This window comes from Cuculus canorus, chromosome 2, assembly GCF_017976375.1.
Source record: "Cuculus canorus isolate bCucCan1 chromosome 2, bCucCan1.pri, whole genome shotgun sequence".
Taxonomy (NCBI): domain Eukaryota; kingdom Metazoa; phylum Chordata; class Aves; order Cuculiformes; family Cuculidae; genus Cuculus; species Cuculus canorus.
In genome coordinates this window covers 46,473,496-46,545,584 of record NC_071402.1, presented here as the reverse complement: position 1 = coordinate 46,545,584, position 72,089 = coordinate 46,473,496, and the positions used below count along the sequence as shown (strand labels likewise).

At 38.1% G+C, this 72,089-nt stretch overlaps 1 protein-coding gene across 4 annotated transcripts; it reads right to left on the bottom strand.

The window, feature by feature from the left end:
- Positions 1–14,837: 14,837 nt before the first annotated feature.
- On the bottom strand, positions 14,838–70,046 carry TRAPPC8 (trafficking protein particle complex subunit 8). Of its 4 annotated transcripts, XM_054058750.1 has the most exons (31): positions 69,699–70,046; positions 62,858–63,052; positions 60,125–60,208; positions 57,189–57,278; positions 55,750–55,924; positions 55,196–55,349; positions 54,002–54,089; positions 52,314–52,561; positions 51,664–51,779; positions 50,243–50,393; positions 48,796–48,896; positions 47,794–47,899; positions 46,155–46,286; positions 43,853–44,077; positions 43,088–43,196; positions 42,154–42,348; positions 41,875–42,005; positions 40,737–40,811; positions 40,055–40,181; positions 38,851–39,008; positions 37,616–38,058; positions 34,469–34,613; positions 33,079–33,175; positions 32,131–32,199; positions 31,975–32,015; positions 30,094–30,279; positions 29,415–29,516; positions 21,842–21,889; positions 20,287–20,432; positions 18,851–18,940; positions 14,838–17,677 (listed from the first exon to the last, which is right to left on the bottom strand). In XM_054058750.1, exons 1-31 carry the CDS (start codon positions 69,853–69,855, stop codon positions 17,443–17,445), a joined length of 4,419 nt encoding a protein of 1,472 aa, XP_053914725.1. In that variant the 5' UTR covers positions 69,856–70,046; the 3' UTR covers positions 14,838–17,442. The 4 variants fall into 4 exon arrangements, with proteins under 4 accessions (XP_053914725.1, XP_053914727.1, XP_053914728.1 ...); XM_054058752.1 differs by lacking the exon at positions 60,125–60,208; XM_054058751.1 differs by lacking the exon at positions 21,842–21,889 and having other exon boundaries at positions 14,839–17,677.
- Between the last annotated feature and the right edge of the window lie 2,043 nt (positions 70,047–72,089).

The window sequence follows — 72,089 nt, the reverse complement described above, 5'->3', positions numbered from 1 at the left end:
ATGACCCAGGAGGGATGACGAGAGCAGTTATCGGTGAAGACTGAGGCAAAAAAAGTTTTTAAGTACCTCAGCCTTCTCCTCATCTGTTGATACGTGATTCCCATTTCCAACCATCAGTGGGGGTACATTCTCTTTGTTCTTCCTCTTTTGATTAACATACCTGTAAAAGCCCTTCTTGTTGGTCTTTACTTCCTTTGCCAAGTCCACCTCCAGCTGCGCCTTGGCCTTCCTGACTTCATCCCTACACAACCGGGCAGCATCTCTATACACATCTCAGGTTCCCTGTCCCTGCTTGCACTGCCTGTGCAGTTCCTTCTTTCTCAGTTTAACCAGCAGGTCTTGACTCAGCCATGCCGGTCTTTTCCCTTTCCTGCCTGATTGTCTACATACAGGGACTGAGCACTCTTGCGCTTTGCAGAAAGCTTCCTTACATATTTTCCAGCTCTGTTCTGCTCCCTTGTCTTGGAGGACCATGTTCCAGGGGGTCCTACTAATTCCTCGAAGAGCTGGAAGTCTGCTTTCCTGAAATTTAGTGTCCTGACTACACTACTCACCTGTCCCATATCCCTGAGGACCTTGAACTCCACCAGTGCATGATCACTGCAACCCAGGCTGCCACCGATCCTAACGTCACTGAGGAGTTCACTTGTATTGGTGACCATAAGGTCCGGTATTACATCTCCTCTGATGGGGGTCTCTATGAGTTGGACTAAGAAATTATCCTCAATGCACTCCAAGAGTCTCCTGGATTGCCTACAGCTTGCTGTGCTACTTTTCCATATACACATTACCCAGGCCTGAGAATCACAGTTTTCTTTCATAAACTTATTTGGTTTGAAAGTTCTAATGCCATCCAACTTAAGGTACCACCTTCTCTCAGGATACAATTTGGGGTTATAGAAGGAAATGCAATCATATTATTACACTAGAAAAGCACATCTTGAGTATTTAAACATTGAGTGCTCTTTATTTATTAAGCTCTTAATGTCATTCTTCAACTAAAGATTTTATTGGATCTGCACATATGTGAAAGGAGACCTATGGGTTCCTGGAACATCGAAGGTTATATATGTCCATATGCATACACACATTCTCCATAAGAACCCAGACAGAAGGTTGGTATCATCATCACAAGTAGTCATTCAAAATGCGTTAATTCAAAGCTCAATATTTATTCATAAAGATGTTATTGTTTAAAGAATGCAATACAACATGGTTCAATGTTCAGTGAAAGGACCTATAAATACTTACTCATCCACTATGAGTAACAATTATTGTTCCAAGTGGAACAACAAGCCCTTCTTATCACAGAAGAGGGTAGTGTATTACTACAGCTTCTACAGTGAATTGTTTGGCATTAATCATTTGACATGAATCTTTCAACAATGCTTAGGATTTTCTCCTTAACTGGAATAGTGTGAAAAGCCATTGAAATATACAGTTGAAAAACTGAAGATCTTTGGGTATTACAAATAAATTCAAAAAGCTAGATTTTTGAAGCATTGTTTCGGCATCTAACGATGAAGGGATGGGGCTGACGGATTCAAAAACCAAAATGAAAAAAAAAAAACCAGGTGAAAAGATAAAGCACAACATACACATTGGAAGAAATGGAATATGTGTGCCTACAAAAGGGATTTTTAAAAACAGTTCTTGTCTATCAGTGTGTACATTTAAATGAACTTTGCAGCACTGCTAAAACAAACTGAGTCTGACTGCCTTTGTTGCTGACTCTCTTCCCATTGCTGTTTTGATCACAGAAGAAAACACTGTTGCACAGTTTCCTCTTAAGTGCTGAACCATATGATACAGTGCAACAGAGTTCACTACTGTTGTTTGAATCAGGAATTACCTCTTTTTTCCATTTTCCAATTCCTGGCGGCTTTTCTCAGTAAGACCTCTAAGTTTGCATTACACATCTCATGATTTTTTCTTCCTTCAAAAACCTTTCTACTGTCCTGTGATTACTTGCCTTACTCCCCAACAAGCAGCTGGTATTCTTTTTCTGCTCCTAGCAACAGCTCTTGTTCCTTTAAATACATATAGTTAATATCCCAGGCTTGCCCCTGGTCTCAGAAACTTCTCAGTTTACTTTGCTGGCATTTCAAATCAAATATTATTGTTTATCATTGTATTGTTGCTTGTAGACTGGACATTTTTTCTTCTAGCTTTCATATTGCTTCCAAGTGTGCATATATATACATACCACTCCATAGTGACTTCTTGGTCATACTGACTGTGGTCTGACTTTTTGGGTTGCCTCTGCTTGAATCCACAAATATCTTCTGTATTAATGAACGCTGCTGCTTTGAGACAGTAACTGAACATCAGAAGCCCTTCATTTGGAAGTGCTTCTCCGATGCCAGATCTGTTGCTGTCAGTTGCAGGTTTAGTATCCTAAGCTCCACAAACGAAACTGCCTTTAGCGGGGAATGTCATGCCCGTATTTACATACGGGTATCAAATCTTAGATAAATCGTGTTTCTTTTGTGTTTTTTGTTTTTGTTGTTTTGAGGGGTTTTTTGTCATTTGAGTCTCATTCTGCAGCCATTGTAGAAATCAAAGCCCAGCATTCAGCCTTTTACACTAGCATTTAGGGTATTCATTCTGGCAATAATATTTTGTTTCTCAAATAAATTTTTTCTTCTAATAAATCTTGACTTTCCTTTTTTTACCTTTTTCTCCCATGGACAACTCTGTTCACACAAGGTAAGTTTTTACTTGCATCGTTTTGCAATTTCCTAGAGATTTGGAATGCATTCTTTGTACATATCTGTTCTTTATACGTCTATCTTTGCCCATCATCATACTCATCCTTTAAGGCAGGAACTTTGTGACATGGTTTAGTAGACATGGTGGTGTCGGGCTGACTGGATGATCTTGGAGGTCTTTTCCAACCTTAATTATTCTATGATTCCATAATTCTATGAATCCCTTCAGCACAAGTGGTGTATAATGCTCCATTTACCCCACGTTCTGACTACTAAGTGAAAGATACTGCAAAATAACATCAGCTTATTATTAAAAGAATGATTTAGTTTCACCTGTTTGGGATACAGATTAGCATACAAAGTCTTCTTTTATGTCCTTCTAGGATCCTGGCAAGTGGCTGAAATCACCACAGAAAGATTCAACAAAATAACAATTCCAGACAAACTAACAGTGTGTACCTGAAACATCCCTTCCCTCTCAAAAGTAACACCTTCAGAGAGAACTGCCTTTCTTTGCAAATGAGGAAACCTTCTTGTCAACTTTTGACCTGAACAATTAGCGCTCAGGGAGTTTGGATTGATTTGCACAGATGATTAAAGTGAAGTAACACTTTGACAGAATGGCAGTGGTTTACTAGGAAACAAATTCTGTGAAACAAAATAAAACAAAGAAAGAAAAATGAGGTAGATCTTACTATTCTGCATGCAGAGGCAAAAGAAAAGAGGCAATACCAGGGCCCCAGAAAGTCACTACCTCCCCTGCTTCTCAATCTATCTCTCCACCTTTTGAAGTTCTGCTCAGAACCTACCTGCATCAGATTTCTGCCTGGGCCGCCACACAAATAATTCTACTTCAGTAATTTTTAGGTTTGCTTTGCCAGTTTCATTTTGCTTTTATAGAAGACATTCATCACGAGCAGCATTTTTATTTCCAAGAGTTCTGTCATTATCCATCAGCCATGGCTTGAAGCCTTCTAATCTCCAGTCTCATATTTAATGCAGCATAAAGTATAACATAGATTTAGTCTCCAAAACAACTAAAATCCTAAGGCTCTTTGTAATAGGACCCAAGTCAAATGTATACAAGGGAATTATCTTCTGAAAAGCTCTACCAGCATTCCCCTTGTTTTTTGCCAGGTAAGTCCATCAGAGCCTATCAGCCACCACTGTTCTTTCCTGATATTCCTACAGGAATTTGAGTGAGAGGGAGCCCAAATATTTCATGCTCATCTCCTTTTCCCATCCAAATTGAGGAATGATGGTATTATCTTTGCTTCTTCCATTCTGATAACAAAGTGGGAAAAGGTGATTTCAAATAGGAATTCTATATCCCTTTTCAGGCACCGTTCTCCACCTTCTTCTCTTCCTAAGACCCCATATGTGACCTCTGCTCAGAGTTCTCATTTACCCTATCACTTCCCCTTTCAGATCCAATGGACAGTAATGTTTCTCAAAAAAAAAATAAATAGCAGAATAAATTTCATTTGGATTAAGTATTTATTTGTGTGTGTCCCATTCCATCCTCCTTCCCCCTCCTCCCCAACAGCTTTTACAGTTGCCTACTGACAGCTTGCCTTATCTCAAGAACAAACAGACCAAAATGAGTTTGTACTCCTCGTGCACAGAAACAGCGTTTTAAAATTAAGATATTGACTTTTTTCTCCTTAACCAGGAGCCATGCCCACTGTGGCGATGTCCATGTTGGATCTATTTCCCGTTTCAGTGTCTTTGAAAATTCTGCATTGGTCAATGCATCCATCGTACAGCTACTATGTAAGTAAAGTCGTGCATAAATTGTGTTATCATTCTTAAGTAGCCATACCTGACTAAACAGCCCTGACAAGAATAATTGCCTATTTAACAAATAGAAATGTCTGCAGCATCATGTAAGATTTTTTGCTAAGAGAGTTGATGCAGGGCATTTGTAACAAGCAGGACCATACACACTCACAGGAGACAATTCTATTTGACAAACTGTTCTAATTAAGACTCTGGAGAGCACAGTCTCCTTTTCATTCACCATGAGACAGCACAGCTCTTGAACAAGCAGGAGTTTCTATACTGCTATTCCATCTGTCCCTGATGATGCTAAAGCTGGTCTGTTGGTGCCACAGCTGGCTTTGGGATTGTTTTGTGTGATCAAAGAAAGAGCAGTTACTTGAGCTGTTATTCCCATATTTTTTTTCTAGAACTGCTTGGCATTGCAGGGCTTCTGCAGGGCCGGTGTCACCTTGTCACTTGATGTTGTCACACTGAAATACAGAGCATCGACAGCTCAGGCAGAGCATCAACTCACATAAAGGCTGTAAGTTTCAAATCTATACGCTTTCCATTTACAGGTTTTCATTGTAAAGATTTTGTTCAAGAATGAAGATGCTCGCTGACAACTGCACCTCATTCCTACCAAGATCTAGCAGCCAAAGGGAGGGAGACGGCAGCAAAGTGAAGAAGGTTCCCGTTACATACCTGCCTTTACACTGCCATCCTGTGCGTACTTTCTCATGTCTTGTATAACAGAAATATAGTACTGTGTGAAGCCCTTCACTTGAAGGGGTTTAAGCACCCCATTTTTAATGGGAAGTTCTCAACGCTAGAAGAATGAATGTATTTTCGTGACAAACATCATCAATGTCAGGTTTGTCATCCTCAGAAAGGATATTGTAAAATGCTAAAAATACCTACCAAGTCTTCAGAAAAATTCTAGCCAGCAGCCAGCTCATAAAATATTGAAAAAAACTATTGCATTGCCTTGGAGAGAAGAAAACTTTTCTGAGGATTATATTCAGCACTCACTCATGGTCTCTGAACTCTTGCTTGCAAAAAAAGTCACCAACTATTACCTGTAGAAAAGAATGTTCTGACAAGCACGATAAAATATTCCTTATCTCCTTGTAATCTTTTATGGCTCTGTCATTGAAAAAGTTCCATGTACTCTAAAAATACATATATTTCTAAATGACATTTCAATCAGTTAAAGAAACATTCTGCTCTAATTTGCATCTATAAAAGAATAATTAAATTTAATAGTGTTTTTAGTGTAGCTGAGGATACAATTCATCCAGAATGCTTAGGGCTCATTTGACCTACAGATGAAGAGAGTGGATTTGAAAAGCTGCCAGAAACAGAACACGAACCTCTAAGGCAGTGACATCTCCCCTCTGTGGTCTCGAGAATAGAAACCGGGATCCTTAAGGACAGATGTTAAGATGAAAAATGGTGTCATCTGTGATTCCTGAGCCTTGTCCCCATGATTTGACTGATGTGTTCAATCAGTTTCATCACAGCAGGAGAACTTTTCTGGGGTAGTCTTCCCTCATAGGCCTCCCACTGTTTACCCAGAGGAGAGATAGAAGTGCTCTGAGCTGCCATTGCCCTTTCCTTTCTCCAGCAGCTCCCTTTAGTTGCCCAAGGCATTGCAATAGGGAGGAGGGATTTTTTTTCACTTTGACTTTTTTAAAACTTGTCTTATGGCTGCAGACCTTTTGGTACACTCAGATCATATTTTCAAGCGTTTCCCTGACATCACAAGAGCTAACAATGCATATTACAAAAAGATGAGGTCTCAAAGTATCATCTGGGTCCAAGAGATCAGGCTTTATTTGCAGCAACAAATGTCATTAATATCACTGTGAGCATCAACAACTGCAAGAAGTGGAGTCCATGTCCCACAGACATTCTTGTCTCTCCCTCTGGCATATCCCTGACAGTACCGTCTGTGGGGAGACGGGGTAAAGCTGGACATATTGCCTAAGGGTTTCTTTATAAGGATAGGAAGAATGATATTTTGCCTGTGAATTGCAAGAAGTATTTATTCTCTTGGTCAGAAGTGGTTGTTACTTTCTCTGCAATCTCCTCAACATACGGAAATCTCCTTCATCCTAGGGCTTCAAAATACCTAGGGATCATGAGGCATCTCTTTCAAGACTATTACTAAGTTATTTCCATCAGTAAGTATAATCATGCAGTTAGTCTTTTTTCTTGAGCAGAATTTCCATCATCCCGGAGTGGTTCTGGGTAAGGAGCTATGTCACAATTATAAGGAGGAGAACTCCACATCTATTCTAACTTAAAATAGGAAAACCCAAGGGAATAAGATTTGTAAGCATCAGCTGAATTGATTTATACGCTGCTGTAGTCTATAAGCAACATTTTTTAAACTATGTTAATTTTTCATTTTCTCAGCTACCGCTAAAGCAATTAGCAGAACTCGTTACCAAAGTGACATTTTACAAATTATTGATTTACTCCTGTAAACTGATAGAAATGCTTAGTAAATAAATCTTGATTTAAATGGGCCCAGAAACTGACTCAGTCCTGGAATATGTTTAATCAGCATTCATGGTTTTAAAAATGGAAGTGTTGAGAAAATTATTATCTTCTGTTTTAGTCTAGTTTTTACTCTACAGAAGTGATTTTGCCTATGAAATTATTCAACAGTAATTTTGAAAAGAGAGCAGACATTAAGGTTTCAAATGACTGAAATAATGGCCATATGCATACAAAGAAATCTCAAATTCTCTCCTTGGATTTCCATTATTGCAGACATCTTTATGTTTTACTTAGAAATAATCCCTAAACTCACTGAGTAAGAGTAGAACAAGTGAAAAACATCCAGCACACTACTGCATCCTTTGCAATTCAGCAACCTAACTTATAATACTGGAGCTAGATGACACTTCAATGTAGAGAGCTCTGTATCACAGCAGAAACTGAATCAGAAGGTGAGCTTTCAAATTAAATCTTTTGAGGAAAGTTGGAAGCCTGGCTTTATATTTCATGACTGTCCTTGGGAAAAAAGTTGAAGAGAAATTCTATTCCCATTAATCTGAGTGTAGCTGTGATTATGCCATATATGATTCCATTCTCCTCCAAGCGCTCTCACTGCAGAGTGACTCTTAGTAAGTCAGCTGAACTTCCATTTTACAACTGAAGAATAACAGAAATGTTGATTTTATGGTCTCATGAGTGGAGGGAAAACCTACTTTAGATCAGTGAGAAAGCTTTGGTATATCGCTGATCTTCCTCACATTACGTAGCTGTTAAGACCTCAGGTTTAAATCACAAAAGCCATAATTGGTTTTTTTTCATTTTCATCATACTATTCATACTCTACCCTCCTCCTCAAGGTATTTTCCATTAACCCTAGCACTTTGACAGAGTGTTTCTTACAACCTAAACCAATTGATTTTACTTACCTTTTAATCTTAGCAAACAGGCTGTACATATACAACTTCAGCGTTACATACTGGAAGAGGATCTGTTTGGGAATAACTCAAAACAGAGCCTATGCAGTGGGACCCACACAGTCCACAGATAACAAACATAATTTCTACTGAATGGGAACTCCTTCAACAAATCTCAATAAAAGTAAAAAAGCTTCTATTTTTCTATTGGCACCTTGTTTGTTTCTTCTGGAACAACTTACAGGGTAAGTAGCTGGTAAAGAACAGTCACTTTCAAACTCTGTATTCTGTTGCTGAATCTGGCAAATCTCTATTTCAAAACTGAAAGTATTACGTAGCTGTTATGACCTCAGGTTTAAATCACAAAAGCCATAAATTCAAAACTGAAAGTTTTGAAATACAGTTGAATATATGTTTCAAGAAACAGTATCACTTCCTAACATAAAAACTTTTACCAAACATGAATTTTCATTAATACACGTAGTTTAGGGAATCTTCTGATGGATTTTTTTCCTGAGGGAAGACCAATAATTCTAAGTTGACTACTAAGCGCCTTCATAAACAAAGCTATGACTAAAGTTTTTAAAACCATATTAAACAAGAAACACATACTCATTACGGAAAAGCTGATGTTTGGAGGCACGGGTCACTAGAGAATTTGTATCTGAGCAAAACCTAGTCATAGTCAAAACTGAATGTGCATCAGTGCTCATTTTCTTTGTTAGCTTCAAGTCTTGAGTCCTTAGAGTCGGTAATATTTATCTGTGACGTGAAGGATAATTGTACTCTTCGGCTTTCTATGTCAGGACTCAATGGGAAAGAAATGCATCTTCAAGACTTCTACTGATAAGCTTCTAATTATAGAACCAAACTCTCTCTGCATTCCCCACCCAGCACTCCACTTGCTGATGCCGACCCTCTTACTCCCAGTTACCCACACACACATGCAGAGGGACTCTATGAATATCCCAGCAAGAACCTTTAAATGCTTGTCTTACCCAGTATTTGGCCATAGGATCCTTGATCTCCCCCAGCCGCAGGCATCTAGGCAGGTGAACACCTCGTGTCCACAGCTCTACTCCAGTCGCTGGTACAGAACAGCCTTCTTGCACTCCCCAGCACACATACGGACACACAGACACGGTGGATTCCTCCAGTAAATGGCCTTTAACTATCAGTCTCCTGTAGCTGACCTTTAGATCCCCTCCTCTCCAGTTGCTTTGCATACAGAGACAGACGGACGAGTCTCTTGGTCAGCATCCAGACCCCACAATCTCCGCAGTAATAGGACTGGACATCCAGCTGCCTCTAGCAGGCGACTCCTCCAGCTCTCTTGTACACAGATGTTGACTGAGAGACTCTCAGCTCCCACAGTCTCTCCTGTAGCCTCTTCGGACCTCCCAGTACCTCCAGTCTCCGGTTCTGGGAATTAAAAAAAAAAAGTGATGTCCACTTACAGAGGCAGAACAGATATTTAGAAACAAAGCACTAGATGGCAGCAGCGCTCAACCCATTTAATTTGGCTGCAAAAGCAGAGCCACGTCTATGTTCAACAACACGATTTCTATCTATTTCCCGTGGTACCCGAGACAGGAATTCAACACTAGAGACAACAGAGATAATTTTCACAAAACTGTTGATAAAATGCTCAGTGAGTACAGCAGGCAACAGCAGAATCAAGCAATCTTCCAGCTTCCCATTGCCATAAGAGAAGACATGAGGAGCAGTGACCTGACAGAATCACTAAATGTATTTCTCAGTATCGGAGACAAAAAAATATTATATAACTGAAGAGATATACAGTGCTCCTGTCACATGGCCCACTTCCATGGGGTTGGGCAATGCCATTCCTTTCCCCTCACCTGTCGTATCACAGCTCTGGCGCTGTTGGAGGGAAAAACACTCTGTCCAAGACTGGCAATGCCTTCCATTCAGTTAATGGCAATAGCTTGTGGTTAATTCAGACAAGGCTCGAGATTTAGATGGCTAAAGGAGAGCTGGTAACATCCTAAGACCCAGTAAAACAATCTGGTTGTGGGCCATTCCCCTCCCACCTCAATAATCAGGATAAAATCATTACCTAGACATGCAGGTCTCAAACCTGTATCAGTTCTCTCACACTGCCTGAACATTAGGTGTGATCAAAAGGCATGTTCTGGTGACAGACTGCACGAGGGTCACACGCTGGGTCACCTCATGAGACAGGACGCCAGCACCCACAGTCAGCAGCTGTCCTGCAAGGGGGCAGCCTCGGCTGCTGCTCAAACCTAAGCTTGGATCACGTATTTACACAGATTTAGTTTCACGTTAAAAAAATTCTCAACCACCACCCACAAATAAAACTTTATCGTACAACTGCTTAATAAAAATACCTTCTCTGCATCTGGGTGAAGGCAGAGAAGGCCCATGAGAAAACATGCCTGCTGAAGAAGACCCATTTGAAGGCAGTTCCTCTTCATTTTGGAATTCCTCCTCTGAACACATCCCACCCCAGGTCAGCCAGGCGCTGCGGCTGCATCCTCAGCAGCACCCAGGGCAGTCACCATCGCTGGCTCTGTCTTTGCCCTCTTTCCAGCAGAGAAGCCTCTCGTACAGAGGGGAATGGGCTAACCCCCATGCAGCCTCAGCAGGGGAAGACACAGCCGTGCCTCAAGTGCCACTGCTGGCCCTCAGCTCCTGTGGACACGGTGCTCCTGCCCTGATAGGCACTGGTGGCTGAGCCAAGCCTGTCGTCCTGTTTGCGGGGCTGTGAGGGCAGTTTGGGTCACAGCCACTCACAGCTGGCGTACTCAACACACTTCAGTCACAACATGAAGCCAACAGGAGGCACCCATATGGACTAGGACAATGCCAGCCCAAAGGTCTTGCAGCACCCCTGCAAGGTGCGCAGCCCCAGCAGGGAGGAGCCAAAGCTGGCCAGGAACCTGAGAAAGGACTTTTTCACCTGTCTGTGTGCTTTTGAGAAAATTATATGGTTTTTTCTTCATCTTTCATTTTAATTTTTTTCACTGACCGTATGCAGCTAGTCCTACACTGTAGAGAGAGTTTAAAAGTCTTCCCAGTGCAAGTGCATGATTTCAGAAACATGGCAGGTTTTAAATTTAGTTTTGGGAAACAGCTTTTAAATTAAGTGGACTTCAGCAGATTTCTTGCTAATTAGTATCAAGCCAGGCTGTTTGACAAAGACCATTTTTCTCCAAACTTCCAAACCTGAAGTTGTAACCAATCGTAACCAGAAACTGCTCTCCTACAGAGAGCGGTGCTTTCCACTGGTGCCGAGTATCAGGAGAGCATTAGCTGTCTTAATAAACGTACTGTGAAAGACCAGGATTCTGTAGAATTTCTAATTCTATTGTATGGATAGAATTTTAACATAATTAAATTAATCTGGTAGACATTTTTCCAAAGAGACTAACAGTCAATTAAAATGTAACCAACCACAATAGTAAGAAAATTGCCATTTTGCCTAGGGCTTAGGCAACAATGAATACTGATTTTGCTAAAACTGTTTCAGCCACCTATTTCATAATCCTGTGAATCTGCAGTGTTTACGACTTCAGTATTTATTGCTAGTTAAGTCCTTATTCCATTACACAGAATGTTTAAACAAGATTAAAATAACATCATTTAAGAGAGAGACATGAAAGATGAGTTTCCATCATAAATAATTTAAACAAATTTAAAGCTGACATTATTTTCATATTTTAATACACGTAAGGGTTTAGTTTAAAAGTTAAGATGAGGCAACAAGTTTGAAAAACTCAACAGCTATATCAGAATAACCAGTGCTCCTAAAATAGAAACTAACATAAAGTACACAGTTTAAAGGGAATACTGCTTTAGTATGTTTTTTATCAAAAGAAGGTGGGGATTGATGCTTGTGATGAAAAAAGGTGCAAGACCTTGCTGTAACATCATTTTCATCTCCTATAACAATAAGGGAAAATCAAAGAAACCTCCCTTCAGACAAATATTATAACTGAAGCACAGAATGGAGTATCTTTGGGAAGCTCAGATAGGAAATTGTAGGCATTCTGTCTGCTATAATAGCGTCCAGTCTAATTGGATATGAGTCACTAAAAAGTCTTTGTCCACAAAAAAAAAGTTAAAGGTTTCATCTGCTTTAGTAACTACTAACTATAATTGCTCCAGAATTTGCGGTTAACAGGCTGAACAACAAATTAAATGAAGCCTCAAGATGCACGCAGACATTTGAACAGATTTTGCAAGGAGGCTTGCCCTTGTATTTCTCCGCTCAGTTTCTTCATTTTTGCCTGGTTCCAAACTGTGAGATCCTATCCCTCTCCCTCCCACAGCTGCTCTAAAGCTGCTCCTTCCTTTTCAATCCTCCTACCATGCTTCCACGCTTTCTGCAGGTTTGCCCAAATGATAGCGATCAACTTTTTAAAAGCCAAATTTTGGTCCTCTTTGTTCAAAAAAACACAGCAGTTGAGTTCACTCCCTCGGTAATCACTCTGCCTACAGGCACCACCTCACCTTCAATCTTATTTTTTATCACAGTGAAAGCCCTCAAAATTTCCACTTGGAAAACTCTGTCCAACTCTGCTCCTCTCTTCCTTTCCCTTCCCAGCGGTAGAGACTCATATCGCTCTTTCATGAGACCTACTCAGCCTGTTCCCTCTGAGCACTTTCTACATCCACCTCTAACTCCTCAAGAAAGGCATCTTTCTCAGCATCATTACCATAGTGAAAGCAACTTAAGCTGAATTTTTATACCATTCAGCCACCTACTCATTTCTATTACCTCTAGGTGGCATATTTCACTAGTATTCTTAAGCAGTTTATATTACAAGCACTTAGGAAATGTTAACAGTTCATACAAGCAAAACACCACTAGGTACTGCCCAAGTCACACATAGTAGTGAATGTATCCAAGTTCCATAAGCAAACTACAAATATAGGGAGCAGCAGTCATCCTATTTCAATGTGCACATGAAAACTATGCAAGGAGGACTTTTCTGTTCTATAGGAGAGAGTTAGAACAGCCTGGCTGAATTACTAGAGAAAACAGAACAGCATATACATAAATTATTTAGCTGCCATACTATGAATGTCATTTATTCATATACACGATGGATTCAAATATTAGAATTCCCTCTCAAACTTAAAGAAGTGATGGAAAGTGTAGAAGTCACCAGCTGCATGAACTGGTACCATCTCCATTTGCAAACTATGACTTCATTAATATTGCACGCTTTCCAGATCACATTCACAGCCTTTTGAACACACTGTAAAAATTTATTACTCCAGATTTGCATTGCACAAAACAGTAATCTGCCAACGCATCATTTCACCCATTTTTGGCAAAGAAGTGTAGAACCAGTTGAACTCCTATCGCACAGGACAGAGAAATGTATGCGCTTCAACATGAAATTGATGGCAGAATTCCCCTAATTTCAGGAACAAGTTTTTGATGACAATCAGGGACCGCTCGAACCTGCACAGATGAAGAGAGAGAGTCATTTGATATCTACACATCAACCCGGAGACCGACAAATCTCTTGGGGTAAAACCAAACGCAGTGTTTATTTTGGACACAGCCAAAACAACAAACCAGATGCTCGGTTGCACTCCAAGTAGCCACTTCCCAAAGTTGCAAAAACAGATCTCAATCTGGTCACACTACAACCTGATATCCTGAACACGGCCAAGGTCACAAAACACAACTCAGACTTAATCTGACACAGACTCCACAATGCCAGGAAAGAGAAAAGGAAACACAGTGGGATAAGTGAGAAAGAGAATGAGGGAGAACACAGTGGGTAGTAGGTGGGGAAAACGAAAAAAAGAAAAGGGTTCTCACTCCAATGAAGCACAGCAGTTCTTCAGGAACACATGGTCTCATAGTTCTTCACATGCTCTTTTGCGATTTCTATTTATGAAGGCAAGTCCATGCCCCATTGGCATGTGAGGGGTGGTCTTACTGTGTGCAGAAGCTCCTTTGGGAAGGTCTGGAGACTCCTGGGCAGTTGGACAGGTGGAGGGGACACGCACAACACAAAGCAGCATCTGCTGCTGCATCTCCCCCCTCTTCTGTAGAAACTTGCCCCAGAGAGCGAGTCCATCCAGAGGTGAAGGAGAGGAGCTGTGCTTATTCCTACACCTCCCCCTTGCACTGAACCAGGAGAGAGGCCCTCAGGCGCACACACCCTACACTCAGACAGTGCTTAAGACAAACCAGAGACAAGTAAATGACTTTGCCTTTACAGTGACACAGCTCAAAAAGTGTTTGGTTTTGTTTTTTTTTTAATGTCTAATGCATGGAATTATTTCTGGTTTATGCAATACAAGACTAAATTATTCCCAAATTTCCCACCATGCATAGAATAACACTGGACATCTTGCTTTTCACCAGACACCACAGCTTAGCAAGTTTCATGGGTTTATGCTACATAAGAAAATGAAAATTCATTAGATTCCTAAAACCAAGAAAGATCCACTAGATCTAGTAATTTTTGAGGATTTATTCAAACTCTGTCAGAGTAAGACGCACTGTCTTACCTGCTCTGAGGTGTAATATTGCTGCGACAGATGCATTAAGATGCTCTTCAGCCTTACAGCAGATTCACAGGATTCTTCTGAATGAGTATTGCTCCACAAGCAGCAAAGTTTCATGCTTTGCAGAGGTACTTCTTTGCTCAGTGGCAAGATCAGGTAACTCTCATTTCAATACAACTGATTTTCATCTTCTCCGTGGGTCCACACATTGGCACAGTTTCCCACATGACAATTCATTAAGGTGCCAGGTTTAGCTATCTCCATGGCAGCTCCTCACCTAAGCAATCACATAACAAACTCCTATTCCAATGGGCCATTGACTACATTTTGAACTCTATTTTGAACAGCTCTATACTTTTTATGCATAATGTGTCTCATCAGCAACATGCCATGAAGGAAACAGCATCTAACAGTTTAGAAATAAAGCATTTTAATGGTTACAAAATAGAGTCATTCCTTGGACACGGCCTGACAGTAGTCTACTGTAACAATATGACAAGCTCTCCAGAAATCAGAATCACAAATACTGCTTTTTAGTAAACTGCCTCAGAATATGACGAGTTAAAAACTTCAGTATATTTAATCATCACATAAGGAAAGAGAATAAAGGGGATATTTTATTTAAGCATGAAGAGAAAGCAGAAGTTTGGCTTGTTTAGAGTAGAATTTTTTTAGCTACATGAGATTGTCTTCAGCAAAACCAAAGTCTGGCTTATTTACAAGTTTGAAAGCCTATCCTGCTGAGCTTTGCATTTATAAGAACTCTTCGGGAATACTTGGTATATGTACAAAAAATTTTGTGTCAAGATACAAAAACATAGAAAAGCATATCAAAACTGTATTGAAAAGGCTGCTAATTTTACCCATGCTGAACAAAACACTACTCCACCTCTTTTTGCTTCTTTCCATATCATTAGCTTGCCATAATTCTATAAATATTCTCAGAAACATGAAGGGTCAGCCCTTCATAACCATAGTTATTTCCTTCAAGCCAAGCTACATAATATCTCTTACCACAGTTTTTTTATGTAGATTAACACTAACAGAAGTGACAAGTGCTGGTTCACTTAAATCCAAAAGCTAGGATCATCGACAAGCAATACACCAGTCATCGGGATAGCCCATCCTGGAAAGTCTCTGTACTGTTATTCCAGCCTACTCTTTAAAGTGTACAAATTCCAAATCACAGGAGAAAACATTAAATGCCTTCACGGTTTCTTCGGATAGGCTGAAAAAAGCAGCTAAACTTCTGACCCGTATCTCACAAAACTCCTGTGGAAACATCCTCTATCAGAATGTGACTCGTATACTTGAGTATTTGAAGAAGTCTTAAAAACGCACCAACCGTGACTTAGAACATCGTTGTCTACAGCTGGATAGTTGAATGGCATCAATAATGACTTCTCTTTCCCTAAGACTGCCAAAATGGAAATAAGACTGATGATATAAAGTTACAATGCCCAGAACCATTTAGAAAGAGTAGTATTCTCATCTGCCTAAGAGCAGGAAAAAATCCCCACGCCTCCAGAAACAATATATTTAGTTAGATAAGTACTCTGTTGATAAACCAACATGATCCACAGTGAAATTAAGTATGACTACTAAAGGTCATAAGGTGGGAAAGGGTTCTAAGACTTCTCGGGAAGTTTTAAGTCCTGGAGGCAGTCATACAGTTGTAGTGCATACAAGTACAATTGGAAACCTTATCTACAAAGAAAAATATGCACCTGAAGGCAGATGTACTGCCTCATAAGTCAGTGTTGTCCTATGAAGACATTACCTTCTGTCACAATATACAGCAGACTGACTTAAGTCTTAGGCTTCTTTAGGTGCTCAGTTGTCTTGTTCTCAGCTAACTCATTAAACCATAACTCCTACCTCTTAGCTTATTTTGTTGCACTTGATAGCTTTGCACAACCTTCCCTGTGTTCAGCAGCTTTTACTTAAATTTAAAATCCCTAGTGTCTAGCAAGTAATTGAGATGTCCCAGACAGCTGCACTCTGGGGGCTGTACCTGAGAACACCAGATATAAACTCAAAAGGCAAATACAGCAGCCACTACCAGTCTCAGTGTATACCAACACTACATGTGGCAACAGGACCAGGACTTCATCTGAGCAATGAGAGCCAGAATAAAGACAGTGCAGAATACACACAGAGTATTGGCACCTGTAGGTTGCAATAGCTGTATGAAAAGGAAGAAAAATGGGCCACAAGTCCATACAGTGAATATGGTGTATGTTTTATTCTATTTACAGTACATTTGTTATAAATATAATACACTTCTTGAAAATCTTAAGTAGATTTTTTTTAAACAGATCAATCATTATAGTTACATAATAAAGCAAGTGACAATTTAAATGACAATCTCATAGTTGTGAAATAGTGCATTCTGTGTTGAGATGAATGAGAAAATACTCAAACTGGTTGACGGAATTATTTTTTAAACACCCTAGGTGGGACTTTATGTAAACCTTGAAAGGTGATCAGTTTCCATAAGCATGAAAACTCGTAACAAAATTTTAAATTAAAGAACTGAGAAACAGAAGTGGATTTGAGACATCTTATTGAACTTCTCAGTAAGGCTGGGATATATCATGACTAATGGCTTCAGACAGGGAAAAGCCAATGACAGTTTCTTCCTGAACCATATGCTAAAATGGCCACAAACATTAAACACACCATGCTGGAAGTTGTAACAGCAGTCAAGCTGCATTTTTGACAGGGCATAGGATGTACAACTATGTTCAGATTTGGAGTTAAGGAGTATTTCATGTTATGAATATTGTAATTACCAGAGAAGAAAGACATTATAAAAGGATAAACGCATTTTCAGTCCAAGGTGTTGCATTGAGAAACAAATTGACAAGTAGCCTGAATATTTTGCTATTTTCTTTCCTACACAATCTTTAGTAACAAGTTAGATGTTTGAGGTGCTATATCCAAAAACTGCAGCAAAATCTCAACCAGCAATATAAGAAAAGAATCCCATTTATTTTGTCTTTTAGTGTGGTTTATTCAGGAAGTGGTCAGATATTATTGATAATAATTAGTGCAGGCATGGAGTTCTGCTGACTCGTTTCAAACAAAGTAACTTGGTCCGCAAGCTTGGCAAATACTCTGGGTGTTCCAAGATTATAGACGCCTGTATGAACGAAGCAAGCTTTCAGCTGCAAGCTATAGACCTCCTGGCTTTTAAGTTGAAGCTTGTACTGTGTTTGCCCCAGCCATGTAAAAGATCCATGGATTTCTAATGCTTCTGAGCTGAAAAAGAAGTTAAACAAAGTTATTTCTCTGTATTGAAGCACACCTACCAGTTGTAGATCATGTAGATTCACTCAACCTCAAGCCTTCCCAAGACTTCAGAATGCACTCTGTCTCCACTATTGGCCCCTTAATGAGATGCTTGTTTACGCTTTCCAAAAAACTTGCTTTCAAAAGGCAGTAACTGGAAATATTCAGTTACTATTCTGGCAGTCATTTGGACGTGATTGTGCCCAGCTCATCAGGCATCTTTGATGACTTGGAAATTGCCGAGTCTTTTTTACTTTCTGCCTGCCATAAATAATTTCACTTAAGTCACTGCCTTCCCCAAATGCATCTTGCTTGCTTTGTTTCCCCACAGTGCCCACTGCATCACCTCCCTATCCCCTTACCACCAACTCACTCCCACTGCCTAATCTTTAATGGATTAAGGTTTCTCTAGCAAGACAAAGCTAGACTTGGAAAGGATAACAGTTGCAATCCTATGAATTGTACTTAATACTTTAACAAGATGGTAAACGGACCTTCAGAAAACCCATCATGTCTACATGTCCTCTTTCCTACTACATCCATATCCACACACACAGCCCATCCCCACAAACATGCACACAATGAAACAGAGTACTTAAGGTAACCTTGGGGATGTTTATGGATCCCTATATCCACTCATCAGATCAATTTATCTCCAGGTGCTTTCAGCTGATAAACATAGAGAAAGTCTTAAAAATAGCTAATGTTCTATAAGGTTTTAAGACTAAGCCAAACTGCAAGATGAAATACTCATTTGTAGAAAACAACTTTTGATGTTTAAATTACTTAATATTTTAAAAATGAAAACCCAGCAACACGTTTAATAAAGTAACATTGCTGAAGCTCATATTTCACTGGTTGAAAAGCATTTCTACTTTCTTAGGAAAGATCTGCAGAGTTTAACTATTCAAGAGCCCAAATTCAAGGTCCTGCCTTAACAATGGTCAGAAGTAAAATGAAACTGAGCACTGATTGAAGACTCCCATTTGACTGTATGAAGCCTTTATTACCCCCCATTCTTTCAAGGAAGTCACTGTTGTAAAAATCCTATTCTAGATATTCAATACAGATAAAACATGACAGATTCCCCCAGATCGAGCAAGCATTCTCGGAAAATACTGTTTAATAATATTCACACATTACCTTGTTGGTTTATGTCGCAAGTCAATCATCACATCAACAACAGCCTGGGAGCAATTGGAAAGTAGGAGAGTGACAGGTACCAGACAGAGGCTGCAAACAGAAATAGTTCCATAGCAAAGGCAAAGTATTACTCTGAATAGTCTCAATTATACTCTTAAATAGTTAAAATACATTTCAAATAACAGAAAAGTAACAGGTAGTTGTCCACTACATAACAGTCTGTGACAGTGTACACAGCAACATAATCACACTGACTGAAGTTACTTATAATTAAAGCTATTAATTGAGGTAAACAGAACAGGCTCGACAGACAAACAAAGTTACAACCTTCCTTTGCCCAGCTGAGAAAGACTAGCAAAAAAATCTTATTTTACAGGAAATCTTCTGTTGTGACAAGACATTTCAGAATGAGATAGCATGGTCTAGTATGCTACTCTCTGAACTGCCATTCAGCACATTTTTTCCAGATATTTTTTCTGTCTACTGTAGAGGATTTTCTGACATTGGGCCTGAAGTTTAGCCACAACAGTGTCCAAAAATGACATACAGCACATATATATTTCATTGCTAATTTAAGCCTTTAGTCTGAATATAGCTAATACAATCAATGTTCTGCTTGTTCACAATCAGTATGATTGCTTTATAAAAAACACTGCAGCAAGAGAGACCAAGAAATTCAGAAGCAGGGACACAAACTATGGCAGCTCTAACACCTTTATGTATGCAGCAAGCGATTTGTGTCACTGGAATTCCATGCCACTACTTAACAGCTTAAATATTCTAAACTTGACTAAGAAGAAAAGAACAACCAGCAACTACAATGAATAAGATATGAGCTTGTTACAAGAAAAATGGATGCTTTGTAACTGTCATTAAAATATGCCACCTTATAAAAAGCTTAAATATTAGATTTTATACGGAAAGAAACACCTTTGACTACTTGTATTTGCTGAAATCTTAGAGAAAAGGTATAACACAGTAGACCTCTCAGATAAAACAACTGAAACCTAAATGTTTATCTTTACATTTCAAGCATAATGCATTTCATAGCTGCATATGAATCCTGAGTCAGATGCCGCAAACGTAACAGTTCTTTTGACTTAAACAGTACCTCTTACATTCTACCCAGCTTCTCAACATATGTCACACTGTTTACTCTGACTCCAAAAATAAACACAAAGGCAGCAGTGTTTATTTTTCTTTTAGTAAGTTTGATATTAGTAAAAATTAACACTACCGTGTTTTACAGCCTGCTTCTCTACAGGAAGGTTTCATTTTAACTATACAATTCTGAGGCAGCAAGTTTAAGAATTGAGCAAGACTTCACTCTTGCATACCATACTTTTACCTTTCATATCATAAACCACATAGAATCTCAACAGGATTTATGTCAAAGTAAAAGTATTTCAAAACTTTAAAGAAAATATTGCACTAACCTTTTTTCATGAAAAGAATGATTGAAAGACTCTGGATAATGAAGACTTGTTTTGATAAGATTAGAAAGCTGCTCTGGCATTGGTCTTGCAGGTACTGGTGCATTTTCTGATCGAAAAAACTTCAAAAGAACCATTTCTGGTAATTCCTGAAACAAATTCAGAATGATGTTTAAAATACTGACATAAGGTACTGCGCAATGCAACACAAGAACTACAGTCACAGAAGCTACAATTTTCCATTATGAACTATAACTCCAGGGAAGTTAAGTCTACAGCATCATAAAGCTTACAATCTTTTGCTATGTGCTTTGTATTTAAGCATGCTAGATGAAGAACCGGAATGATCTATCTGTTACCTTCTCTCGAGTCAGAGAATTTCAAGCTGTTTGTGAAAACACTAATCATGCAAGTTTCACAAAAGGATGCTATTGTTGTAATAGTTTGTTAAGTGTTTGGTTTTGGTTTGTTTCTAAGAAAAAGGAACAGCATTTACACAGTTTTCTATCCAGCAGTTGTACAAAAGAAAAAAAATCCATCACTTGCCCTGGGAAGTTAACACCAGGAAAGACAATAGGCAAGTTTCCCAAAACAGATCCCAAGTAAAGTAAGCATAAATTTATAGGAACATACCAGCAATGACAAATTATTTAATAGTAGAGAGTATCTTAAAAACTACATAGCAAGTTCTTGAAGATATGAAAGGTTCCTTTGCCCCCATCTAAAAGCCCAAGCAAAGCATTGACACACTACTTGGGATTCAATCTAACCCTGTGGACAGAATCAATCTCTGAAGCAGAAGAAATTAGATGATACAGAAAGATGCAACACCAAATGATGCAATCAGGCCGCATTTGGCCCAGCATCACAGCACTACTGTAACTCTAAGATAATTTAATCTGTTTTGTGAGCAGGATTTAGTCAGGAAGGGGCTGCCCTTCAGTATTCCCTTATTAATCTATTCTACAAAAAGTCACCCTTTGGAAAAAAAAGAATTTGCAGTAATAAGTGTGATTGATTACTAAAAGCATATGAAATATTCTTAAAAGCCACCAACAAGTCAGTACAGTGTAATAAAGAAATTTTTTTTCATTTAAGGGCGATGGGTTGTACTTTAGGTTGAAAAGAATTACTACAGGCAACAAACAACAACTCAAAATAACAGATGCACTGGGCATTCTGTGACACGTATGAACAACTCTGTCACCATTTGCCTGTGCTGGCAACGCCAGGAAGACATCAAATGTTTCACGAGGTTTGCAATTCTTTCCTTTCAAAAGGAAAAGTAGCTTTCTTAAAAAGTAATTTGAGAAGAAAAAAAAACATATTTCCAAGTAAAAATTAAATATATTAAGCTTTCAATGAATTTGATATTTCCACCCTACCCTATGGGTATCTAACTCTATGAAAATAGACAGTAAGAAAAACACTTGCTGCCAGAAACAAGATAATAGGTTTTCATTAAAATTTATCTTTCCCCTCAGTACAGTCCAACCAGTTTCCTTTTCAACCATGTATCAACATCCTACACACTGTAGTTTGCCCTGGAGTCAATTACCTGTTCCAAGTCCTCCCAATCAGAATTCCCGAGTATTTTTTTAAAACCCTACAAAAGACAAATACGAAGGTTTATCTCTACAAATAGAAAAGAACATCATGAAATGCAGCAGGAACATTTACTGGTGAAAGTGCAGAGTGCCATTAACATTTCAAAACTTTCATCCTAACATTACATCTCTGTTAATGGACTGGAAAGCAGTAGGATTAACCATTTACCATCACAGATCTAAACCTTAATTCCAGCCAGCCTCTGGGTGTCAGCTTGGGAAGAGATGTCTGTCTCTCCCAGTTCGGCTGCTCAAATGTAGTTTTTTTGTAATTGTATACCTAGAACAAAGGCTAAGACATGATATTTAATACACGATTCTCCTTCTCAAAGCATATGATGAGAATTAAGCTCTTCTGAATGGGAACCAAGAAAATACACACACAGATCAGGGAGCCACCTAGAGACAGCTAATAAGAAACATGAAGTTCAAGGATGCATTAAACTCCTACCTGACTATGAAGCTCAGAAAATTGGATCAAGTCTACAAAAAAAAAGTCAGCCATGGCTACTTGGGCACCTATGCCATCTCTTCAAGAATATGCACTAAGCAAATAATAGCCTCAAGCCCTTGGGTTATTTACACTTAGAAACAAAGTAAAACGAAGTCAAGAATTAAGCAGGTGGTATTTTATTGATGAACTCCTACAATACCTGCCCAAATGGAGTATTGCCTTTTTAAAGGCAAAACCAAAAGTTTTAACACCAAAAGTCTGCTTGTTGACCCATTATGAGTACTTGCAAAGCCTTTAGAAGTGCCATGGGCTCCAGCAGACATCAAGCACCACATGTTGCATACAAGAATGCCACAATAATGGTTAAGACACCCACTTCAAAAAATGGTTAAGGTGTTTGTTTGAAGTTCTCATCCATACATACTGGTAGAAGCTTACATAAGCTTGACTGGAAGAGACTTCATCATCACAAACTTTGGAAGAATTTAAGGGGTGAGGGTGTTTATTATTGCTTTAAATTTTACAGCTGCATTTTTAGCATTCTGGGTCATCACTAGAAACGTGCAACAGGCAGAAGCACCAGAATCACACTAATGCCACAGCTATCTTCCAAGACCTACAAACTGTGCATACCCTGCTAGGAAAGTTGTTTCTATTTTACAGTTTCTGCTGCCCAAAGCCATCTACAAAGGCCACCTTCAAACAAATATCTAGATACAAACTTACTGTTACAAGCAGAATAATCTTCACGTCTTCACTTATCCAGTAGTTAAAAAAAAAGCCTGGACCTTTAGAGTCTGAATTTTGCTACTTTGAAACAAAGTTATAAATTACCCTCTTTACACTTCTGATATTGTGTCTTAGTCATTCATACTCATTTCAGATACCTCCTGCCACTGCATTAAGCTAAAAGTCGGAAAAGTTAAAATTTACAATGTTCAAAATCTCTTTTGAACTATATGATAGATATAACAGACAGGTCTGCTCTCAATACATCTTTTTTAATCTCTTAGAATGCACTTTCAATTTGAAAAGTTTCTTCCCTTCCATAAGATGGATAGAAGTGATGGTATCTTCACATGCAGTCATTTTAAAGGACTTTGCTAAATTATATTAGATAACTTAAAGTTATTAATTTAAAGAAAAAAAAACCCTCTCGATTATTGGGTCAATGTCCTCTGAAACAAACACCACAATTTGATTTCCAAGTTGTTTGGAAATTTGGCACATTTGCCCTCTAAGGGCCGATATGGACAGCACGGGAGAAAACAGGAAACTCTTGAACAATGCCTAGCATAAGTAAAAGCAGAATATATTAAAGCAACAGAATAACCGTGAAACAAAGAGATCCTAAGTAATGTCTCCCTTTCCCATTTTACATCAGAGAACTCCCATTTTAAAACCTCAGTTTTAAGTTGGTTTCCTTCACAATGCAAACCCATCCATATTCATTCTAGCTCCTAACTACAGAAATGGACACCAGTAATAACATTTGTGCTTTGAAATGCATTATCATCGGCTCTGCAGGTCCATCCATGGTTAGAGCAGTAGATAATTTTTTCCCAATTTTGGAATATTTCATTCATGACAACAAGACAAGCCAGTCCTCCCAAACTGGTACAGTAACTGGTACACTAAATCATACAACTGTGAAAAATGTATACATCAGCACTTCATGTTTACCCTTAAGAATTTTGCTTTCCTCACCAGAAAGACTGTTTAATGAATATCTTAAATCCATTCAAATGATTCGTGTTTGATACTAGTATCCCACCCCATGTATTCAGTAAAAAACTTCAAACTAGCACAAGATGCCACTTCCAATAATTCACTTTAGAAAAACAGTTATTTAAACCTCACCCTCTCCCAACTTTCAAAAATTCCATACTTCCAACCAAACTATTGCTCCCTCACTGAGTTGCATCTACATTAAGAAGAGGTGTTTCTGAATGTCATCACGTCTGAAGCGTAACACTGCTAAAAGGCTAAAAATCTATACTATACATATTTTAAATATTTTACTTCAGGCTAGTGCTGGTCTAATCCACTGGACTGAATAAGCAGCACGTAAGCACATTACGTGTAGTCCTGGAGGACATCTGGATTAATTCAGCCTGAAAGGTATCCACTTTCTGCGTTACAAGACCACCGCACAACGAATACAGAAAGCTCTACATGGGGACAGTATCTTAAAAACAAAAAGTATGCCTTAAATAAAACATAGTCAGACACTTTCTCTTACCTAGACTCAAATGCAAACTGAGTTTAGACTCACGTGCTAATGTGTTTCAGAAGTATGGACACACTACTCCCAACATGCCATTGGGCCCAAGTGAAAAGTCTCAGCTAGACTACTCATCTTCCATTACTGTGAAGTCTTCACCAATCAGAAGTGAGGCAAATGCGCCAGCCCCACACTACTTCCATCCCACCATACTATACTTTGGAATCTTTTGGACTGAATTCACCAGATTACAAAAACATGGAAGACAGAATTAAGATCAACAGCCCTAACTGTGAATGGTTGCTTTAGGTATTAGAAGTTTTTGTTCTTTTGCTAAATTAATGTACAGATGTCACGAATAAGAGAGCTGTATTTCAGATGCAATCTTAAGTTGAACTTCACTTAAAACAATCCCATTCCTCAAAGCAAGTTCAAAAAGAGAAGAAGAGCAACGGAACCAAAGCATTATCATTGTCAAAAAAAAAAATAAAATCAGCTATTATTTACAATTATGTAGCTAATTTTTATTAGCACAGCTTTTACTATTTGGACTCAAACTACTACTGCTAACAGATCTATTCAGACCTAATCACTTTACTAACACCTTACGGGATTTATTCTTCACATATTGTAGCTAGTGACTATAACATATCACTTTATGGCACCTTTTGTACTTCTTTTTCAACAAAATAAACTACCTTTACCATTTTTCCCTAACTCCAACTAAAGGTCATTTTTTTTTCAAAAACACAAGTGAGTGAAAGGATAGGAATATAATTGTTTTCCATATTATTCAGAGAACTTTCTAAATAAAACAAAGAAATGCTTTAACAGAGTCAATACTCTTTAAGTGTTCCTTCAGCACACTGCATGTTATGATTTCAAACTTCTAGAATATAAAGATACAAGCAGTTTATCACATCACTTGGTAAGTCTACTGTGTCCAGTAATGTATGCTTAAAAGCAGTGCTATGGAGTTAAATATATAAAAACCTTGTAGCGTAAACAAAAAACTGTTTTCAATGACAGAAAAACAAAGATTTAAAAAGTCAGTTATCCTTGTCTTGGTTAGAAGGAAAATGTTTAGCATTCTTAATTCTATTTTGAACAGACATGAGAAGAAACAGTATGTATAGAATTTCACTGTTATTTTCTTTCTTTTTGTGTGGGTACATATAGACATTTTAGCTGTAAAGAAGATTTTAAGCCTCCCCTAAATCCCACTACCTCGTGTTTTATAGAAACCAGAGGTTTTAATCTTGATTTTATCAAATATTATGGCGAGTTATGCTACTACAGTAGAGGAATAACAGCACACTGATGTCTGTTGCATGTTCCTGCTGTATCCATTACTTGTTCCACAATGAACTGAGCGCAAAGTAACCACGTGCCCTTGCATCTCAGTCAGTCTAACATCTTAGCTTGGACATTTGATAAAGATAACTTTACATCAGTGCATCCAGGTACTAATCTATTAGCAACTGCTATAAGAACTTGAGAATTATAACAAGTACCAATGATTACAGATCTACTGCTCTTCTACTACAGTGCTTTCCTGCAGCTTTGTTTCCCTGAACAGTTCTAGAAGCACCTATAAATCCAAACAAAATCCTTAAAAGCTGGCAAAAAAATAGTCCAAGATATACCATAATTTACAGAGCACCGGAAGCCAACCAATACACAGAATTTAACCAAATAAAGCAAGCTATCTTGTTTACTCAGCATAGTTAATTTGACAAATCTAGCTAAGATCCAAGCCATTTTTCAGAAAGCTAAAAATAAAAAAATAAAAAAAAAATAAAAGAGGTTGCAGAGAGAAATCTTGTTCTTATTATTGCTCCTGGTTGGAGGTGGCTTTATTGCCACACAGACAAAAAACATTTCCTGCTTGCAAAAGCTTAAAGTTAGAAGCAGCTCAAGTCAAGAAGAAATTCACTGAAGAGCAACAAATAGAACACAGCAAGAAATGCAAGGAGCAGATTCCTGCATCCCAGATGACACCCTGCTCAGAATCTCCAAATAATTTTTTTCAGATGCGAGCAGTCCTTTATCATTTAGAACAGGTAGCCATCACACATTGGTGAAAAGTATGCGCCTCCATCTCCCTCTGCTGTCTAGACCACAAAAGACAACTTCTACACTGTTAGCACAAGACATTCAGGAACAGTCTAGACTTTCCAACCCAGTTTTTGACTTGGAGAATAAATACGATTTACAAGACAACCTCCAAACCACATATTGAGTGTTAAGTTAGAAGTAACGTTTGGGTTTGGGATTTTCTAACACTGCCCATGAAGATGATCAGAGGGCTGGAACACCTCTGCTATGAGGACAGGCTGAAAGAGTTGGGGTTGTTCAGCCTAGAGAAGAGAGGGCTGCAGGGAGACCTTACAGAGGCCTTCCAGTATGCGGAGGCTGCCTACAGAGAAAGCTGGGCAGGGACTTTTCACAAGGGTATGTACTGATAGGACCAGAAGGAATGGCTTTAAATTGGGAAGGGGAAGATTTAGATTCAGTCTTAGGAAGAAATTCTTCACAATGAGGGTGATGAGGCATTATAATAGGTTGCCTAGGGAAGTTATGGATGCCCTCTCCCCAGAAGTTTTCAGGGTCACACTGAATAGGGCCTTGAGCAGCCTGGTCTAGTGGGATGTGTCCCTACCCATAGCAGGGCGGTCGGAACTAGATGATCTACAAGGTCCCTCCCAACCCAAACCCTTTTATGATTCTGTAATAATAATAACAACAACAACAATAACAACAACAACACATGAGAAACATTATAGACAAGAGTACGTAAATATAGTAGCATGTATTCTTTAAATTGAGAATACATCTGGATCCTCCTTGTTGCCGGCGGCAGCATTCATTTGTCAGTTTGACTTTGACGCAGACAATTTAAATTTTAGTGCAATTGACAAGAAACGTAAATTTATCTCGGGCATGGTCAGTTGTTTATTTTAGGAAGCAGATATGATTCATCACTACTACTACCCTTCCCACCCATTTGCTAGAAGCAGACCTCAAAAAGGCAGTTTCACTCAAACTACATGCCCCTTTCAATCTATTCCCACCTATTCCATAGCATAAAGAGCTAAATGGAAAACTCACCTTAATGATATAAAAATACTTAAAGGCTTACTAAACAAAACCAAGTGCACAGCCTCAGTGTAATTCACTAATGTCACCACATATATACAGAAACACACATTTGTCCTATACTGTTTTATTGACAACATTTATATATAGTACTACTTGCTGCAACTTCCAGTAAGAACTCACTAAAAGCCACATCTGATATTTGCTATATTGATAAATACAATGCATCAAAGCAAGAAGAAACAGTGATATACTGCTCAGCAGAAGACTAAACAAGTACAAGACACAGCATAGAAGTTTTTACGTTATCTCAAATTACTATCTTACACTATTTTAAGCTTATCTATAGCTTCCCTAGTAGTTACTGATTCATGTACCAGGAGACATCCACCAACCATTTACAGATTTTTTTACACAAATAGGCTATGGAGCTGTGAAGTAAAAAGTGAAGTAGAAGTAATGTGCTATGAATTGATCAATTCCCATGGACCTATTGGAGTCTTGGATGAGGGCAACTGCATGGGGTTCAACAAGGCTAAGTGCTGGGTCCTGTGCTTCTGTCACAACCATGCCATGCAACACTGCATGCTTCAGAATGAATGGCTGGAGAGCTGCCTGGTGGAGAAGGACCTGGTGGTGCCAGTTGATAGCCAGCTGAATGTGAGCCAGCAGTGTGCCCAGGTGGCCAAGAAGGCCAACGGCACCCCAGCTTGTATCAAAAATGGTGTGGCCAGCAGGAGTAGGGAAGCAATCATTCCCCCTACTCAGCACTTCAGGTGAGGCTGCACCTGAAATACTTGTTCAGTTTTGAGGCCCTCACTAGAACACAGACATTGAGGTGCTGGAGTGTATCCAGAAAAGGGCAACCAAGATGATGAAGCATAAGGAGCACAAGTCTTATGAGAAGCAGCTGAGGGAACTGGGATTTAATCTGGAGAAGGAGGCAGCTGAGGGTAGACCTTCATCCCGCTCTACAACTACCTGACACGAGGTTGTAGTGACATGGGTGTCAGTCTCCTCTCCCAAGTAACAAGCAATAGAATGAGAGGAAGAGATCTCAAGTTACACCAGGGGAATTTTAGACTGGATATCAGGAAATATTACTTCACCAAAACATTTATCAAGCATTGGAACATGCTGCCCAGGGAAGTAGTAGAGTCAACACCTCCGGAGGTATTTAAAAGATGTGTAGATGTGGCACTTAGGGACATGGTTTAGTGGTGAACTTGGCAGTGTTAGCTTTACAGTTGGACTTGATGATCTTAAAGGTCTTTTCCAACCTAAATGATACTGTGATTCTGTCTTTTTAACTGCTCCAGTGTTTCTGCTATTCTAACATTTTATACTAAAAGTCTTCAATTAAAAGTTGTGCATAGCAGTATAATTAATAAAACTGATTCTGTAACACTAAAAGAAAAATTCCACCACTTTACTATTAACTTTGCTTTGAAATAAACATTAGACTTATTAATGGTATTAAACTCTTAGTTCTACCCTGAAATGTTATTACAACAGATTACTCTAATTGCATAGCAGTATACTTACCTGTACTTCGCTTTTCTCATCTTTAAACTGAGCCTAGCTATTTCAATACAGATGACTAATCAAAATTGAATTAAGCCTGTATGTTTTTAGCAATAACACATTAGATATCAGATTCTACAAAAACACCTAAAGAGGTTCCACTTATTTACAATTCTATATTGAGAAAGAAGTGATTGTAAAGGAAAACTTCACACTAGATTACCTGCTTCTGAGGAAATGAAAAAGCCTCCTTCCCAACTGTATTAAGGGCAACATGATGCTGGCCCTCCAAAATAAGCTGCTTATTGTCTTCCACAACATATGCCTACAGAATACAATACAAAGACATTAGCAGATCAGAAACTATCACAAGCTTCGTAATATATAACTACTGACCTTCCCTCTGGCTTCAGTGAAACATGATGTACTGTTCAAACCCTAAAGGCTAACGTGACATACTTACTTTATGTGTGCTTTTAATTTTGTAAGCACAGACAATTGCTAAAGTTTAGACTGTCAATTTTCACTATTTAATGTCTGCATTCTGGTAAATGAGCTCTTTTTCAAAGCAGACTGGGTCACTCTTACAGTTCTATGACAAAAACAAGGATTAACATATCTCTTGGTTTAAGATCTCAGAATTTCTTCTTTTAAGAGTAGAGCTTAAGAACTGGTTGCATCCAAAATAACGTAAAATCACTTTAAGCATACTTATTACACTAATAGCTACTAAGACTGTCTTTGCTTCTTGATATCATCGTAGTTCCTTTGTCCGTTTTCATAAAAACATTTCACCCATAAATTTCATATGAATGTATTTGAAAGTTCAGGGTGCCACAATAAATTATTTTCCATCAGTTATATGTCACGGCCCAGTTACCAAAGGCCACAACCATACATACCTTCCACAGCACAACAATGTTCAAGTCTACTTCACTGCATCTTTGTATCAACCTGACTGTCTCATCAAATGATTGTTTCACAGCCCTTTGAGATGCACGAGTATGAGATTGCATATGCGTTCTTTTAAACTCAGAGGATAAGCTTTGAAAGAAAAAGTCTGCACAAGGACTGGCTGAACTTATTATCTGTAAGGAAAAAAAAAGGCAAGAAAGAGTGCTCTCAGAACAGGACGCAATCTGACACAAGTTAATCTAACAGAGCTCATCACTGTAGTATTTCAGTCCCATTATCTTGCTTTGCATCCCCTTGAAAACCTATAGGATGCCACAGGTCATCGTTTCCACGCTTGGCATATTTGAGATTAGCCCTACCTAATGAGCTGTCTAAGGTAATACAGGGAAATAGAGCCACAGATTGTTGTGCTAAAACTGAAAATACCAAACTGGGAAACAAGGGCTTTGATTGTTATCACCAGACAGCCTCCTGTGATATATCTTGTGGACAGAGCTTAAGTGTCCAACTGACTCTGAAACTAACTCACATGCAAATCATTATTGCTTATTAACATTTTCCTCAGGTTAGCTCAAATTATCTAAGTTAGGGACATATATTTTGCTAGCAATAGCAAAGACAATAGATTGCACAGCATATTCCCTGTTTATAACTGTTACAGTCAGAAACAATGTGCTGTTTGTCAAATTTGTCATCATTTGTACTAAGCTCTTCCAATACCAAAAGCTTGATAAGCAGGCAGTGATTTTAGGACAGCAGGATAAGTAAGAAACTTTAGCTTCCTAAATCCTCCCTTTTAAAAAGGTTAGCAGCGCTGTAACAGCATACCCTAGAAAGGTGAAGTATTGTATTAGCATAATACTCATACACAGCAAGACAACCTGCTTTTGGCATAATTGTCTAGAAGGGAGGTTCCCCTCCCCGTCCTCCCCATTAGAGAACATGTTTGTACAAGAAAGCTTAAATTCCTGCAGCTCATCTAACCTTAAAAATGCAGAGAGGACTAAAAATCTGAGGTAGACCCCTAAATTCCATTTATATACCAATAAAATGAAGTGGCAGTGAGCAGGTCCTCCTTGCCTCTAAAAGCTGGATACATATATGGAAAATATACAATAAGCATACAATAAGCAAGCTGACATCCAGCTAACTAAATCCACTCTGCTAATGCAGATTTCCAACTCCATGCAAGTGGCCTATTCTCCGTAGGTTTTGGAAAAGCATTCGCTGTGCCAAGATCATTTGCTAAAAGGATTCTTCTTCAGACAATATCTGTATGTTTAAAATAATAAAAGGGCATGGTAGCCTGCAAGTATTAAACTTGAAGAAAAATCAAAGAAACAGACTCCTTGAACTGACTGCAAACTACATTAGCAGTTTTGAAATTCAGGTACCTATGTTCGTTAGAGATTTTCAGATTATTTTTAGGACAAGCCTTTAATTAGATTTTTTTAACTTACTCTAGTAAAAATACAATTAAGAAAAAAACAATTGAACAAGAATCTGACATCCACAGACCTCTACTAGAAAACTAGAGGACTGGGAGATATTCAAAAGAACTGCTCTGAAGAGATGGGAAAGAAGGAAAAATGTCAGCAAGAAGTTCACATTGCAATGCACTCCCAAAGTAGTTCAGCTGTCACTTTGGTAACTTAAAAGTTCCAGACTATCCACTACCTACGCTCCATTACCATCTCTTTGTAAAAAAAGAGAGCTGACCTAGAAGAGCAATAGTCAACATGCAAAACTTCACCTATGACAGAACTGTTCTCATTTTTTAATTTTAAATAAGGCTTTCACTGGGATACTTGCACGTGACAGGGATACCTTGCACAAGACAAAATATGCAGTTGCACCAGTTCACCTACCTGCTCATTTCCAAAAACAATGTCTGCAAATGTGTAATTTTCTAAGGGATAAAAAGAGAAGGCATTGTTTCAGCATCATGAGAAGTCACAACTTCAGTATACAGTATCCAAATAGCATCTTCTTCAAAAAGTTACCCCATTCCAGAGAGAACCTACCTTCTGAGTTTTTGCATCTTACTGCTTTAAAGCATAACTTGGCTCTCTCTCTGCTAGCAAGTTTAGTATCTGAAAGAAAAAGGTTGAAAATTTTTTTCCCCTCAGCATGACCAGAGACTCTCATTAGCACAAGTCAGTCATTAAACTTCACAAATAAGAAAACCACTGATAGTAGTCGAGAAGCATAACTAATCAAGCAGAAAAACTGCACGATAGTAAACATGATGAATTTTCTTTGACTGCACGGTAGTAAAGATGCATCTTCTGCTGATCCCCTTCCATCTACTTCCAGAGCAGGAAGTGAGCCATAACAGAATGGAGACAGAAAGAAAGAAAGAAGGAAGGAACAGAAGACAAAAGATTCACTATTGAGGGTAAACTAGTCAAACTAATATAAGAGGAACATATGTCTAGACTAGCTTTTAAGTATACAAAATGTCAGCATATAAGCAAAGATAACATTTTCTAGATACAATAAGAGTATCCTTTTTTGCCTGGGATAGTCAGCCTTCTCAAATATTAGAAGCTTGTATTTGCAGCTAAGACAGAATACCAGAATTGCTAATCATGTGTATTTTTAATAACTGAATAGAACACTTGTCAAATACTCTGTTGATCAGTTAAATTTATCACTAATATAAGTAACTAAGGGAAAGCAGAAACATCTTTCTTTTGAGGCAAGTTGTCATCCAGCCCAGACAGATTTCTCTACATCACAAATAATTTGCCTGTAAGTTAAGCCCATTTATAAAATTAATGAAGTCTGAAAGTTCTGTCAATATACTTTTCTTGAAACACTGGCAAAAGGAGGGCTGTAGTATGTCTGGAAGGGATATCAACTTTTCAGAAATTAATTATCCTGATAGTCATATTCAACTTCTTGTGAAATCCTTCTAAATGTTCTTGTCAGGCAGATGCTAGACTTGCCATTCTTTTGATGATACACACCTTTGTCTCCAGAGATGTTGACAGACTTTTGAAGCTTCCAGTGCTTGCTATTACTTGAAACTTGTACTATATGAAATTCTTTAACACCAGTCTCACTCTAAGGAAGAAACAAAAATTACCTCAAATAAGACCTATCACAATTGTGATGTTATACATTGCATAGTAAGTGTTCATTGCAAGAAAATCCTGTTAGAATTTTAGTTTAACTCATTATTCACACCACCCATAATACAGCACTAAGGAGAGACAAGACAAGAATTAAGACCCACTGTAACATCAAACAGCCCCAGTTCACAGCAACTTCTAATTCCAGTAAGCAAGGTCACACAAAGAGGAAACAAAGATGCCCCAGAAAAATACCCACAAGCTAGTATTTTAGATTAAGACAACTATAACAAAACCTGGGCTTTTAACTCCAGTGCAGAACACTGTCTGCGAGGACACTTAGTTTCCAAGATTACTTAAGGAATATTGCTAGGTCAAAAATCTCAGAAATTCAAGAACTCTGTTTTTTTGGGTTTAATATATACACGCAATGAAAATTAGCTTTGGGGTTTTCCTGGAAAGAGTGAGGCAGTAGCAGAAAATTAAGTCTCACACAATGTTACTTGGTAACTTTGTAAGTACTTTTAAAACATTCCTTTCTCCTCAAAGGAGTGGATAGTATTCACTTTAGCAGCTGAAGAAAAAACAGTGTATAGATCTTCAAAACAAAATGATAAATCAGCTCAGTGATTCCACTACCAGTTAATTGTGTAGGAATTCTATAAGCAGAGGATTCAATTACCTTGCTTTGTGGTTGAAAAAATGGAAGCAGCTTTACCAAAAAAAATGAATAAACTTAAAATTAGTGTGGTATGAAAAACTGAAATATTTTCTTCTGATTTGCTGAGTTAACAGATCACAACAGACATATCTGTATTTGGATTATACTTGCAAAAATATCTGATTTTGGTAATAAATGTAAACACAGATGCTTCCTTCAAGTTGGAGCTTAAATATTTACTTCAATTTACCACAAATTCTACCAGTGTTTTCACTGAAAGTTTGCAGGGTGAACAGGTTGTCTCATTCAGAGCCATCTTCAAAGTTGCAATCATCAAGAATGTTCATGAATTTGGAATAAATGTTTCCGAAATAAAAAAAAAAAAGGCTCCTAATTACAGTACTGGAAGTTGCTTAGGATAGAGATAGTCATACCAGACTTCCAGAGAGTTGATATATAACTTAATGTTAGTACTCCTTCCAATAGTAACTGGAAAGATTCAATATGCAAGGTTTATTCACTGTTTGCAAAGATGGGAAAACCTTTTATGTAAGTCTCAGTTCTACTGGCGACACAAACCTGCGGAGCTTTAGAACAGTATCATTATTAAAAATAAGAACTTACGGTATTGATATTTTCTAGATCCACAAACACCAACATCGTGTCCCCTCTGCCTTCTTCATCAAGTGCATTACTTCTGCAGACAGTAGCTCGAATATGCAGAGACCGGCTAGTACAAATAACTGCAGTGTGCCTTAATACTCTATGACTAGGAAGGAGGGGAAGAAAACAAAAAAAAAAGAAGAGAAAGACATTCTGAACAATCACACTGCTGTCCAGAACCTGTCATCAAGAAGTACTGAATGCCATCAATACTAAGGTCATTAGACAAGTCATCTGTTTCAACCACCAGATACACATTTTTTAGCTTCCATCAAAACTATATTATTTTTAAGTGTCATGCTGTGTGGGTAGGTGTTGTTTAAACAGAGTCTCTTAGCCAGTTTGAAATACTGGAGTAAGGTTCATGTTACCACAACGAAAAATACATCAGAAATTTCTGATGTAAGACAATTGACGCAGTGAAAGCAAACAGGTATGTATTGGCATAGGGTTGACACTAATGCCACCACATGCTTTGGAAAAACAGAAGTTTTGAGTAAATACACCATGAAAGGCTACTAGTTAGTCACATCTCCTACATCAACATTTACTAAGAAGCATCCAGACAGAGTATCACTGCATTCAACAAATTTCCCTAAACTGAGCTCCTGAATGTTCACTTCTAGAACCATCTGTACTCTGCTGTCTTCCTATTTCTCTAATGGTGAGCAAACTTCAATTCCTGGACACCATGATAACACAAGCTCTTCCCACACAGAACCTTTGTGCTACCATAAATTCCACTTAGAAATACTAGAGACATGTTAAAATTTGACACACATTACCTACTAAATATGCTGAAACATCACAGAACACTTGTTCTGGGAAGGGAAGTCAGTGATTTCCTGAACTCTATATCACAACATCACAACCTACAGAATAACTTTCAACAGTTCTGCAGTTAATCTTCAGACAAATATACAGATGTCTGTACAGATCTCCAGTGTCACAAACTAATTAAATTTAAAAGCTATGCTCTGTCTACAAACAGTACTGTTAAACAAGATGATATCACTTAAGGTCCCCTGGAAACATTAATACAGTAGGGATAAAAGCCTTCCTCAAACAATCATCTTGCATTTGTGGAACACGTCACTTTCTGAATAGTTTTAACTCAGCAGAGAAAAGTTCTGTACTTAAAAACAAGAAATATAAAACCTAAATTGTAGGGGTATAAATTCACTATTCTTGCAGTCTAGCTTAAAATCAACTGTAGAGGTAAACCTAGCATATCAGAAACTCCAGAAAGACCTAAACAAAGGGCACTTGTCCACTAAAGTTTGATTTCAAGAATACGCTGCTGATCCACTCTATTGACCATCTTCACCTTACTCAACTTTGGTTTACAACACAGAGCAGTCTCACAGCACGTCAACATGATTTCTTTCTCAGAACTAGCCTAGAAAACAAGCTCCAGCCACAAACAGACATTCAGCCCACATGACTGGAGCTCATCTGAAGTAGCCCTCCCCACCATGATCCTGAATATGTATAGCGTAAGGACCACTTGTGCTGGTTTTGGCTGGGATAGAGTTAATTTTCTCCAGAGCAGATATTATGAGGCTATGTTTTGGATTTGCACTGCAAAAAGCAGTTGCTAATACAGAGATGTTTCAGTTACTGCCAAGCAGCACAGTGCTTACACAGAGACAAGGCCTTTCCTCCTTCTCATCCCACCAGCAAGTGGGCTGCAGGTGCACAAGCAGCTGGCTGGGGACAGAGCTGGGACAGGTGACCCCAAGTGACCAAAGGGATACCATATGGAATCTCAGCATATAAAGCTGAGGAGGGTGTTTGGAGTGATGGTGTTTGCCTTCCCAAGTAACATGGTGGAGCACTGCTTTCCTGGAGACACCTGACCACCTGCCTGCAGATAGGAAGCAGTGAATGAATTGCTTGTTTTGCTTTGCTTGTGCACAGTTTTTGCTTTACCTATTAAACTCTCTTAACCCACGAGTTCTCATTCACAAGTGAAAGTCAGTGAGCACCTGTGTGAGGCTTAGTTGCATGCTGGTGTTAAACCACAACATCAGCTCCCCAATCTCATCCGCTCCTAGTCTGCACTGCTTCTTAAGGTGGATGGAGACATTCTCCAGACAAACAAATCTAGTTGCTTAATAAATTTCTCTTCCAGAAAGTTAAACAGTAACATTTAAGTCTGCGGTCAGTATTCTTAGTGGGCTAAAACTAAGCCTGTTGCAACTTTTTCTCAGCCTTGACAGCTATTAGGTAACAACAAGGCAAGAATATTGAAGAGCGAAAGAGAAGGGTAAAAGAGACAGTCTTTATTTCTGAATTGGGCTGTTTGCTAGATTGCTACACTAAGGCTTCCCAAAGGCTGATCTCTTTATTCTCCAAACAAAGGCTCATTCATCCCAAAAATCTAACACCAGGTTTCTCAAAAAAGATATTTCCTGAGCTTTCTTAGCCTGGGACATGGGTGGGACTTTGGAATAACTGACAGTCAAGTCGCTACCTTGCAAGTTCAAAGAAAGCACTCTTAATTAGCTTTTGGGGTCAGCCTCGAATGCCTACTGTCTCAAGGTAGTCCAAAAAAGAACTATACAACAGTATGCAAGTCAAACTTGGTATTTAACCCCTCCAAGAAGAATGACTTTCATAATACAATTATTGTCACATTTTAACTAAGAACAAAATCTTTTGTTCAAAGTAGACAAGAGTTTGTTTTAAGATGCAGAAATAAACTAAGTTATGATTTTCTTTCCCCCCCCGTGCCTCAGAAAGATGTACTTCCAGAGAAACTAAATATGAACAGGGTTTTTAACAGCACTCCATTAAATTATTTTAAAATTATTTTAATAATTTTTAAATAAATTATTTTTAAATAAATTATTTTAAATTTATTTTAATAATTTAATAAGGAGAATTAATAATTGCCACTTTGATGGAAGCAGTGTAGGCTATTCAATTTCATAAGATGGAAATCAGATCATATAGTGGGGGAAAAAATATCTTTTCTTACAATAGCAGATAACAGGCCACTTTGCCATCACAGCAACTGAGAGAAATTCAGTAAGATATATATTTACGCTTATAATATTTATAACATGTCTCATAAGTATGAAAAAAAAGTAGATAAAAACTTACCACATTTTTGAGTGCCTTTTAATACTTTCATAGTAAAACAAAAAGTTAATTTCATGAACACCTTCTTCATCCGGTCCCCGTAACCACATTGGCAGCTGCACTGAAGCCCCAGGAAGAAGAACAGCATCAGGAAGTGGGACGTGTATTACTTCTGGCTGACCCCCTGCGCCAACCCCAAAGTCTGCAGAAGAAGCTGAAGATAGTAGTGCTGTACGCACAGAGGTAGGATCTGTCACAACAGTCTTGTATGCACTACAGTTTTCAGAAGCTGAAGGACTTAGCGGCGTTAGAACAGCAGTATTTCCACCAAAAGTAAAAAATTCTGGATTTTTGGACACAACCTTCAGTGCAGTAAGAGGACACTTGCTTACGTTCACAAATTCTACATATGCTTTTCTGATTTCTCCACAAAGAAGCCCTGTAGGAAAATTTATGAAGAACACCTGTATAGGAGGGAACAAGACAAAAGAATACGTTGAACATTGAGCCAAGTTATGAATGGGCATGAAAAAACCCACATATTTTAACTATATTGCTCTCTGCAGCTTCTCAAGAAGGGGCAGTTGGGAGAGAGGTACGCGATAGGAACACGTAGGAATGATTCAACACTGTGTCAGGGCAGATGCAGACTGGACGTTAGGCAGCATTTCTTTACCGAGAGGGTGGTCATACAGTGGAAGAGGCTTCCTAGAGAGATGGTCAATGCCCTAAGGCCATCAGTGCTTAAGCAGCATTTGGACAATGCCCTTAACATGCTTTAACATTGTCAGCCCTGAACTGGTCAGGCAGTTGGACTGGATGATTGTCTTAAGTCCCTACCAACTGAAATAACCTGTTCCATTCTATAGAGTATTTTCATTAACCAGTTAGTCAAATCATTTTAATAACCCTAGTAAGGAAAACCACTATGTTTTAATTAAGCAACTTGAACTATTCCAAATGAATGGCAAGCAAACAGAAAAGAATTTTGCCTGTTTCCCCTCACCTTGAAGTTTGTCTACAAAAGCTGTTGCCAACTAAAACCATAAAGGGAATATAAGAACTTCAGAAGGGTATTTGGAGACTAAAAGATTCATTTAAAAAAAAGAAAGCCACAGAAGTTTGCAACCAACATCATAAATTAACTGGAAAGCTTTAGGCATTAACAAAGTCTAAGACTCCATTGTTAGAATTACATTTATAAACTCTGGATTCAGCTATTTGCTCAAAGCTACCAACAGAAAGTAGCTACATACCTCCAACAAAGGCATTTCCTCTGTAATAATGGGATCTAAACGTCGATCGGGTCCATATTTAATAGATGTTTTTTCCTCTTTTGTGTTATTGAGTCGAGGCCCTTGGATTTCTAAATCTTGTCGTCCCCGTACAGATAACCCATTGGAGACAAATTTTCCTAAAAGATTTTTTTTTTAAGAAAAAAACAAATCAAACTTTTAAAAAAGTAATTCCTAGCTTTTTTTCTGAGAAGACATGCAAAGGTCACCATCCAATCTCAAAAATCATTGCTTTCTCTGTTATTGAGCACATGCAGTGTTCACTGTTTACGCAGCAGCACTGTGAAAGAACTATTTAAAGCTGTCAGATGGAACACATTGCTACTGCAAGTTCAGATATCTAGTTTTCCTACATTGTTGTGGAATTCCTCCCCTTCAATACTTTGACTACTGAAGGGGAGAGCACGAAGGCGATGTATTTATTGCCTTCCCCAATTTCTGCCAAGCTGAAAGAAAAAGTCACCCAAAATATTTTTACTTCCTTCAAAAGACAGGCCACCGCTCTCCAAGTTTTTTTTACTACTAAGGTTTCCAGTTTGTAGATAGCTAACCAAGCTTCATTATTTCTTTTAGACATCTTCAAACACGTACTTTAATCCCCATTTCCTTCAACAACTACATTTTCCGAGAGGTAGTTTCAGATGAATGACTTAACAGAACAGATCAAGTAATACACAATTAATAAGCCATTTGTTGTTAATACAAAGAAAGGAGACCCAAAATAAAGATGAAAAAAAAATTCTACCAGCCAAATTTAAATTTGGGAATCTATACAAAGAACTTCAGCACACCACTTAAGACAACAGCTGAAAGCTAACAAAGCAAAAAATCCAGAAGAAAAAATGAAAGTCAGAAGACTCAATGGAAATTGTTATGAATTCAGCGTGGCAGATGGAATATTTAATGTTTTTTTTTAATTTGTTTCATAATTTCTACATATGTAAAAAGAATGTAAGTATGGGTTTGACAAACATTACTTCCTTTCCCACTGGATTCCTACAGGTGCCGTATCATTCTTTTATTGGTCCAGTTTCCTTTGTTTCTACATCCTCACCTGAAAGCCTTGCATCATGATAGTCACACACTGAACACTAGAATTTAGTTCTGCTCTGCAGAAGCCATGTCTACCCCTTCCAGACATCCAGACATAAAGGAATACACTTACCTGTCTGTAATCCAATAGAAGGATCTATCCCATCTAATGTCACAGCACCCTGAACAGTGCCAAGATTATAAACGACTCCCAGAATATGTAGCTCCCCTGTTTGATGGGGAAAGAGCTTTAGTCTTGCCTGTGGAGATATGTTAAATTTTTGTTGTTGTTGCTACTAGAACAATGTACTATTACATCTAAATGCCCAATTGCTAAAGACGCTCACAGTTACACTTACTTTACATTCAGATCAGATGTAATCGCATACAATAAGTACAGGTCATTTACTGGATTAAAATTTTCATATACACAGAATTTACTAAGCCATTTCACAATGGAGAGTTTCCCCATTACATTAGGAAAGAATCCTAAATTTTAACAAAAATGAAATTGAACAGATGCATAATCACAGAAAAGTTTAAGCTGGAGAGGACCTCTGAAGGTCATCTTGTCCAACTCACGTTATCAAGTACAGCCACCTACAGCCAGCTGCCCAGGATCGTGTCCTAACGGCTTTCAATATCTCCAAGGATGGAGACTCTACAATCTCTCCAGGCAGCCTCTGCCCAGTGCTCAGTCACCAATCCAGTTAAAGAACGTGTTTCCTGATGTTCATGAGGTTTAGCATTAAATTCAGATCACAGCAAGCCCGAACTCCAACCTAATCCAGCAATTTTTTAAATATAGTACTTACCACTTTTGTCTCCTCGCTATTGATTAAAAATTCTGCTATTGCTTCAGTTCCTATCATACGTTCATCATCTGTTCCCTGAAAACAAGAAACAGCTTTTCAGACACTATTACACCTAGGTTTTAAAAGTGCCATAAATATTGCTTCCCATACTCCTAAAGTGTTCAAGGAAAAAAACAAATTTCAAATTGCAGAGTTTGGACTAGCAGGCGCTGTATGCCCAGCTTCTCATGCCTTCTGAATTGAAGTTAAGAGAGCTCAGTGAACATTTACTTAGGAGAGAAATCTAAGGTTTATCACTATAAAGTGGAACCATTCCAAATCAATTTTTTTGATACTCACAGAAGTATTTGTCATACCATTAAAGCAGCAGTTCAGACCAGAACAAAAGGAAAAGCATATGATAATCCTTGAGATTTATTTATATACGCAACCATGATTATAACTCTCATAAAATTTTACTTTTAGAGATCACTATGTTCCAAATATTTTTGGCCAGGAAACCAAATTTTTAGGGAATTTACTGTAATATTCAGTATTGGAACATATTAATACCTTAAAAATGAAATGTAAGAACAGTCTTTCATTGAGGAGTTTTGGCAGTATTAGTTGAAGCGTTAAATTAAACAGTAGTCAGTAGTTCATATAAAGAATTCAAAACATTAATTTTTAAGCCAATAAATTCTCCGTTTTCTTCTAATTGAAATGGCAAGATCTTCCCATGTCCTAACAGCACTTTTTCAGAATGTGCATTTCACTACATACAGTAGCTCAAGTAAGAAAAAAGTACTTGATAACATACCTTTTGACATGAAAAGTCATTTCTGCTGGTCAAGGCTACTGTGACTCAAAATAGATGTACTACACATACAATGAAATGTTGGAAGTACTTTGCTTTGCATTAAGCTTTACAATACTCATTACAGCGTCTGTTAACTTTGCTACTTTGTACCCTATGGATTTAGGAATATCTAAACAACGCACACAGAATTTCAGTAGCTATCTTTTTTTTTTTTTCTACACACTTTTTCCACTATAGTCTTCAAAATTCTGTAGAACGAAAGCAGCTGGTTTAAGTTCATATACACTCCATAACTGTAGCTGGTTTGTTTCAGCTGAAAAAGGATGAAGCTTTTCTTACCAGTTCTTTAGTTTCTCCATCATGCTTTGCACTGAAGTCTTTAGGTTGAAACTTCCACAGCAATGAAAGGTCAGTCAAAAGAAGGGGAACTTTCAGCGGGTTTCGGAATGATACTTCCACAGTTATTGGTTCTATTAAAGTGTAAGAAAGCAATGACAACAGGCTATCCCCACTGCAACCCAAAAGTTCACCTAACAAAGTTTAAATCTACAGTAACACAGGAAATATCAGACAAATGTATTTAACTTCATTTCTAAAATGTATAAATCTTAATTTTACCTTCTATCACAGCAAGTGGAAATCTGGAGTTATCTGAGTAGCGATTTAAACAGAACTGTGTTGGTTGAAAATTTGAAGGTATTATTCCTTTATTTACTGCAGAAACAACCTGCTCCTCAAGTTCTTTCCACTGTTGTGATGATTCAGAGTCATACTCCTGATCCAGACTTACATGTGTGGCTGCTTGCTTTTCACCTAGTAAAAGTAAGGCAATTTTAGAAGATGAAAACCACAGCATGCAGGCAACAGTTACAAAGAGGGCTGCAGTAGCATTTGGTAAGTACTGTTAAAATATGTTAAATTTTCAGTCACTGTCATTTTCATGTAATGCATGCGTATTTCAGTCAGTGAATTGCAAGACATTTTGAAATACGCACATGGAAAACAATACTGAGGACAATTTGAGTATAATTCTATTTGAAAACTGTAGAATTCCAAGATTGTAGCATGCTACATGATATACTTGGCTTACAGATTATTTTTACTTTATGACAGACTACAGTACCATCCTGGTTTACATAAGAATTTCCACTCAGCTTACTTGACATTTGGTAATCACAGTGTTTCATAATCCAAGAGAAAGTTACTGTAAAGCTCATGTCTAGAACTGGCACTAGCATCTCGCATTTGCTAAAGCTTTAATAAACTCTTTCATGGAGTTCATTACAGAAGAATTGTATTGAAGCTTTCTAACTATGAAAAATAGTTGAAGTTAGCACATCTGCATACGTGATTTCATGTTTACACAGAAAGTCTGAAAACTTCTAGCGAATAAGTATTAAGCTTTTCTTTGGAAATCAAATTTAAAGAAGTTATCTTGTCACATTAGTTTTGCATAATGATAGAATGTTTTTTTAAAAGAACACCAGCTCTTGCATATGTTTTAGTTCCATAAGTAAAGGACTCCAATCTGTTTACATAAATTTTTTCTAACCTTCTGCTGGTCTTCGATCATGCCCAAAGAAAACACGAGTTGCTGAGCTGTTAATGTATGGTAAAGGAAGCTGTGGTAAGGGACCATCAGGTGATAGCTGGGTTACATTCTGGAGCAGAAGAGGAAAAGAGTGTCATGCCACTATACAAACACATGATGTCCATGCTGTACATCACCAATGACTGAATGATAAAGAGTTATAAGCACTCAACGTTTAGGCAGGCAGAAATTTTTAAGCTGGAATGAATTATTTCAATTAACTGTTTTGATAGTTTCTTCTGCTTTGACAGTCTGAAGTAGTATTTTTTCTTCAGTAAAAGTTCAAAGTTCGTGAAATCTTTATGGAAAAAGGAGAATAATTATTTTAATCCAGCATGCTCTCCAATCACCATTGTGGCTGCATGGCTGTTACAAACTTTACCTGATGCAAAGCTTGACATTCTAACTCAGAATTTTATAAACTACATTCACTACACCACCACCATTACACCAGATTCTTACCACAGCTGAACTGTGCACTAGACTCCAACACAAATACCAAGTAAATTCTACCTAACTTGGCAAACACCACAGAAATTCTGTTTACACGCTTTAAAAGACAATAAGTAACTATATGGCTGCAAGTTGAGTGGCAATATCAGCACTAAACACCCCTTAATGCACATGGCACGCCACAATCCAGATTTACTCATGAATTTAGAGCCAACCCAATAAGTTACTTGATCTATAAAAACTCATATTAAAGGAACAAAGAGAGTCATTTACCTTATAAACATAAAGATATTCTCTTAAAAAAGCTCCTTGCTGAGCTGGAGGTTGTTTACTATCATTGATCAAAATATGCCTAAAGGCAGACACAGCATTGTCAAGCTGACGAAGTGTAAAGGACTGGCGACCAATAGTGAAGTTGATATGGTCTTCTGCAAGAGACCAGCCTTTCCCTTTGTAAACCTGCATGGCTTGACAGTAGCAACGTAAGGCATGCTTTTTCTGCAAGGAAAAAAAAACAGGTTACTTCTCAAATAATCCCATTAACCACTCATTTTAATATTAGGAAAATTGAACAGTAAGTCAGAAAGTTACTGAAGTTTTTACTACCAACCGCACTATGGTAGGTGTAATGTTTGCAGACCTACACCTCATAGATCTGGTCAACATTGATCTAAGCACAGAAGTGTTCATTCCTACAGTACAAAGCCTCATATGCCGATTAAGCTAATGTTTTCAAAGACCAGTGTAACAGGCAGTAAGTTAAGAAAAAACAAGAGAAAACTACTTTTAAAGTAGTGTTCTGTGTTGCTTTAGGGCTGACTGCTAAAGTTGCCAGGGCTCGACTGCCAAGCCTCAGGTCGTAAGCTACATTTAAAATATTTCATTTCACTTCCATAACTGAACTTTATGCGACACTTCCAGTCAACTGCTGTTCAGTAGACACACTCAGGACAAAATCTGTGCCAAGCAAACCAACAAAACACAGCCCTGCACTACATACAAGGCAAAATTACCAATTGCATCAGCCAGTGGGAGATAGATGGCTCTACTCCCAGTCAGCTCCACAATTCCTTTCCTCTGCGTACATTGGGACCTGGGCATACAATCTCACATCTAGGTATCAGAACATAAGCACGGGTATTCACTGTACAGGCAAGTCTCAGCTTCTAGAAAAAGGGAACAGTATTCCCTTATTTACAGCAGTAACAGGGAAAATCTAATATATATTCAAGTTGTTTTGGTGATGACAGCAGAGCAAAGCAGTAAATCCTTAAAAAAACAGATATTACTGAAATTTTTAAGTATGATATTACAGAATTCAGCTGAGCAGCCTGGTTGAGTTGTCTTCAGTGACATTTCATATTTTGATGCCTCTAAGGACAGGGGGGGAACAACTTGCATTTACTATAACACTGAAAAAGCATTCCTTAGAAACCGGAATCCCTACAAGAACTGAACACAAACAAGAGAGGTATCACATGAAGACAGTCAAAGCTTTACAAAACGCATCCACTTTTCCAGGCAACAGAGTGAGACACAAAATAATAAATAAAAAAACCACTCCAATCAATAGCTCCATCAATACTGTATTGTTGTAACAGTAGACAGGGAAACTACTTCATGAAGAAAACCAACACTGAGGGGAATGCTTCTACTACACTTCACATCTGTGATTTTAAATACAGAAGCCAAGAATACAACAATATTTTCTTTAGTCTTTACTAGAATGATAAAAACAACATCGGATTAGGTGGGAGAACAACCTCTGCCAATGCCAAAAGGCTTTATTCCAAGCCTACAGCATTCTGACACCTGGGTTCTCCTGTATTATTCATTTGCAATACAAGTTTATTTATATCAGAAGTTTACAGCTGATCAGTAAATTGAAATTGACTGTATTCAGGGACAGCCCCAGAACCGAACTCAGGTGGCTAACCTCAACAGGAATCAGGCACAAGCTATCTTTAGAGAGTCTATCCCACAACTGAGACAAAAAGAAAGCACAGAAGTTATATCCAACAAACTCTGAGTTTATTTACCACAGTTAGAGCTGCCCGCACAGGATAGTGAATGGAAGTAAAAACCAAACTGATTTGCATGAGTTTAATTGCTACTTAAGTCTGAGCATGCTTTAGTCTGTCTTGTAGCAACTGTTCCTATAGCTGCAGCCCCCCTAAAAAGTATGTGGTTAGGGCACCAGGAAAAACAGGTAAATTTTGCTATTACTCTAAAAAATTAAGTTTCACAAATTTCTAGCTCTTCCAACTCACTCTCAAAAGTAAAAACAGTCCTTTAACCAAATAAAAATCCACATATTTCCCTGTGTATAAAGCAAAGGCCCAGAAACGAACACTTATAACTTAAGTTCCAAGTCACTGATCTTCAGCACTATTTCAAATACAGAAGGAAAAAGAGTATGCAGACTGATGTAGAAGTCATTTTCAGAAGATCAGAACTGAATATTTCAGACTGATACAAAAGTGTCAGAAGCTGAGCATCTTTTTTCCAGACTAATGGCATATGTAACATGTTTTTCATACCAGGCACATTTTCCATGTGGAAAGACAACACTTACCTGGCCTGCTTTACTAAATCTATGGCCAGCCAGTATCATATGAAATGCAAATTTTCTAACCATGGGACTTTTCATGTTTATAAAGCAATGGGCTGCCTGCTCCAACAGAAGTGCACTGCGAAGATCTGAATCCTATTTAAAAACAAAAATGAGAATTAGTCCCAAAGTTGAATACAAACATAAAGACAACAGTGGCCTGTTGTTTTAAGGCTGACAGCGCAGTAAGCTGCAACCATACTGTGACACTGGAGGCATATACAAACATTTTAAGTGTACATGTGCATATAAAAGAAAATAAGACAAAGTATTTTTTACCTTGTTATACGTCTACTGCTCAATACCAAATACATGTGTTTTTTTCCCAGCAGAGAGATTTATATACTCATCTTGTTTCAGTATCAGCGATAACTATTTTGCACTTTTTAAGTAACTCAGACTATGGTTTCTAACACCTATCATTAACTCCAGAGCACTTTGCTACCTTTCCCCTCCCTCTCTCTAAAAGAATTAAGGCTAGAAACAAAACCCAAGAGCTTTAACAGGATGAAGGAAAAAATGGAGGCAGCACTGGAATTTCAGTGAATTTGTATCACAAGAACCAGGATAATCTCTTAATAATATGCAATTTGTTATTATTACCCCCCTCCCTTCCCATGCTAAGACACTGCAATATTACTTTAACTAATCAGAACAGAACCTATTTTATCTCAAATGAAGTCCATTCTATCAGTAATGTCCAAGTATGTACCTGGACGACAAATATACTCTGAAATAACTACATAGTATCCTATGAATTTCTCTGAAACTGCCAAAAGGCACTGAAGTAAACTACCCATAATTTTAAGTTACAAAATGATTGCATAGAGCCAACAGTACTTAAATTCCTTGCTCCAATAACTTATACCGCTTACATGAATTTTGGTAGCAAGCTTAAGCTGAAAGTGCAAGAATGAAGCTACAAAGATACTAGACACAAACTTAGAGAACTATGCAAATTTGCACATTCGGTGCAGCTGGCCACAAAGCCAAAACTAACTACCAGTTAGACCTTTTGCTCAAGCTACACAGAAGACAGTATACTATTACTGGTATTACATTTGTTTCACTCCTTCTCAAGCAAGACCCTTTCTGGGCTAATAGAAGCTAATTCCATGCTTAATTTCCACTCATTAACATTACAGAAATGTGCAGACTAGCTTTCACTTACACATTAAGATTCTAATGATTCATAATAGCTGAGCTAGTCACTTAAACTATAGAGAATTTGTCATTATATATGGGATAGTATCCATCATGGCTCTGGCAAGCCACAATTATACTTTTAACCCATAAGTTCTTAAACTCAAAGAATGCTATACAAGAATTTACTAGATGTCAAAGAAAATTAGTTACAAATCCAAAGATAAACACACATTTACCATGTTTAAAGAAGTCAAGTAAGTCACTTGACTAGACAGAAAAACTATCAATTTCTTCACTTGTAAACAGAGTTTTCTTCTTTATGCTTTATGCTGGCTCATTTGCTACCTTTGGCTACAAAATATCATATGACAAGAATTACAATATAACCTAGATGTCCTTGGGTAAGTAAACATATTAGGGGAAGGAAAGAGTGAAAAAAACCTACTAAGTGTTTTACCTCACTGGTTAAACGAATCAGAAGAGCAGCCGCCTCTGAATATTTGCTTTGACTTTTTAAGATTTCAGCACTAAGCAGCACACAGCGTTCAGCCAGAACCATGTTCCTAAAGCAAAACCATAAATGCATTAATAACTACTTATCAAAAACCATGGAAAACATTTCAACTCCTATCTGGCAAATTTTCTCCATATCACATCAGACTGATGTTGTTTATCCTTCTTAAAGTAAAATATATGAAACTTCATCCTCTGCAAAACCACCACATCCAGACTGACACATTAAATTTCTTATCCTACTATAGCAGCAGCTTTTCAAAAGTCAAAGCTAGAGAGCATTTTTGCAGATAGTAATGTATTTATAAAAATACCAACTAAAGTTATCCTACCAACCAAGTGATCTAATAAATAAGAAGTCCAACAGCCAGAAAGAAGTTGTGCTGTGTTGACCTTGGTGGGTACCAGGTGCCCACCAAGCTGCTCTATCACACCTCCATCAATACAGCAGGAGAAAATTACATTAAAAAAACACCATCTCCTCCTTCTTTATTGACTTAGGTGTCCGCAGGGCTGTTCATCATTTTCTTACTCCTCTCCCATAGCTGCCACACAGCCATTTTTATCCTTTAAGTATGTTATCACAGGGGCACCAACAGCATTGCTGACAGGCTCAGCTTTGGGCTGCAGCAGGTCCATTTTGGAGCCGATTAGCTCTGCTCAGGGGCTAAGATCCTGCTATCTTCTCACAAAAGCCATCCCTGCAGCCACTCAACTACCAAAATCTTACCAGGTAAATACAATACAAAAGTTTAATAATCACTCTGTTAAAAGCAGCATAGATCCCCTTCCATATTCTAGATAAATTAACATATCTTACTATCCAAAAAGTTACCATCATTTGTGATCTTGAAGTCATCTGGCACTATCAATGTGCAGGGGGAAAAAAGTTAACCCGCTAGGTCTTTCAACTTCCACTGAATCAGTATAAAAGCAAACAACATACTTGCAGATATCGCGGTAAGTCTGAATTGCTGTTTCCATATAATGAGCAGGATATGGTCTAGGAGCTCCAGGCTGAAGAAAAGCCGATACTGCTGCCATTTCCTACAAGAGAAATTCAGTGTTGTCACTGTAGTTTTTTCAACAAACTGTAAACCTCAAAATGCTGAGGGTCACGTTTCAACAACTACTAGTCCAAGATCTTTATCTAATCAGTCAATGGCATATACAACTGTACCCAACACACTTTAACTGATAAACGGTTTAATATAGTAGCCTATTTATTACTCGGCTTGTGATTAACCAGACAGTAGCAAGAGTATACACACAACTAAGTGTTTTCAGCTGATGGGGCCCCCAATACTATGCAGAAGCAGAGATTCACCATCGCTTTACAAGTCCAACAGACAATTTCCTATTATCAGAAAGACGGTTCCTGCAAAGTAGCACTACCACCCATTTTAGGATAAGGACTTCTATTTTCCACAAATTTTTCTTAAATTAAGTTACATTCTCAGCTTCCAAGGAAACTGTAGGAAACATGCACTCTGAAATTCAACTTCTTTCCTTATGGGGTGAAAGTAAGACCCCATAAGGGGTGAAAGTTTTTTTTCACCCCATAAGGGGTGAAAGTTTTTCTGCAGTAAAGACCAAGACTAATAAGTTGCAAAATTAATAATTTAGACCTCTACAAACATTAAGAAATTAAGATAATTTTTCAGATTATACAAATGCAGAACAGCTACCTGTACTGCAAAACCACACATATATTTAGAGGTTAAACATCAAGATGAGAGGATGTACAAGAATGCTTACATAGCTCTACAAAGTAAAGTTTCAAATTTAATCTAGTTAACTAGACTAAACCCTACAAGACAGTTTCTAAAAATTGCTAAACCAAGCTCCTTATTTTTCCCTGGGATTCCCCTTTATCTTATTGGATATTATTTTAGTCAAATATAATCTTCATTCTGGAGAGAAATTAATGAACGAGTATGTCTTTAGATTGAAGTTCAGCAGTGACATATTCAAACTCTCTCTCAAGAGTTTCAACAAAAAATTGGTACAATATCATATTTCTAGTAACGTAGCTTCAATTTCTGGCAAATAAGTATTTTGCCAAAATCAAAGAGATACTATAAAATTATTTTATACGTGTTTGAGTTTTAAGACAAGCTTAAAAGATCCCCTTTGCCAAAGGTTGCATTCTAGGTCTTCTCCTTTCCACATTTCACATTTTAAGAATTAACTCTTCAATTTTTATTCACACCTTTATTCCCTACATAAAACAGCAGCCAACAGATTTGAGAACGCTTCAGGACTTGCTAAATATATGCAGCAGATTTGACAATGCCCTTATAAATTTGGAGATAGAAGGAAGAGATTGCAGACAAATATTAGACATAAACATTCTGTTAAGTTTTCCTGGTTACGTTACATGAAATACCAACCAGTGCTCCAGCTGCATAAAGCATTGCCTGATCATTTAAGAAGTCTTTCTTTGCAGTATGGTAACAGCTATATGCAAGTTCATAGTGTTGCACCAAAAAGCACAAGTCTGCCATTTTCCGGATCTGAAGCTCTGGTGCTTCTGGTGGATACCTATAAAGACAAATATTTAAATACAAAGTCACTATTTGAATAAATAGAACAAGATACGCCCTACAAAGTCTTCCCCTCTTATCTTAATTTCTTCACAAAGCAAGAAGAAAAACTGCATTGCTTAAACCTTACTCAAAAAAACAGCTAAGAAAAGTGAAGCTGCTTCCTTTCTGCCATATGTAGCTTGATTTCACAGCCACTTTTCCAGTTAACGACATTCACTGTTCCACTAAGCCAAAGCAGGCATTCCTCTTAGTCATGAAACACTGAAAAATATATGCAGCTATCACTGAAATTGCTCAGTAAAGTTAACTGTTAGAGCTGTGCGAAAAGGGGAAAAAAAAATAAGACTGACAGTTCACCTAGCTGGAGTTATTTTCTCCCCATTTCTCTTGAAATAAAAAAAATCCACTAAAAATCTATCCCTTATGGCAAAACATTGGACAAGTTCCTATCATCTGCAAGTATCAGTAACTTTTGATTAGTCAAATATATATGAAACACTTCAGTTAAGATCAAATACATTATCAGACGCTCAAAGTGAAAGCAAACTATATTACTAGTTTGACACAAAGCTGAAATTAAGATTTTGATAACGAATCCAAAGACACACAACATGCAAATTTAAAGCTGTATGTAATATACATGGACACTAACTTTGGCTAGGTAATGTTCAAGAACTATTCAGACTTCTATGATTAAGGTAAAACATTTGAATAGAGTGCTTTTCAAGATTACACATCCTCATTCATAGACAAAAACTACAAGGCGTGCAGAATTAATATTGTGGTAAAATTTAAAAACTAGTTTTAGTGTAAAATACAAGTGCAAAAAAGTATGAAATTCCCAGTTTAGCTCTCAAATGCTTGCAAAAGCAATATAATTAATACTCAACTACACAGTTACATAAACAAAAGCACCTATACACGGAGTTTGGCTTAAATAACAAAAGAATAAGCTTGTACTACTTAAAAATATCACTTACGGACCACTGCTTCTTTGTATTATTTTTACTCTTAAAAACATATATTCTTTATAACTTAGAAAGCTACACCGTAAACATAGCAGGAGGATTGCTCTGTAACCATTTTCTCCTATCCCTTTTTTCTTTAAGTTCTGCTACCCCTTTATTGCACAACTTTAGGCATACTGCAATTCACGATTTGTCCAATTAAAGTCTGATTTAGCTCACTTTGTAGAACACAAGCCTTCCCTCGAAACCAAAAAGCTACATTTCCAGTTTAGATCTAAAGGTAAGGGCTGTACTTACAGCAAACCAGAAGTATTCTTCAGTTCATTTATACTTTTCTCTGGAACCTTACTGCCACTAAACCATTTTTTTGTAGCAGAAAACAGTGATCGACTCAAGCCTTTCCTGGATATTAACTGCAAAAAGACACTAAATTAGAACACTACACTTACTAACATAAGAAACTTACACAAAAACTCAAGGCTCATTAAGACTTCCTAAATTCTGGGGTTTTTTACAAACCATGAATAAACAAAAACAATAAAATAACCAAAATACATTTCTTAACTTTAGTCGTGCATTCTAATGTTTAAATAAAAAAAAAATGCATTCTGTTCCCTGTAGCAGAATTGTCCGGAAGCATAAAATATTAAAATTTTAGGAGCAAGGACAGATATCTCTCATAACAGTTCAGACAGGCTTTCACCAAGAAGCCACCTTGCACTGAAGCTCTGTTGATACAAATTGTTTTGTCTTCTAAAAAAGACAAATTGTGCAGAAATTATAAATAAAGCTATTTCTCTTAAATATACTTAGTTTTCAATAAGTTCACTGAATCACTAGATGCAGAAGGAAGTAATAATTTCAAAACCCTTTTTTTGGATAACTGGATTTATATCCCAACTGGTTTTAACTATTACAGCACAAAGTGTTTTTAAAAGTAAACTGACCTGATCATTAAGTTGCCGAATTGTCTTCTCAATATGTGGCAAAAGTCCCCTAAATGTGAATTCCTGTATGAACTGTCTGATTCGATCGTGATCTGTGAGTGTTAAACAAGCACCATGAGGCGTTCCAGAATTTGACTTCTTTGAGTCTTGCAATGATGCAGTAGCCTTCACATAATCAGTGCTATCCAAACTGCCACTGGGATGATCTAGTTGAAGGGGGTGAGTCTTAAAGTTATTTGACAGGCCATCTATGGAAAGATTGAAACAAAAACTAGTAAGTATAAAGTTACTTAAACATTTTGCATTTTAAATGTCATTTTTATTAACCTACTTTGAAGTCTTTATTACTCAGAACATTTAAGCAAAGCTATTCACCAATTATTCTGCACTACAGATCAATGCTGAGCAGAGAGAAGCAAAAACTACCCAAGTATTACATCACTCCTGAAACCCTTGAGAAAGTTCAAGGAATCTCAGGAATGGCTAAGTATGCTTGGGTTTTGTTCTCAACTACAGCGCAAGTATCCCCAGGTACGTTGATTAGTATCAACAAAGGTAAACTATGAAAACATTAAAATCAAAGTCAAATATTCATGAAAAGTTAGAAATGCAGCAATTGCTACAAGAGCTCCATTGGATCCATTCACTCTTTCTGGTTTAAGGTTAAAAAAACAAAACTCATTTTCTATGCTCTTCTGAACAATCATGATGTAAAATGGCCTTCTCAGAAGTCCTCTTGGTTCAATGAGGAAGGCTGTTGACCAATACTGCACCAGGGTATCCATACCAGATGGTAACACCATTTCACTCTAAGACTTAAAGAATTCTCTTCTTATTTCCTTTCTATATAAGAAAAATAGCTTGCTTTATCTGACCTTAGCTAGCACTGAGCAAAGTTGAGCTGTGAAAATAAATCTTTAATGGATTTCACTCATTAAATGTAATGCTGGGTATGTAAAGTTCAAACAGCAGCTCATAGACTACGTGGACTACCAGGGCTATAAGTCCCTCAAGAGCCACGTTTTTAGGCAGCTGCAGGCTCTCCTACATACACCAGATCTCCCCATGCCTTTCAAGTCAGGTCTAAAGGATCTGGCTGAGTCAGGCCAGACAGAGTGGGGCACATCCACTTTTTTCCTATTTGATGATTCTTCTCATCTGAGTCCTACATAGTTGTCTCAAAAAAAAATTAAAAGGGCCATGCACCAAATTCATTTACTGTCCTCTGCCATCAATGAGCTCAACTGAGAGGCAAATTCTTCCAGTTAACATACTTTAAGTCTCCATTATCAGGTTTAAAAACAAGAATAAGGACAAAAAAAACCCATAACTCAGCTTCTAAGCTACACCAAAGCACATTAAGTGGAACTTACTATAATGAAAACTACTTAATCCTATGTTACCTTTTATTAATTGTCAAAGTCTGCTGGCAATGTGCTTAGTCCTAGAAAAGATGAGTCCAACACACCAACAGCCGTCTCATTAATGCTACATCTATCAATTAGCCCTAACCCATTAGCAGCACCATAGCGTTTTTCTTTGTTGACACCAGATTATTTATCTGTGAGCATTTAGAAAACTATTACTTTGAATACCCAAACAAATTACTCAGATGATTACTGTCCAAGACATGAGACAGCTGTATAAATGCTATCACATCAATGTTTTGATACAATTCATAAAAATACCTTTAATTTCACCATCTAAGCCATCTGATATCAAGTGATCGGTGTTCTTGTTTGAAATGACAGTATAAGGACCATCTTCATAGCAATCCTGCCAAAAAAACCAGAAAAAGTACTCAGAATTTTAAGAATGCTGGAGCGCACACACACATCAGCCAACTTATTACATTTAACATTGACTATTAACTGAATTATCAAGAAAGCATGTTTGTTTGTGTATAATCATTTCTTACATACTCTGTGAGCCTTTAAGAACCTGTCCTACGTAAAGATGAAAATTATATTCACCAACAAACAAAGCAACTATCTTCCGGTTAGCTCAAATAGCTTCACTGGCAACTAAAGCAAGCAACTTCAGTTCCTACAGCAGGGAAAATGAAGTCCCTAAAGCAATTCCAGAACAAGCTCATACAAAACCAGAAAAATGTCATCTATGTTGGACAGTTGACATGGGACAGAAGGAAAAGATCTAATTAGCCTACGGAGGAACATGGATTACTGGTCCTCTTAGCCAGAATGTGAGACAGTTTGACTTTCCAGTGACAGCTAGATTTAGTAAAGAACTACGGTTCCACAAACAAACCTTTTAATCAGATGCAGTTAAAACTGGAGGTCAATCAAAAACAAAGTCAAGGAGTAGTATTCTGGGTTCTGAAGCCAAAAATAGATGTTTATGGCAAACTGAACTCAAGACTCTGAGCTAACACACACTATCACTTGCCATCTTAGAAGATAATAAATGAAACTGGACTGCAAAACGTTACCAGAATAAACATGCATACCCCCACAAAACACACCCACACTGTTTAGTGAAGTACAGAAGCCCTGCAAAAACACAGATTTTGAGAGAGAAGAAAATTAATCAAAACTAGGGTAGAAAGTTACTATGAGTGGGACACTTCTGAGGTTACTTGCTCTTGCCAGTGCACAAAGCACATCTTATTTCAGTGTTCCTGTCAGTCTATTTCAGATAGTCTAGTTTTCCAGTGCTCCTGTCAACTAAAGTAGTATAGAGGACAGTTCTTTGAAGAAAGAACTGATTGTATGTCCTCATAAAAAGTCAAAGGTATCCTAGAAGTACCTCAGTACCTATGGACTAATAGGCAAAACACATACATGATATTCAGGCAAAATTTAACACATCTAAACTGGACTTTCATATGCACCTTACAAAGTGTTTTTAGAATGGAGTAATACCTGGTTCTGGATAGTGTTTTTCTGAAGATACTGACTCCAAGGATCTGGTATCTGTTCATCTGTTCCTCTAAGAGACACCCGAGAATTTATTTTCAGCAAATAGCAACCCTGAGTTCCATATCTCTGCTTCATCTCTTCATAAATGGAGTCAGCTCTGAAAAAAATAAAACATTTACCCTGTCTTGATATCGAATCAGTTCTATTCTAAGTGCATACTGCAACAAGCTATTTTAGACTATTATCCATAGTGATTAAAAGGAAAATCGTCCTATTTTTAAAACAGTCCTTTATGCAAGAGTGAAACTGAGAATGTTTAAGAATTAGTTTAACAAGCTAGCAAAGAAAGCATCTACTTCCAAGAAGCTTGGACTGATTCTTGTTTTATATGAGCACCAAAAGTAGATCCAAAATAAAATTTAAGCAAAACTGTTGTGATAATAGTCAACACACTAGTTGATTGATACTTCCGTATGTCTATTATCAACAGAACTTATAACTGCAAATATTTCAGCCAAAGAATTAATCTCTAATTTCACTGAAAGCAGAAGACCCACCTCTGTTCTTCTCCTGTGCTTACATCATGCAGTAACACATAGTATTTGAGCGTGTTTGGTATAAACCACTTGGGATATAAGTATTCACTGCTATGCTGAATTCGATGTTGTTCCTGAGACAGCTTCAGGAATTGCTCCACAGGCTCTGATTCACTAGACGAAACTACAAGCATACCTAAATTTACGTTAAGGATATTCACAAAAACCACCATTGATCATATAATAAAATAGGAAGTACATAAAATAGATGAGTACAATATTTAAGCCTGTAAAAGACGACAACAAGTGTAAGTGCAATCAGAATTTGGCCTTAGTCTCAACAGAAAAACACTACGTAAATGGTCAGCTAACCAACATCTCTAACATGAGATGCAACAGGATTTTGCTCCAGTTCTGATGCTAAATTGAAGTTTAACCCAACACATAATAGTTAATAATTCATCTAAGGTTTTAGGTAGTGTTCACATATGAAACATAACTGAAATTCACCCCCAGTATACTTAATTTTTCAGCTTCCAAGGAGAGTTAGAACTCTAAGCTATCCTCTGAGTAACAACAGCAGCCAGTATTCATAAACACAGCATCATCTGAACACAGCAGAAGCGTTCAGATTATTCCCTCAATGTGACTAAGTATCCATTAATAAGAAACATCCTGCTTTGCTACATCTATTCACAAAATCAAAGACATCAATTCAGAGAATCCAGGAAGTTATATTTTAAATTTTACCAAGATTTGTAAGTCAAAGGCCAGAATCAATATTTTGCCAAGTTAATTCTGAACAAATGGTTCTCTCCAGTAGCTACTAACATACCTGTTCCACCATACTGAAATTAAGTACAAAGTAGGTGTTATGAAATCCACAGCACAGTTATTGTAAAGCTGAACACCAGCTACATCACCAAATAGCACATATTTTTATTTTCCCTGTAGACAAGCAAATCAGGCCTGAGTTTTGGTAAAAAAAAAAAGTTAAAGCATTTAGGCATCTTTCCAAACTTTTTTGTCCAAAAGCGCTCAAAATTCACTAGTTTTCCAAAACACCCTCCTCAACCTTCTCCTCCATCTGCTAGAAAAAAAACACCTATAAAAAGCAGCAAGTGCATCCCAAACACACAAGTCTGTTGTACATAAGGGACAGTCAAAAGATACCTAGAGAGCTACAGCAGAAAGCATTTCTGAATGAGGAAGTTTAGTTTACAGGCATTAGCTTAGAGTTCAGTTTGACAAAAAAGTATGGGCTTAGAAAAACTGAACCACAAGGAAAATCCTGACTCCCTTATGAAATTTGTCTGTATAGCTAGATGTATTGAAAAAAATATATTTAAAATCATAACAGTAAAAAGAGTTATTGCAAAATTTTGAAGTCTCCTAACATTACATTCCTGTACCTGGCCATAACAGCTTCACTAGAGAGGTCTTTAACACTCAAAGGATACATGCAACATAGTGGTTTAAGAATTCATGATCTGATGCAGGCATGGACTGAAGAAAGCACTCTCTGTAAGACTCAAACCAAGGAGTAGTAGCTGGAATACACAATAAGATAGCAAAAATTAGAATATTCAGTGAAACTTTAGTTTACTCATTTATGAAAAGAAATTATGAAAGACTACACCTAAAAGTAAAGCTTGCAAACTCTGACAAGATTTTCATGGCAGCAGAAGGAAGGAGGAACAGTCTAAGGAGGAAGCAGCTAAAAAGGCACACAAGTGGGAAAAACAATAACATTTTAAATCAAATCCTGAGCAACTGAATTGTACCTTCAGCACCAACTTTCTCAATACTGTAGGCTCGCACGTATTCATTCCTTGTTAGAGTAACTACTCCGTATCACCCCCCCTTACAAACAAATGCACACTCTTGGGAAATTAAAAACAAATTAGAATTCTAACAGTCATGGAATTCGCTTCTCTTAGGGGTGTAAGAATTGACCAAGAAACAAAATCAATTTATGCAGAGGAACTACAGATTTATCCTGCCAGTTTGCCTAAAGCTTTTTGCGAGTGTTGTGACTTGGCTTGTCAATAGTCCCCTTCCTCTACGCTGCTAAAAAAACAGTTCAGCTGTCAAAGCAGAAATCCAAAAAGCTAAAAGCTCAGGTCTGAGTTGTGCCATTAGTGCCTTATAATGTTAACCTGCCAAGTTCAAATGCCCTTTTTGCAATAGGGATTTCATTTTTCTAAGAGTAGCAAATCAAGGCAAACCAAGTATGTCAGGGACATTCAAAAAACGTGAATTTAATCTTGGCTATTTCTTTCCACTCCAAGTATCAGTCTAGCAATGAAGTATCATTTCTTCCTTCAAGCCTGTTTTATGCCATCTCAATTCTGCAACTCCTCTCCCTTCTTCTGGGAAAAGGAGCCCCAGAGCAAAATCAGTCTGCTTCAAATAATCTGATTTTGCACTGAAATAACCTGGAATTCAGTGTCAACTCGCCTGCAAACTAGAAACCAACAACTAGTACAGAAAAAGGCATTCATAAGAAGTCCTTAAGATATTTATCATCTATGTATGGCCCCAAGAAAACATATTTCTTGATTTAACTTGCTTAACATTTCTACTGCTTTGTAAGCCTCCCCACCGAAAACCATCAAAACATATCACCTTGATTTCTTAATTGATTTTAGGAAATTTAATTTCATTGTTATATCGGAATTATCTTCTATTGCATTAAGTTAATGCATTTTGTTTAATGTCCCATTGTCAGGCCATCTTATAACTTAACACTTTCATCCAGTCGGATATAGTCACACTTAACACAGTCAGCACTTCTCACAAAAAAAGATCAATGGGAAGCATACCTCTAGCTCTTTATCACAGCCTTTCTAGCAACTGTTCTGTGAGCATTCATTGAGGCTATAAAAAGCTCTTGGCTTTACTAAACTCTACTTATTAATACTCCAACCATTTAAATAAAGGAAACATAGCTTGTTATCAAAAACAAACCATGAGAAAGTGACTCAAGTGATTTTTTTTTCACAAGTATAACAAAGCCTTGCAGTAAAATCAGGTTCAAACCAAACAATGTTAAACTAAAGGTAGACATTTCAACTGCATTCTAGTTTCAAGCTCTGTTTTTGTTTTTCCATTTCTGTTTTATGGTTGAACAACAGCAAAAAAAACCTGTTTCTTTTTCAAAATCTGACAGAGCTACAAACAGGTAAGTACTATTTCGTTTCCTGGGGTGCGTATGGGGCTTCCCCTCTTCCACTTTCTCATTCAGCCTATTAAGAACCTTGAAGTGGCGACAAAAGCGACTTGATTCACTCTATACAACCACAACATATGTTAACGGTGTTCACTCAAGAGCGTTTACAGGACTGTAATCATTTGTAGAAGATACTTAAATATGCATCATATTTAAAACAATAACAATATTTGAAAAAAATTCACAGGTGTAACATTTCATAACACATTATAGCAGTGCATAGCAACAATGTGTCATTTAGGTACACAGACCTGTACGGTTTGCATTTTACTAGCAATATATTTCCAGTATACTAAACAAGCAGAACTGAAGTTTAGGCAAACCTGTTAATAAGTTCAAAAATTTAAGAATAAAAGTGTTAAGTAATATTCACACATAACATCTTAAGAATGGAAGTCTACTTCATGAAGTTTTGTACTTCTTAGCTACGTGGCTGATCAAGATTAATTTCACAGTTACCAGTACTCCAACACATTCAGAAAGGAAGAAATTTAACAGCACCTGAACAGACTCTATTTAGATAGCTGTTACTGATAGAAGGCATTAACTTTTAGGTATTAACAAACTGAAAACCATCAGAAACAACAGAGTTTCACCATAAGCTGAGAGGTCTTAACCAATACATTTTGGTAGCAATATTTTATAAACTAGCTGAGAATTTATTACAAAGCTTTTTGGGGGGGGCAGAGGCTTTTTTTTTTTTAAGAGAGTAATACTCCAGAAATAATATCGATTTAGCAGAAGCATATGTGCGCAGCACTTTAGTTCCAATTTGAAAAGCATTACTATACCCTGACAAAGTTCTAGAGAAGCAGAAAGTATTTACATTTGAAATAGAGAACAGTGACAGTATAAAATTCCATAGGATCAAACAAAACAGTGCTTTTACAGCATCACGTAATTTCACCACCACCATTCTTCACTTATTGACTCTACAGAAAGACTGAATTATTTAGATTAACAGGAGTAAAAATGCAACTAAAAGAAAAACTAAACAACCGCCACCAATAATTTTTCATTTGGGGGAAGGGAAATGGAGGAACACATATCTACACCAAGAAAAGTGCTAAACAGTAGTAGCAGATGGTAAGGAAAGGTGGATGGAGCACATGGAAAAGGAATCAAGGGCTATTTGGCAAATTGGCACCAACCACAAAAAAATACCTGAATAAAACGTGGATGTGTTCAGTTCCATCAGTGTCTCTTTCCAATTACTGTACCAAGGAACACTAGCTTTAATTGAGCGATCTGATAGAAAAAACATGGTATTATTATACTAAAAAGGGTCAGATGCAAACACACGATTGGCTTTAACGCTCTAGTAGCATAAGGGAGAAAATCTAAACCATGCAGGCCCATCAGGGACTGAAGACTTCCGATTTTGGCTAACCTAAATCATAAACATTTCAGGCTCCTCCACACTTCACAGTGTATATCAACAGAACTCAATATTAACTCCTGGATCAGCCCAAATTTGAGGCTTGAATAAAAATGGAAATCCACAAACTGGTAAAGAAGAGTTATATTTAGATATTATTTCTGTTTTTCTAGTTGGAAGATGCCATAAACCTAAGAAATTCTGTGACTTCTTAGTCTGTACTACTACCGTTTAAGTACCTGAAAATGTCAGCTGCTGAAAGCAGTTGCCCCAACACTCTCCCTTACCTTCATCATGTTCTCACATTGCTGCATGCCACCATTAACATCATGCAGCCCTGAACAAACATAGCCAGGGAAGTGATCCATCTGAGAACTTACTTGGGATAAGGAAAAAATGTAAGTCTTTAATAGGATTGCTTTTCCTCACTCTCCACATGCACCAGTACGTGAGAGAATCGAGCATGGCTGAACATAAATACCCCTTCAGCAATCAACCAGGCCTCAAGATTATGGAGCTATGAGACTATTAAACAAGTGTAGCAAAGAAGAATTACAAACAGCTAAAGCAATTCAACAAAGCAGTTCCAAAACTTTTAGAAAAGGGAGCAAGATAATGATTCCAGTTCTGGAAACACTCATACACGAGCTTCTTAATGTTTGCGTCTTCCTTCAAAATATGCTCCACTCGATCATTGTTAAAGATTAAGAAATTGTTTTAATATTGCTATCCTAGAAAACTAATTCACCACAAGAAATGGAGTAAATTAAAGATAGATTAGAATATTTCACATTTTCGTACCAAAAGATTATGTTTTGTTGCCAGGAATGAATGTTTCCGTGAGTTTTCAATAAAATAACTTGAAAAAAGAAAAAACCTTCTAGTAAATACTCATCATTTTCGAAATAGAAAAGGAACTTTATCAAACAAGCTAGGGACTTCCTTACATTCTCCTGCAATGTAACAGGAGCCAAGCTTCATCAAGAACACTGTCAGTGTTTTGTGCCAAGGCCTTAAAAAGGGGTACCACAAAACTGCAAAGTTCTTGCATGATATTGTCCTTCTTTATGATCTCAAACAGATTGTACACCTCTCCTCTCAAATAAGCATATAGTCATTCTGAATAGAAGTAAGAACCTAATCACTAAGAGACAGAAGACAGTCAAGTACCATAACTTGGACACCTGAGGCTCCAACAGCAAGTAGGGGAAAAAAAGGAGTTATTTGCTTTTTACACATACAAAGCATGGCTTGATAAAGTCACTATTTTCTTCCTACCTTACAATACCTCATTTATAAACTGAGGCCCTTAGAAATACTACAGAAAAGTCTCTTCACTGAAAACATTCTGCTTTCTTAGAGTCTTCTAATCCCTGGAATTTAAGTAGACTTTCCCTCCAAAAAGATTTCACAAAAAAAAAAAAACTGGGAATTCATCAGTTTCACAGATAAACAAGGGCATGGAAACTGACAAAGGGTGCAAGTTTCCAGTAGCTCTCAAAAGCTAAAATTTCTGACCTCAAATCTTTTTCTTTACAATCAATATTTCATATCAAGGTGAGGACATGACTTGTAAAATTAGGTATGAAATATGGAACATTGTACAATTTCTCACTGCTGACATAAACATCCAAAATACTATGACATCAGTTACTAATCCTCAAGAGCATTTGTCAGTCTTTTGCTATAGTAAAGCCAAAGTTCAACAAGCAGTGAAGAATTTAAGTACAATTACTTGTGCTTAAATAGGGCAATGCATACATGCTTTGAATTAAGTACATAGTCAAAGGCTTTAATGGATTAGGGTCTTAATTGGGAAGAGTTAATCTTCCCAGCTCTCAAGATCAGGTCCCTTTTGCTATTATTCACAATACCTTATCCCTTGGAGATGAAAAAAAAAACCACCCCATTTTTAGAATATTCTAGCCATTCTGACAGTGAAATATGAAGCACTGGGTTTCACAGCAAAAAAACCCAAACCAAAACAAAACAAGACAAAGAATCACACACTTCCTCAAAACCTTCTTATCCTTAAACCTTTTACAATAACTTTATGAACTCCATGCATTAAGCAATAAGTAAAAAGACAAAAAAAAAAACAAGCCAGGAGGACTAACTTCAATGTAAAGCTTCGTAAATAAGTTCTGATATTTATTCAGTCAATTATAATAAGCTAGTGTATCAGCTTTTTAACAAGAAAACCTTTCTAATTTGATGAGCTTTAAACACCACGGAAGTAAGAGTATTTTCTACACTGAAATAATGGGATGATTTAACACAAGTTCAGAAGAATTACAACATTAGGAAACATGAAAATAACAATTATTAGTTTAGTTCAGCTACCCTAAGTATTATTTAAAACCAAAACCACTTGGTAGATCTGAATCAGTTACAACAATGACTCAAACCTGATCAACTCTAAGTAACTTTAATGCATGTCACAAACTTGAAATTAAGGTTAGAAATGTTACAGTAAATTGCAGTTTAAGTTACAGAAAAAAATAAATATCATTACATACCACTAATGTTAAGGTCATAATCTCCAGCTGTGATCACATTAGCGACAAGTCCTTCAGCAGGCTGACTGACAGACACAACGTCATTCAGAAGCCTTCGAATGGCTCCAGGCTGAGGTGGATAAGTAATAATGTTGTTGACAGCAATCTTCAAATTTTTAATTATGTGAAGCTGATTATTAGGATCTCTCATGTGAACTAAAAAAAAAAACAAAAAATAATAGGCTTTATTGAGGAATATAACAGAGTTAAAATAGTTATCATAAATTAGCATTTCTCCAACAGATTTTTATTTTTCTTTATAGATTGCTTTCTTCACTAAACATCCCCATCACTAATTTTAGATCACACATCCCCACCATCAATTTCACATCAAAGACCATAATACTTGAGTATGAAAAAAAAGGGGGGGGGGGATGGGAGCAGGGAAGAACAAGAAGTTATTTCATGTTCAAAATCAGGCTGATCTAGGCAGACTGATGAAAGCCTAGTACAGGGTCTTTGCTTACCAGAATATCCACTCAGAGTAAAGAAGCACTCAGAATGCATGGCCTGCAGTGCTGCAGCCTCTCTCTTGCAGAACGTACTCAACTTGCACAGAAAGCCTATAGTAACCATCTATGCATGTCACATAGCATTCACTCCTAAGGGTTCCAAAAAATTTCACAGAGATAGGATAATACTAGTTCATTTTTAGTACTACAATGTAGTTATCTTAGTTTTGTCGTCTGGGGGGGGGGGGGGGGGGGGTGTTTGGTTTTTTTGATGTTTTGTTAGGGTTTATTTTAAGAAATGGTTTTAGAATTCCCCTGTTCTCCAAAAGACTTCACAGGATTTATTTTATAAAAAGTTACTGAAGTCACATTTCTTGAGTGACAAACTTCTGGTAAAACTTAATCAATTAAAAATACAGTCAATGTTAGCAACACCAGCACTCTTGATTCACTTTTAAATGCTTGTTCAAAAAACAAGAAGTCTTATGAGCATTAAATATTGATTTCAGAATTATACATTAGTTATGCCTGAAATAGATTATTGCACACAGCCTCAGAAAATAAAAAAATCCCAACAGTGCATTTGAAGTGTACATGGACCTAGTGTTTATGACAGAAGTACGAACAGCTGGCAAGTTCGTTTATTTAGAAAAAGTGAAGTACACTTTTACCAATGAACATAATATCCCAAAAAAGAAATAAATTCATTATTAAAACGAGCCCTTAAAAGGGGTCGTGATATTAGCCTCATGTTATTAGCACAAAGCAAAGCAACTTACTATGTTGGTTTTGTGTTACTTATCCAAAAAATACTTTCCTTCTATTAAGGCCAACTTGTCCAAGGAAGCCACTGGAGAGAAAACACTAATAAAGAACCAATCCCAAGCCCATGTAAAGCAGTCAATACCATGTCTAAAGGATGAGGTAGCAAAGCCCAACAAGATGATTAACGGACAATTGTATTTAACTGAAAGTTATAGCTGTTAGCTATATGGGGTTTTTGCTTTAAGTAGGGTGCCTTTATTTTCTCTATATTTAAAAAACTTTCGAAGGCAAATTTGACTTTTTTCTTTAAGGATAAGTATGTGATCTCTTTTATTCCTTAAGTCCCTGGTTTGGAGGCTTTTTAGTGGTTTTGTTGTTGTTTTTTAAAAATCCTTTGTCTCCCAAAAAGCAAAGAAATGATTATTCACAAGAAAACTCAGGTTTCTTTTAAATCTCTGTGTAGTGGCCCACTTTTCCAGTTAAAGTCTAGTGCTGTGACCTTTTTGCTAAAATTTGACTGGGCTGCAATCGCTTTTCTGTCTTGAAGACAAAGCTACTTTTTACCATAAGCAATAATTTAAGCTTCACATGACTTGTAAATGCAGAACTCCCTTTGGAGAATCTTTGTGAGACTTGCTCCCTCAAGCCATCTGCTTTTAAATAACTATTCATGACATTTTAAACAGATATTATAATTCTGTATCTGCTCTGATTTCTCATGTCATTTTCCCTACTTCAAACTACAACCACCACCAAGCAAGGCAGATTGAGTGCAGGGAGGACACAGTGAGTATGCCTACATAAGACCTCTGGTGCTCCCCCCTCCACCTCTTATCACATAGGTAAATTATCAACACTAGTGCCACATGATTACTGAAAAGAGGTAATATAAAAGAAGTGGGAGGGACAAACAGCTACGAAACCAATTTGCCTTTACCAGTGCAGCTACAGCACTAAAATTCATCCTTGGTGTCTCTCAAAATACGATAGCTGTAATAGTGAAGAGCAAATATTTTCATACAGGACATATGACATTTCTGGTATATGTGTGATGCCAAGGAGTGACATAAAGGACACACCTGGAACACCATAAAGCTCTTGCTTTAATCCCTAATAAAAATTTCTTGTGTTATATATTTCCTTGAAGTGTTCACAAGATCATTTCAGAAAATATTTTGGCAAAAGTGGAAGCAATAACATACTAGAACAAGATCTTTCTCATCAGCAGCTGAAATTATTCAGACGTTGATCAAAATACTCATGAATAAGTATTTCCTAACACCAAACCAAGCTCATCAAATAAATGCAGTGTTCCCATTCTACATCCTTACTTCCAGCACACATTTAAGGCTTAGAATCAGACACAGTTATCAGAAGCTCACCCTTTTCAAGTCATAAAACACTTCAGTTTAGAGTAACCAAGGCTGTCTTTAAGCGACACTTGCTAGTTGAATTTGCACACTGTAGTTCTCCCTTCCACGAAGACAGTATTAGTTCAGATAGTATTTTTAAATATTCTTAAAAACAGGATGCTTTTTTAAAGAAAATCTATCAAATTTATATATCATACAGACAAGTCAGGCATCAATTGTTACAGATAAACACAATAGTTAAGAAAGACTGCCACTTAGAGAATAAATGTGAATGTGGAAAATCCACAATACACTTTTGGTTTCCTTTATCAAATAAAAACAGAACACTGAGAAGTGTTTTGGTTTTCATTTCCTCTAAGGTAAAGACTCACCGTGACAGCAAATTTGCTCTCACTTTTTAACCATTCTGCCTTCGGTAACAAAAAGCAACTTCCTTCAGAAACTCAAGAAGCTAGAAATTACTTTGAGCCTGCACTCAGGATTTCCTACCACCAGAACTTGCTATATTGCAAGGGTATTTTTGGCTACACCAACATTAGCACGTTGCTGATAAACAAAAGGTGATGAGCAGATTAGTACTGACTGGCATAGACCTACCTCCCTACACATTATATATGTTTGTGGAGTTCTACTTGAAATAAGGTATTATCTGGTCTCCTTGGACTGAGTAACCAAAAGAAGCATGTGGCTTAACTCTACCCGAAGAATCAAGCAGCGGTCTGGGCCTCCACATCTCTGTTAGCTGTGAAGGACAACTGATTCATACACAGCAGAAAGCTCAGCTTAGCTTTTGGATATCAAAACGATTTCACACAAATTAGAAGACTCATTTCAAAACTACACTGCTTCTCTAAGTGCAAATGCTGATGAACGTTTAGGTTCAACAGGCTCATAAGCTACATAAATCCTGAACTTCAGAGAAAAGTCTGTATTGTAACGAGATTCTAGAACTAGTGACCAAGCTCTTCAAATTTCCAAACAGTTCAGGAAGTAATACATGTACTTTAAAGTTTGGCAAAAGTACAAGGGACAGTTTATTTCTGGAAAGATTAAATACCAATCAATCCAATTTTACATTACAAATTCAGAGAAATAGCCACTAGGCAAAGACAGGAATATTAATATATAAAAAAAAAGGAGAGCATTTCATGCTTAAGAAAAACTATGTTTAAAAAGGAAGACATCAAAACAATTACAAGCTGTGAAACACACAGTTGTGGAGGCATATGTATGTACACATTCTGGTGTACCACGATCAGATCATTAATTATGAATCTCTTCCTCTTAACTGGAAGTGAAAAGCACCATAGAAATATTTTAATAGCTTTGACCAGACTTAGCAGTAAGGTACAGAAATTTAAGAATTTGTCCTACGTTTCCAATTCTTGTGCATGAGATACAATTAACATTGTCACTATGCAACAGTGTTTGTGCATATTGGAACAAGCATGTTTCCCAGTCCACAAATTCCGGAGCTAGAAAAGTTGCTTGCCATGATACAAACCCATGAGACACTTTATTACACTGAACTACTCATCTGCGTGGAGAAAATGCATAGTATGGCTTTCCCCACCCTCACACACGCTGCCTTTCACCACAAGAAGTTACATAGAGCATGCAGTAATGTTTTTTCCACAAAGCTAGAAGAGGAAGTCACACTTGGAATGAAGAACTGCAATCTAGCTCACAGCCTATTGAATTAGAATACGCAGAGAGCACTGCAGCAACACAACTCACACTACCAAGATTCACCTTCTCGTTCTCTGACCCTCCAGTCAGGGTTTGAACAGGATGGTTCGGATTCTTGCAGTCAGGCAGCCTATACAGAAGAGTAAGGATATCCCCTCTCAAAGATTCAGCACAACAGCCACAGATGCAAAATTAGGAAATTAAAACTGTATAAAAGGGATTTAGATGCATTTCACGAGGCTGTCCGCTATTACACATAGCTTAAAGAAGAATAATTACAAAAACATCAAAAAATTACTACAAAATTATGAAAATCAAACAGTGGGGCTTTCCTTTGTAAGCTTTTATAAAAATGCAAAAATTGAGTCACTATCACTCTCTCAAGAAATAAGCTCAGTCTTACACTATATCAAGTGAGGGAGGCTAACCTTTGGCCATAACTCACTCCTTCAATACAAGAGGGTGAAGACTAGTTTGGTTTATAAGCATGAGCATACTATCAAGTCCTGCATTTACATGGAGAAGAATGAGGATTATTCAGGTTTGCAAGTTCCTTAACTGTTACAATAGTTGAAACAAAAAGTTACAACTAAGCCACAAAAGAAATAAGTACTCTTCAGAGGCAATGCTTCATTTTGAATAGTCTGCCTGGTTTGGTAGATGCATTTTGCAAGCCTTTCACAACAGAACCTAAAGAGATATTTCAGCAACTTCAGAACTCCAAGGACGTGAGTTTTCGCACTTATGATTTTCATCTCTGCTGTGTACTCGCATAGCTCAGTGTTGCTAAACAAAGGAAAAAGCAATTACAAACAAGTTACAGTCAATCAATTGTTAAGACCTGCCACAGAACTACGGTAAACTTTAGTATATACTAGCTTTTAAGTCGGTACCATCTTTTTAAATTATCAGTGCAAGAAGAGAGAAAAAAGTAACAGGACAAGCTCCACTTTCTTGTACTGTTTCCTCAACATACAACATGAAGGGAGTGAAGTATAACATAAGTCAGAAACCAAATCTGAATCACAAATAGTGATTCATCAGATATTCTTCTTCAACTGCTTTCCTGTAGACTATCCTGATGAGCAGTGGCTTGAAAAGCATAGGTTAGTGCCATGGTTTAACTCTAAGTGGCAACTAAGCGCCATACAGTTACTTGCTCACTGCCCCTCAGTAGGATGAAGAGGAGAATCAGAAGATTAAAAGTGAGAAAACTTGTAGGTTGAGATAAAGACAGTTTAATAAGGAATTCATTCACCACTGCCCAAGGGCAAGCAGGTGTTCAACCATCTCCACGAAAGCAGGGCTCCATCACATTAAACAGTTACTTGGGAAGACAAATGTCGTAACTCTGAACATGCTTCCCTTTCCTTCTTCTTCCCCCAGCTTTATATGCTGAGCACTACTCCACATGGTGTGGAATATACCTTTGCTCGGTCTGGGTCAATCTTGACTCTATGTAAGCACTGCTCAGCAGTAACCAAAACATCCCTGTATTAGCAACACTGCTTACAGCACAAATCCAAAACATAGAAGTGTACTAGGTTACTCTGAAAAAGATCTAAACAGCCAAAACAAGTAAACTTAGTTAAATTTTAAAATAAATAAATAAATAAATAGTATCTTACAGCATTACAGTAAAAGAATCCTATTGTTTCTCTTAAGTGGTCAATCTCCAGTTTTATTTCCACCACTTCGCCTATGCCACATAAACAATTCCCATCTTCTCTTCGCACAGGTCATCCTCATAAAAATATTGATAAAAAAGTACGCATCATAAAACTACAGGTAAGACAAAAGCAAAAGACTTGCAGCTGAGATTAGAAGTGATGTTTCTGAACGACTGACCATACTTTCAACGACTGGGTACTTCAACAGCCTTACCACAAGTGCGCAATGCAAGAGGGTCTACAGCAAGAGTGAAGTAAAAGTATTCACCAGACAACAGTACTGAGAAACATGTCGGCTTGAAAGAGCTAGATTCACAGACACCTGTCTCTTCAGCCACATGCTCTGATGTCTTCAGGAGAAGCCTAACTTCCCAGGTTTCACAGGGAAGAAGAGACGGAATAAAATCAGGCAGATCTCACAGCCAGCTGGTGCAGCCCCGGCAAAGGCGCATCTCCGCAGAAGCCGTCCCCGTTCCAGGGAACACCGACCGCTGGCTGCATCCCCTTCTCGCCCCCGACGGCCCGGGAAACAAGTCCCGCCCTCCCGGCCCAACTCAGGCCGGTCCCGCGGGGCGGGGGAGACCAGGGCAGGGACCCCCCTCTCCCTCTCGGGGGGAGAAGAAGGGGACCCCCACGGGGGGGTGGTGGTGTTAGAAGAGAACCCCTAAGGCGGGTGGGGAAGCAGGGTGTTAGAAGAAGGGGACTCCCCCCCCACCAGGGAGGAAGGGGGTTCGAAGAAGAAGGAGACCCCCACGGCGAGGTGAGGAGGCGAAGGGACCCCTGCTCCCCCTGGAAGGACGCGGCGCCGCCTCCCCGCCCTGTCAGCGACCCCCGCTCCGCTCCCGGCACCGACCTTCCGAGGTGAGTCGGCAGAAGGGCTTCACCAGCTCGGCGAAGCTCAGGTTGTTCTTGCGGGTGACCCTCTCCGCCTCCTCGCTGCACAGCGCGGCCACCAAGGGCACGAACGAGTCCTGGATGAACTCCTGCACCGACTGCACGCACTGGGCCATCGCCGCCGCGGCTCGGGGGCCCCAGACGGCCCCGCCACCTTCCTCGTCCTCTCTCCTCCGCCCGAACTCGCCGGCTGCCGCTTCGCTCCCCACACGCAGCCGCCCGGCCCCGCGCTCCCCGCCGGCCCCGCAACCGCTCAGCACCCAACCAACGCCGCCATATTGCGCCGCGGCCGAGCCCCTCGGGGAGCGCCCGCTCCCGGCAGCCCCCGCGCCCGCTCATGTGATTGGCCGAAAGGGGCGGGGCCGGGCGGGAAGCGGACGAGCGGGGGGGGGAGCAGGGGGTGTGCTCAATGCCCCCCCCATCCGCGGGCTGTTGGTACGTTCCGAGCGGGAGCGGTGCGAGATGTAGTTGCGATTACAAGAAGTGGAATAGCTTTGATTAAAGCTAAAGTAGAGCTAAATTTCAACTAAGTAATTGGGATATTTTTGAAAGTTAGACAGACTGCCCCCCTGATAGCATGTTTTCTTCCAGACAACGTTTTTCCGTACGCCGTTCATTCTTTGGAGGCGATAGCATCTCGTGTTCAGTCTATGTGCAAAACAGATGTGTCTTCTGTAATCACCTCTGTTTGCAGCCTCTCCCTATCTCAAATGCAATATCAGAGAGAGAACTGGCTCCGAAGCTCCAAATTAGCAAGAGTTTTGGCCATTGCAAAGTTCATGATAGCATTAAAATTCATCTTTGGAAATCAATAGAATATGCATCACATTTAGGGGGGAAAATTATACACGTGCATATAAACAGGAAATATATTCTTGTCTCGTTGCTCGTGATTGATGCAGATCAGTCCCTCACGTTGCCCAGGCCTGGTTAAAGGGTGATTGCTTTCTAAAATTCCTACACTATTGTAGGTAGGTATTACTTCACACCTACACAAAGTATGTAGAAACTGTTTCTGGCATAATTGCCTTGTCTTCAATAAATCCAGACTACAAGCAGTTTTTATAGATACTATGTAAAAAAAAATCACTTGCAAGTTGCTATTAGTTTTTATGGAGAACTTTGATTGGCTGTGATCTGTTTGGATTGCATAGCAGTAAAAGCATGAGGAAAGAATATGCAGGCTGCATCTAAGCTAACACTGTTTCTTATTCAGCTTCCAAAAAGAGAGAAAAAAAACCCTTAAGAAGCAAAATCAATACCTTTTGACCCAGAAATAATAAAAATAAAGACAGATAACCACCATCTCAAAAAAAAAAAAAATCCATGATGAGTGCTGTCCCTCAGGGGTTCATTCTGGGACCTGTGCTGTTTAATATCAATGATATTGATATTAATCAATATCAATGATATTAAATATATCATAGTATCAATGATATTGACAGCGAGATTGAATGTACCCTCGACTGTTTGCAAATGACACCAAGCTGAGTGGTGCAGTTGCCGCACCAGAAGGACGGGATGTCATTGAGAGGGACCTGGACAGGCTGGAGAAGTGGGCCTGTGAGAACATCATGAGGTTCAACAAGGCCAAGTGTAAGGTACTGCACCGGGGTTGGGGCAATCTCCGATTTCAGTACACGATGGGAGGTGATGTGCTTGAGAGCAGCCCTGCAGAGAAGGACTTGGGGGTGCTGGTCGATGAGAAGCTCGACATGAGCCGGCAATGTGCGCTCACAGCCCAGAAGGCCAACTGTATCCTGGGCTGCATCAAAAGAAACGTGGCCAGCAGGGTGGGGGAGGGGATTCTGCCCCTCTATTCCTTTCTTGTGAGACCACATCTGGAATACTGTGTCCAGTTCTGGAATCCTCAACTTAAGAAGGATATGGAGCTGTTGGAATGGGTCCAGGGGAGGGCTACAAAGATGATCGGAGGGCTGGGGCACCTTCCATACGAGGACAGGCTGAGAGAGTTGGGCTCGTTAATCCTGGAGAAGAGAAGGCTCAGAGGAGATCTTATAGCGCTGTTCCAGTACCTGAAGGGGGCCTACAGGACAACTGAAGAGGGACTGTTAGTAAAGGTTTATGGGGATAGGACCAGAGGGAACTGTAGAGGGGCAGATTTAGACGGGACATTAGGAAGAATTTCTTCACTATGAGAGTGGTGAGACAGTGGAATAGGTTGCCCAGAGAAGTTGTGAATGCCCCATCCCTGGAGGTGTTCAAGGTCAGGTTGGATGGGGCCTTGGGCAGCCTGATCTAGTGGGTTGTTCCTGCCCATGGCAGAAGGGTTGGAACTAGATTATCTTTAAGGTCCCTTCCAACCCTAACTATCCTATGATTCTATGAT

What these genes read in the sequence shown, in the direction of transcription:
- TRAPPC8 (XM_054058750.1), bottom strand. Translation starts at nt 69,855, where the DNA reads ATGGCCCAGTGCGTGCAGTCGGTGCAGGAGTTCATCCAGGACTCGTTC. An exon ending in ACTTACCGCGATATCTGCAA is followed by an intron (nt 47,900 to 48,795) that starts GTATGTTGTTTG and finishes GTTTTGCTTTAG; the next exon opens with GAACATGGTTCTGGCTGAAC. An exon ending in TGATCGAAGACCAGCAGAAG is followed by an intron (nt 42,349 to 43,087) that starts GTTAGAAAAAAT and finishes TACTTTTACTAG; the next exon opens with GTGAAAAGCAAGCAGCCACA.